This window comes from Centruroides vittatus, unplaced genomic scaffold (assembly GCF_030686945.1).
Source record: "Centruroides vittatus isolate TY-2023 unplaced genomic scaffold, ASM3068694v2 contig_391, whole genome shotgun sequence".
Taxonomy (NCBI): domain Eukaryota; kingdom Metazoa; phylum Arthropoda; class Arachnida; order Scorpiones; family Buthidae; genus Centruroides; species Centruroides vittatus.
In genome coordinates, this window is record NW_027122207.1 from 792,852 (window position 1) to 861,513 (window position 68,662).

At 32.9% G+C, this 68,662-nt stretch overlaps 4 protein-coding genes across 4 annotated transcripts; 1 reads left to right on the forward strand and 3 right to left on the reverse strand.

Annotated features, from left to right (window-relative positions):
- Positions 1-1,505: 1,505 nt before the first annotated feature.
- On the reverse strand, positions 1,506-15,556 carry PQBP1 (poly-glutamine tract binding protein 1). Its single transcript, XM_067271033.1, has 7 exons — positions 15,394-15,556; positions 14,953-15,241; positions 14,680-14,780; positions 14,391-14,461; positions 13,071-13,176; positions 1,956-2,022; positions 1,506-1,880 (listed from the first exon to the last, which is right to left on the reverse strand). Exons 1-7 carry the CDS (start codon positions 15,461-15,463, stop codon positions 1,724-1,726), a joined length of 861 nt encoding a protein of 286 aa, XP_067127134.1. The 5' UTR covers positions 15,464-15,556; the 3' UTR covers positions 1,506-1,723.
- A 6,136-nt stretch (positions 15,557-21,692) lies between these two features.
- Positions 21,693-24,259, reverse strand: LOC136975920 (zinc finger MYM-type protein 1-like). Its single transcript, XM_067271086.1, has 2 exons — positions 23,475-24,259; positions 21,693-23,352 (listed from the first exon to the last, which is right to left on the reverse strand). The coding sequence occupies exons 1-2, from the start codon at positions 24,257-24,259 to the stop codon at positions 21,693-21,695; spliced, it is 2,445 nt and encodes an 814-aa protein (XP_067127187.1).
- Positions 24,260-29,913: 5,654 nt separating this feature from the next.
- LOC136975921 (uncharacterized) lies at positions 29,914-40,542 on the reverse strand. Its single transcript, XM_067271087.1, has 8 exons — positions 40,500-40,542; positions 38,368-38,463; positions 38,035-38,221; positions 37,749-37,901; positions 31,871-31,902; positions 30,597-30,692; positions 30,189-30,375; positions 29,914-30,068 (listed from the first exon to the last, which is right to left on the reverse strand). The coding sequence occupies exons 1-8, from the start codon at positions 40,524-40,526 to the stop codon at positions 29,914-29,916; spliced, it is 933 nt and encodes a 310-aa protein (XP_067127188.1). The 5' UTR covers positions 40,527-40,542.
- Positions 40,543-43,425: 2,883 nt separating this feature from the next.
- Positions 43,426-44,420, forward strand: LOC136975933 (uncharacterized). Its single transcript, XM_067271102.1, has 5 exons — positions 43,426-43,585; positions 43,663-43,721; positions 43,789-43,920; positions 44,097-44,132; positions 44,200-44,420. Exons 1-5 carry the CDS (start codon positions 43,480-43,482, stop codon positions 44,323-44,325), a joined length of 459 nt encoding a protein of 152 aa, XP_067127203.1. The 5' UTR covers positions 43,426-43,479; the 3' UTR covers positions 44,326-44,420.
- Positions 44,421-68,662: the final 24,242 nt, after the last annotated feature.

A 68,662-nucleotide genomic window follows, 5' to 3' on the forward strand; every position in this document is an offset into this window, starting at 1 on the left:
TATTGAGAACAGACATTTTCAGAAATGCGTTAGGATTAAAGATCTGTTAGCTCCTAAGAAAAGAAATGGAGAACTGTAAATAATATATAAAGCCAAAATTAAGTATAAAAAAACTGTTATAAAGTACAAAAAATGCAGAGAGTTATGAGCATTTACTTGTGACATCACAACGCAGGCTGAAATTTTTAATTTAAAATGTGCGCTTTTCACTTCAAATTAGTAGTGGCTTGCCCCGGTACATCATACTTTTCCTGCTAGCAATAAAGTTTTGCCAGTCATTAACTCCTTTCTGGGGAAAATTTTTGAATTGAAATAACGTGACTTCTAGTTTGCACTGGAAGTTTATATATTAGTTATTCAGGACCTTCTGCCCCTAAGCTATTCAAAATATCAGGTTTCAACTTTTGTCTAAGGCCGCGACTCCACTAGCCGTAAAAGGGCCGTAAAACCCCTCACCGTAAAAGCTTTTAATCATGTGACCATGATATTTTACGCCTGAGCAGGTCTTAAAACCAATGTAAAAGCGAGTTGAGCAGTGTTCAACTCACTTTTACGTTGGTTTTAAGACCTGCTCAGGCGTAAAATATCATGGTCACATGATTAAAAGCTTTTACGGTGAGGGGTTTTACGGCCCTTTTACGGCTAGTGGAGTCGCGGCCTAACTTTGTTCTTGAGATTAAGGAAGGACAGTGGGAATTTATAGGTCTACAATTTTTCAAATTGCAGCCCAATAAGAAATGCCAGAATGGGCTGCAGACCATCATTGTTAAACCCTAAATATACTGTATACATACACAGGGTTGTTCAAAAGTAACTCACCAGAGACAGGTGCTGTTGGAATGCACACTCAACAATTTAGGGTGTAAATTATGTTGTAATATGTAATCTCAAGGTATAAATTGTACAGTTAATTATCATCAATTTAGTTATTGCAAGATGCAGAAAAATTTAATTCACAATGCCAACTAATAGAAAACTACAGTATTATTTATATTTCTGAGTTGGATATTCAATCAAATAAATAATAATAACTAACTGTACATTATATATTGATTACATTTTATGATTTATACTGTAAATTACATATTCTCCCTGACAGCACCTCATATGGTAAATACCTCTATACACATGCTACACATAACTCTAGTAAATTTCTTTAAACAACCTGTTTATGGGAAAGGCTTAAAAAAAGATTGGATCTATTGGTGTTTAGTTAAGTGTTAATGTAGGACTTAAGATATCAAATTCATGTATATCTTTGTTCAAAAATTAAAAAGCATAAACAAGTATTAAAACAGTTCATAATAGAGAGTCATAATTATTATGTTCCTGAAATTTGGTTGAGATAATCTTTTAAATTTTCTATGATTTGTCTAAAGTTTATTGTAAATGTTCATTTTGAAAGAATTACAACTTGTGAACAAAATTTATATCCAATAATTTTAATGTACATTATTTGAAAAATGATACTACTACATAATTTGTAATGATAAATTTATTTATGAATAATGTACACAGAAAACTATTGTACAGAAAATAATTCTATTGTATTGAAATAAGTTAAAATATTTATTATGCATATAAAAGAAACTATAAAGAATTTGTATTTACTGAATATTAACTGCATAGAAACACTGAAAATATAGTTCTTAATTTGTATACTGTGAATATACAAAATTGTATGGAATTTTTTTCTGTACAATTTAACATATATTGATCAAGATTATTCGGGAAGCGGAACATCTTTTAAAGACGCATTCATGCGCAAAACTGCTCCGGGACTGGGATAGGGACGCATCTGATACAGGGGTCCGGAGGCAGTGGTATCGGCTCCCGTCTTTGCTTCTCCCTTTCTTTCAAGTCCCGTCGACCAGGTACCTCTGAATATTGTCAAAAGTAATATTTATTAATTTAAAAATTACATCTACTTATAAACTATTAATGTAAAGATTTACCTTGGTGTGTCTGAATAAGCTGCTGGATCCATTGGATCAAGATCATTTTCTCTTCTTTTGTTTCTATCTGCAATGTTTAATGTTTAATACATAATTAATTAATACTATCTGAAAAAAGAATTTTCAATTTCAATTTAGAAAAATTGTAATTTATATCTTATTTTTATTTCTCTATTATTTCTTTTAACCCTAGTAATTTTAAACAATTTTATAACACATATAGTAAATAAAGACCTGTTGAGGTGACCTTATCCAAGGTGAACCATAGAATTTTTTTTTCTCAACAAAGATGAGAGACTATAGTATGCTGTATTTCATTTCGGAGATCTTGGCTGGGCAACGCACTTGAAAGGGGATGTAGAAATTTTTAGAAAATCTTTTGTGAAATTCATATTATTGTGATAAGTTGCCAGAGGAGTTTGATGACTTATCTCAATTTTAATGAGAATGAATTTTTAAAAATGGTTAAAAGAAATTTCAATTGTAATTGTAGATTTACATTTGCTTTAACCTTTCAATAGTGGAACAGTCAGATGTGGTGCTACCACTTAGTTGTGAAGAAGAAATGTGGGGAATTTTTAAAGTATTTTTTTAACGCATTTTTTTCTCATTACTATTTCGGAAAAAGATTCTGTAAACAGTTATGTCTAGTAAAGAAAAGTCTTTTTTTATAGTTACATAAAATTCACATAAAAAATGAATTTTTTTCATGGTAGTTTTTGGCGACACCCCCAAAAGAATTTAGCGAATATATACATTCCTCACCACTGCCACACGATCGCCCTTGACGAATATATTCATCGCTCACTGCTGGGTGGTTAATAAATAAATAAGTTCCTGTTTTAATTTTATTTACATAGTTTTATTATATAATTTAAACATCATTATGCCCAGGGGTGAAGTCATAAATTAAAAAGTGCCAAGGCACTAATGGGCACTTTTAATTGACTTTGAATCTCCATTGTACATGGAGGTGCCACCAACAATTGAGTTTTGTATGGGTAAAGTGCACCTTTGTGGAACAACATCTGCAAAACAGCTTGAATGTGCCAAAAATGATCTAAATATTCATAGTCATATTTTTTGTACTGATTATGTTCCTCAGTTTTTGGCTGAGGAATATAGTCTAAAGAACAACTTAGATGTTCATGAAGTACACAGGCTTTGCCCTGCTTAAAAAAAGTACCAGGGCATTACTGCCCTGGTATGACTACAGCACTGTTTATACTGAATAATTAGGTTTAACCTAAAATTAAGAGTACAATGTACACCTTAATGCATCCAAATCCAGTTTATTTAATAATTTAAAAACATTTCATATCTGAATTTTTGATATCCAAGGTATGCTCAGTTCATTATAATAATTTAATATTTAAAATATCATTTGGCTTTGAGACGTTTGTATGTATATATACACCATGCTGGAATAAAGCGATAGCCGGCTGAGTGCCATAGTGGATGATTATAAAGGTCATGGGCTTAGGAGTTGTCCCCAGTTGGTGCAATGAGTAACCATGGATGGTTATATCAAGAATTAAATATGTCTAGAAGTGAAGAATTGCTTGGAGGTCTGGGTGGTGTAACTGGCAACATATCTGCAGAGTATGTGAGCATTGCAGGTTTGAATCCTATTCTGAGCTTATTCTTTTCTTTCAGACTATCCTAAATTATTTAATAAATATTAAATTATTAATTTTGATAAGAGATGGCACCTAACATCTACCTTTAATACCAAATTACTTAAAATCTAATTATTAATGGTAGTGAAAAATTGCCTGATACATTACAGCAATCATTTGGCTCTATTAATAAGATTGGGTTTTGAGATATTTATATATAAAAAGTAGTGCTATAAGAATTTCATGTGAATTTATTTCATAAAATTTATTATTTTTTAATGTAAATTTATTTATCTGTTTAGATTAAAATGATTAATACTGTTCATAAACACTGAATAAAAAATAATGTATGAATGATCAAATATTTCATAACATGCATTTAATTAAATGCCAATTGTTTATTTAAATTTTTCACAACAATATGTTCTAAATTGAATTTCTCACTCTCTTCTATTGTTTACTTCTTAATGATCAAAAGTTGATTTCTATTCCATAATGATATCAGTCATTCATCCAATAATTTCTGTTTTTTAATTAAAATAATTCTTTCATTGAAATTTCTCTATATAAATGTAACACTGAAAATAATATTGTACAATATGTATTGTTATTTTGTTATTGTTACACCCTCACTCAGCTACTTACAGGACACAGCAACTTTAAGCAATACTTGGATAGATTTAACCTTGGGGACAATCCACAATGCAATTGTGGTATTCAGGAGGACCAAACACCACTTCACTTAGTTTTTTGCTGCAATAGGTACAATCACATTAGGGATAGTTTAATGAGAGCTGCTATTCTTGAAAGGTACAACTAACCTTGCAACCCGCACCAACTCATTCACATGCTTATAATGTTCCATCATCTACTCGCATTCATATCCCTTAGTGGGGCTCTTGAGAGCACTCACTCTGGGGGCACGAATAGCAATTAGCTTTTCTTTGCTTTGTTTCAACTGTCAGTATATAGCTGCCTTTCAGCTTTGTATTTTAATCCTTATTTTCTGTCTTCTTTTTCAGTCTAAATTTGGTTAGTCCTAGTTGTAAGTTACATTAGGGACTCTTAACTTAGTTTCCAGTTAGGTTAAATTAGAATAAGTTTTGTTAGCTTGAGTTGTCTGGTTAGGTTCGTCCTAGGTTATGGTAGGTTAGTTTAGTTAGTGAATAAGTTAAGATTTAAAAAAAAATAAAAATATAATAATAAAAAAAACAAATAAATAAATAAAATAAAATAAATTTTGGGGTCTTGCTCATTTGTCTCATCTAGTTTGTCATTGTGTTTGTTTGCTTTTCGTGCTGTCTGTCTAGCTATTAAGTAGTATTAAGATTTGTGATTGCATTCAGTTTTATTAGTATTAAGTAGATATAAGTCTTCCTATTAACAGCCACTTGGCACTGACTTCTATACTTAGCTATTCATGGCAGCATTCAATTATTGGTGTTCGCTACACTCGGGTTTTTTTTTAGAGCCTTCGGGGACTACGGCATACAGCCTAAAAACTGCACGCCAACATCAAACATAGAGGGTACTGTAGCAGGGTTTAAAGCAGTCATGGCAGTGAAAAAAAGTGAGAAAAGAGAGTTCACACTGAAAAAAAGCTAAAAAAGCTAATAGTGTTAAAGTGAACTAAAACAGGCGTTATTAAAAAAACACACAAACACACACATATTTTGTATCAATAACATTGCATATGATATTAGATTGATTATTAAGTGGACTGATAAGATTAAATATGAAAATGGTTAGGCTGAGTTTATACACCAGAAAAGTGACCAGTAAGACTGCATTAAGCCAGAACAAGCCTGCATTAAGTTTTCATGTGCCCTGTACCGAATTCCCACCATTACACAGCAAAGCAAATGGAAAAGTAACATAACTACCAGAATGTGTTTCCATATAATATGCCAAATTTCAAAGGTACATTTTTTGATTTCTTTATTAAAAAAAATGTAATTAAAGAAGAAAAAAAACAACTGGCAGAATCAGTGGGTTCATGTTCAATACGTAGCAATACCACTAGTAATTGTGACTCAAACATTTATTTGATAATTTTATCAATATTTTTTAAATGATTAAAAATAAAATTACAGAATTCATTACTGGTAATACTAGTCTTCAAATCTATTCCCCTGAGTATAATAAAACAATTTGTTAGTCATTTGACCCGCAACTACTACTACTACTATAAAAGTTTAGAAGGCCGTACCTATGGCTTAGCCTTAGAAGAGAAGTGAGAAGAGGAAGAGGGGGGAAGATGGGGCAAGGATGATAGAAAAGTGTGAAGAGAGGGCCGTGAGCGGTAAGTACCGGGCAGAGATAAGTAATGCCAAGATAAGCTTTTACAAAACGTGGGCCTAGGCCCACAGAGAACAGTGTGGGTGCTCCAAATTGGAGGTGACAGATGAAACCCGACAATTACAGTACACTTAACTAAAACAAGAACAAAATGCTCCTTCGAAGGAGAGGTAGCACACAAACACCAACTCGGAGTGGACGAAGAACACCACGAAGCAAACGCCGTTACATGGAATTCCGAGTAAAGCACGGGTGGCAGATGAACATAAACTGACGAACCACTGTCTTGGGGGACCCTGAGTATCATGTAGGACTTACTACAGGTTCAGGGGTACAAGAAAGGTCGCGTGATGGACAACCCCCAGATGAGAACATAACATCCCCAATGTGGGGGAACAGAGCCCGATAGTGAAGAGGCGCCCGACAGAACACTCGGTCCCGATGAATCGAACACAATGAGATAGCCTTTAAGAAGCCGAACGTGGGTGCAAAGACGAACACCCGGTGAGAGCCCCAGGGCTCGACATAACAGAACAATACCACGACAATACACGAAAAGCAAGCATTCGCAACAACCTTTGTTGACAAGTTCCCATCTTGGGAAGGTCCTGGGTGCCGTATCGGACTTACAACCGGCACAGGATTACAAAAAGCCGCGTGTAGATCTATGTGGCAGGATCAGAGGAGGGACGCCTACTGGAGCGCTGGTTAGTACTAGGATGAAAGTTCGGAGATGTGATCCCTGTGTTGTAGATGAAGGTCTTGAAGGCAGTTGTTGTTTTCTTGTTGAAGAGAAAGTCCTTATTCTAACAGGGCCAATGGAACCCTTGGGCGTACATGACACTTTCCAGCTGGACACGGTGGGTAGAGTACACTGGGCAGTGGAACAGTATATGTTCTGGTGTTTCTTTCCCCCTCTTGCAATCACACATTCCGTTGCCTTTGTTCAAGAAACGTTTAAGGTAGTGTTTAAAGCCGCCATGCCCAGTGATGAACTGCGTTGTATGGAAGTCAGGAGTGTAGTGGTTCGCTTTGTTCCTCTCTTCAATGGTTGGGAAAAAGTCAAAAGTGCTCCTTGCCGTAGAACCAGTGGCCCACCTTTCTTGCCACCTACTGATAGTGAATTCGTGGAGCTGAGCTTTGACCCAGCTGAGTGGGACGAGGGAGAAGGTAGGTTCCGCTATATTACAGATGGCCTTCTTTGCTAAGAAGTCCGCTTTGTCGTTTCCTAGTACTCCGGAATGTCCCTTGGTCCAATGGAAAGAGATGTTAATGTTTTTCTTTGCCAGCATGTTGGTCATAAGCGTGATGTCCTTAATAAGTTTTAGATTTGTGTTTAGTGCCTGGATCTGATGGAGCGCCACCTTACTGTCGCTAACCAAGGCTATCTTTTCCTTGGCTCCTTGTTTAACTGTCCTCTGGACGTATTTCAATGCGTTGGAGATTGCCAGGCTCTCGGCTTGATTGCTCGTACAGAATGGACTTAATTTGAAATACGCCTGATGGATCACCCTACTGTTGTTGTTGAGGTGCACAAAGGCAGCCCCTACACCCATTGGGCCTTTCGACCCATCCGTGTAGATAGTGGTGCAAGTCTTCTCACGAATCCCAGAGTTAATGTCCACCACTGGGGGCACGGTGGCGGGGTGCACTAGACTGTAATCATTATATTTATCGATACCATTTTTGAGAATGTTTTCAGCTATGGTTTTAATCCGAGGTGGAGTAGTATTGCAGGTGACCAGGTGAGAAGGGAAGTGCTTGAGTTGGAATAACCAGTACCTACCAGCCGCCTTGAGGTCGAGAGGGACGGTGTTGGCTATCACTTGCAGCCCACTGGTCGGGGCCGTCCGATAGGCCCGACACACAGTAATGAGACAGCAGCGTTGAATTGTTTGGAGTTTTTTACTGATTTGTTGCCTACGGGTAGCATATCCCCAAACCTCGGCACCATACAAGACAGCCGGCTCGATCGCACAATGGTAAATAAGAGAAGAACTTTTGTGGCTGAGGCCCCAAAGGTTCCTGCTAATGGACCTAAGAGCGTGCGACATGGTCACCGCTTTTTGCTTTACATAGTCCATGTGGGGCGACCAGGTCAATTGGCTGTCGACTTGTATTCCAAGATATTTGATTATGTCTGTACACCTGATTCTCTCATTCCGAATTTTTATTGATGGCTTTTTATTGAGCGGTTTCTTCCTTGGGAATACGATACAAGCACACTTATTGGTGTTGATGATTAATTTGTTTTTGACAGTCCAGTCCTGGATGTTGTCCAGCAGGGAATTCATTCCGCTTTGAAGAACTTCTTGATTCCTGTGGTTCATCAGGATAAGGGTATCATCTGCAAACCCTATGATTTTGGCTTTCAAGTTGGAGTGAGCCTTATCCTGGATGTGAAGAAGGCCATTGTATAGTATTATCCAAAGTAGGGGGCCCGAACTCGACCCTTGGGGGCATCCCCTAGTAATCTGCTTGATGACCATCTTGCCAGTTGGGCCCAACTGTGCTTGCCGGTGTGTGAGAAAGCTTCTATAAAGCCCAAGGATGTTAGAAGGGCAATTTATATTTTTCAAGGCCAGAATGATGGCCGGCCACCAGGCGTGGTTAAACGCCCCCTTAAAGTCTATGGCTACAGCCAGAGTATGTTGGTCTTTCTTCTTAGCCTCCTTTATGCTGTTGATTAGTATTTGACCCGCAACTGACAGAGAAGAGAGTTTATGAAAACAATGTAATTAAATGTTTAGCAGTTTGTTGTCCTTCACAGTAGGGAACTGGCAGAATCTATTACTTTCACGGGAGAAAATATATAAAGCTTTCTACTACCCCAAAGTTGAAAAATAATACAATCCCGTGAAATTTAACAAATCTGATGTCAATAAGTTAATGACAAAATTATTTATAGAGAGTTGATATTTGATAAGTTTAGTTTTTTGCATTTATAGATCAAATTACAGAAATTATAAATAAAAATCTCATTTTTTAAAAATTAAAAATCATAAAATTTCGCTTACAAAAGATCCAGATGCAACGCACGCTTTATATTTTTATAATCGCTTTGTTTTATTAGACACAGATATTATTCCTATATAGATTTATTAATCATAATAAACATACATTATGTATAAAATTACATTAAAATAACACTGTAATTAACGTCTAAAATGAAAAAATAATTGAATCGAGTCTCGCCTCCATATTAATTAACGCGCCACAGTAATTAATTGATCACGTTGCATCAAATTAAATAATTTATAAAAATTAAAATAATAAATACGTTTATAAAATAATTGGCTATATCTGTTCGCAATGATAATGTAAAACACACTGTACTTATAGTTTAGCATTTCCGATAATATTTAATTTATTTTTGAATTTTAAAATATAAGAAAAACAATTTTTTAAATTAAGTTTTACACATTTATATCTGCAACTTCAGATAATACAAATATATATGAATCCGCCAAAAGAAGTTAATTAATAATAATTAAAATTGAGAAAAAATATAAAACTTTCAAGGTAAGGAAACTTGTAAAAAGTGTGGTATGCGATCTCGTCACGCCTATCTCCCCACTTTTCGTAACTAAATGGTTTCACAAGCTTTACATTGAAGGTAAGCACACCTCGTGCTTCAATGCTACAAAGACGCCCTCTCAGCAGAGATGTACCCGCTGCCCTCCTATAGCCAAATTATAGCCACGACACTAACCAATGCTAAATTTTTCCAACAATGATCAATCATAAAATTTTTTCATATATAAATATCAATACATAATTATTCATATAGGTACTTCTCACCTCTTACAACATAGGAAAATTTACAACTTAACACATTGTCATGCTATGGGCTTTTTTGAAATTTACTGAAGAAAAAACAGGAAAGAATTTTCATTAAAAAATTAATTTTTATTTTGTAATTCAATTTTAAATATTTATCAATAACAACTTCACTAGGTATTTATTTTGATTGTCTTGAATACTATTTAATCTGACAGTTAAAAATAACTTTTATATTGCATCTATATTTCTGTAACTTTTCACCCATTGAAAATAGTAAGACATTGTAAAATTTACTAAAGTAGAAAGCTACTTGATTAAAATTATGTTTCTATGCATTATGCAGATTAAAATTTATAGGGTTTTCCTCTAAATTCCAATATATCTTCATTTAAAATTTCTCAGAAAAAACTGTGTGTAAAATTTCAATTCACAATTTTTTCTGTAAAATGCATTAAAACTCTTATCTACAATACAAACTGAACAGACAAGAAGGATGTCTAGTAATATGTAAAATCCATCATTCTTGTGTTACTTTTATTCTATTGGCTCCACGTACAGTAACCCCTTGTTATATCATGCATGTAAGAAGACAAACCCAATAAGTGATATATCAAATGGTATGATATAACTGATTTATCTATCCATTATTGGCTAATGCATTTTTATACTTGGAAGACAAAAAAATTGATAATCTAAATGAGCTAAATTATCTATAATGAAGGACTACTGTATTATAAAACTAAGCATTTATTTTTCTAAACATATTACAGTAGAGAGTCGTTAATCCGAATCCCGGTAATCCGAACGATTTTCAGTCGGACTGTGTCGTGCCGAATCGAACATTTTAGATACTAGATTTACTTCTAAAGTATAATTTTCATGTTTTTATATTCTTCAATATATTTATTTTGTTTGTACAAAATAAAGAAATAATTATTAGCCTCGATTATTATTATAAAAATTTTCGTTAGGCTTAAAATCAACAAAAATTCAACATGAAGCGACACACAACAGAGAAAAATTTGAACATCGGACAGGTTAATATATTTTTCGTACATAATCGGTTATCCGAACAAATCACTAATCCGAACAACCCCAGTCCCCAATTGATTTGGATTAACGACTCTCTACTGTAGCTAAATATTGTTATGAATAAACAAAATTTGTATTACAAAATCAACTATGATTTAAAATTTATTTATAATAGATTTTATAATATGAAGTTTTATATACACTCATTGACAAAAAAAAAAGTTGTTATGCACCAAGAAAAATGTGTTGGAATCAATACTTTATTGGTATAAATGTAATGGCAATGGTAATAAGTCACGACAAAATAATAACAATTTCCTGTCCAACAATGGTTCAATTTAAAGGAAACTTTAGTACCATGTAGGACCTCTTGCTGGATACATGAAATGATATGATCAGGCATAAGCACTATATGCTATCCTATGACAGATTTACCCATAAATGCTGTGATTACCATTCCTGATCTTTCACACTCCTAAGATGACTGAAGTTAGTATCCCATCTGATACTGTACCATAAATGCTTGATGGGTGACAAATCTGGGGATCACACAGGCCAAGGAATGTGGCAATATGATGAATTCATGGTATCAGTAACTATTTCAATTTTATTTTCATTACTCAATGTATCACATCAAGTTTATAATTGTTTATGCTATCCTATGATGATGATGATACCTGCTTAAATTAAAGCATTCTTTTAATCTAAAAAAATTACATTAATTTATCAGTTTAGTTTAGCACAGCAAATTATAGAGTAGGCCTATTTAATTTCCATTTTCCAAACTATTTAGTAATAATTATTAAATCATCAATCATTGTTTTATTTTGTGTGCAATAATTTGCAGGGACACTTTCAGTTCTAAAAATATTTTCACTATTGTTCTCTTGATAGTCTAGGATGTCCAGAGGCTGCCAGGTGTGTATGTGTGTGTGCATGCTCGTGTACTTGCATCTTCAAATATCCACTTGCCCAACACTCCTCACAGTACGGTCAGAACAGTTCAGATGGTAGATAATGCCTACTATCAGACCAATCTGCTTCCTTCAGCCAATGATACAGCTTTTCTCAAAATTTGTTGGCAATACATAATGTCTTTGACTGATGACTGATGTTTGAAGACATCCAAATAACAGATTAAAAAAAAAACTTTAATTTTCAGTGTATAGGTATTGGGTAAAACTTAAAGCACCTCTGGTTGTACACCAGAATTGAATCACAAGTGTAATTATTTACATACCCGTCTGAGACACAACTGTATGCCAAGTTTTTCAGTAATTGGACAATTGAGGCTTTTGCAAAAACAATATGACAAAATTGGGCAAAAATGATTTTTCATTGCATCTGGCAATCCTGGTGGGTGACTTGCCCATGAAATATGCAACAACAGCAAATGCCAATAAAAATATTCTACATGAAAGATTTTGAGGTTTTACAAAAACAACACGTCAGCAAGTAATGTCAAAATTTATTCACAAAAACAGTAATTGTCAGAGATATCTGGTTTTTGTGAAAAAGTTGACTTACGAGATAGCCAACAACATTGAAAGATATTCTGGATTGCAATAACCTCAACATTATTTGACAATGTCTGATATTGGTGGGTGTTTGTAGCCAAGAAAGAAGAGGAATGATGATATTTGAGAGGCCAAAGTTTGTGGAATTAACCAAACAAATCACAAAAGGAAGAAAATAGGAAAGCATGTCATGGTTCCTGATTGCAGGTATGCAAGCATCACGCATTTATTGAATAACAGTTGAATCTCAAATCAGCAAGAATTATAAAAGTCACTGAAGATGAAGAGGTTGTTTAAATTTGTAATACATACCTGGATCACACAAAAATATTCAGATTAGAAGCACCAGGAAATGGATCAATGAGTTGACAGAGCTACAAGCCTACAAAGATCTAATACCAGACAAGAAATTTGTGGACTGCCTTAAGCTATCATCATTCCTGTAGAAGATGGAGAATAAGAAGTTCTACAATGTCAAGTGTTACAGATGATAAATAACAAATGAACATTAAAGAGGAAGACAACATCAGGGGCTGCAAGGACTAAGAAATGACAAATGCAAACTTTTTCGTAAAAAAACTTTGGGTATAAAGTTTCTGAGAACAGCATAAGTCAGAAACCAAAATTTAATTTTTCTTGGGTGTCAAAGGCAATATTCTGGCAATACACCAAAACCTTCAGAATAGCTCACTGTTTTGTTAAATGGAAATATGTCTATGTGTAATGCAATTTAATAGAAATGATTTTTTTTTTCAACAGTACAAATTTTGACATATGCTGTATTTGCAAAAAAAGGCCTCAATTTTATTTCAGTGAATAACTTTTTTTTATCAGTGAGTGTATATCATGTCTTAAAATAAAATTACCATATTCTCTAGATCGTTGAGACAAACGTCTTCGATGTTTTTCTTTTTCTCTATAATCATCATCATCTGACATTTTATCACCTTCATCATCAATATCTTCAGATTCCTAAAATAAATAAATTCAGGATTATAAAATATAAAAAATTTTTTAAAAATTTCTTATTATGTTTTATAAATTTTTATATAAAAATATCAATCAATCAACCAACATTTATTTGTTATGGCTTTTGCCTTTGCCAAGGGGTTACAAAATTCTAATAACGTTAATAAATACAGACATTGTTATACATGATTACAAAAATAATATTACTAATTAAGATATATTATTTATTATGTTAACATGTTTAATGAATAACATAAAAATTTATAAACTTTATACAACATATCAGAACTTAAATTATCATCATATAAACAAAACATATTAAAATCAGTTGTCATATCAATATCTATAATCTAAATTTTACAAAACAGTAGAAAAATTGTAAAATTGGTTTTTTGTCAGATCCTTCATTACAGAATTTTAATAAACTGGTTCTTTGTATATTTTTCATTATCCTGGAATATTTCATGAAATTATAAACATTTTTAAAAATCAAAATATTAGTTTATTAAATCCTATTTGTATTCATGATTTTAATTATATAGCAACACAATATACATATACAGTAGAGCATCAATTATCCGAATATCAATCAACTGAAACATCAATTAATCAAAATCTTTCCAGTTGGCAAATTTGAATATCCGCTAGTGCTGTGGCACCGCAATCTTTGGCTATGTCTTAGGCTACTCCAATATTATTTTTGTTGGTGTGTATGTTTTAGCTGGCAGCACTGGCACGACCATCAGCAGGTTTATGGTCACACTTAAGGACACACTAAGATTTGAACGCATTTCAACATGGGATAGGTAAATATATTTTTTTGTACATAATTGGTTATCCAAAATTTCAATTAATTGATGCTCTACTGTGTTATATATATATATATATATATATTATATTTTGTATGTATGTATTTGTATGTAACTCTTTAAATCAGTACCTGTTATGTTATAATTTATTTTGAATTGCAGATAAAATTATATAACATTTTTTGCAGATAAGAAAATCAAATAATACATTGAAATTGCCATTTAGAAAACATCAATGCTTTCTTTATATTAATGTTATTAATGAACACATAATTTAATAGTTATTGTTTAATGATAAGAATCATGTTTTTGAAGTTGTAAACTCTAAAAATTGTTACTTAATAAGTAAGTTTCTGAGGAGGAAACTTTTGATATGAAATAAAATAAAAACAAACAGATATTACTTACACTACCACTTTTATCATCATCAGCTTGACCATCGGCATCCATATCCTCCATTTCTGTGTCTTTCATCAATGCTATAATGCATTCAAAAATATTAAAATTAATGTAAATATTTAAAATATAAGAAATTAATCATGTTTAAAAAATACATGATATTTCTTCTTATTAAAAAACACATATTATTTCTTCTTATTAAAAAACAAATTTCTATTTCAAGTAATCAGCATTTGACAATAAACTGTAAAACTCACAAAAACAAAAACGATAAAATGTAAAGAATTAAAATGTTTACCGCGTAATTTATCGGCCGGTAAAGTTATTCTCGCCCTCGGATGATTCGGCGGCAACCAAGACACTTCGTCATTCGTCATATTCCAGTAATAAAATCTTCCTCTGTTTAAAATTGAAATTATAAAAGATTTTAAAACTGATTTATAAAAAACAAATTTGAATAGTGTTAAATATAAAGAAGCTATCTTAAATGTAGTTTTTAAAGCAATATCAACAAAATACTCTTTAATAATGCATTTTTTCCTTGTTAGAAATTTATAATCATCATACTCACGTTCCAGGATCATATACTTCTTCCCAACCATCAGGTAATGGATACTTCTTTAACATTTTTAAACGTTTTCTCTCTGTGTTTGGGGAAGGATTAGGTTTTCCAGCACCCCAATGTTCTCTACAAAATGCCGAACATTCGTGATAAATATTCCATTTATTAGGACAACCAATTACAACGCTTTCTTTGTTTTCGTGTACTTCTTCTTGTTGAGGTAACGGTATATCAGCTGTTTTTGTAGAATCGTCGTAATCTTCAGCAATAACCTCCTCTTCGGGTTCTGCTTCAACAACTAAATTTAAATATGAATTATTTTCATTGGTTTATAGTAAAGATTTAAAGTGTTACGATTTAATTCCGATATTCGATAATATTAATATAAATTATTATTGAAATAAAAGCATCAATACATTAAATGAGTTACTTTACATAAAAATAATCAACCTGGTTCCGGTTCAGCTTTGATTATTCCTCTCTTCTGTAACCTGGAGAGTAAAGCAGAAGGTAGAGGCATCTTCTATAAATTTAATTATTCAATTCGATGTTAATTTTTCATAAAGGCCGACAACAACATTCGCACGTTCAAATAAATCGACAAATTTAGTTCTCGTTTCTCCCGTTTGAGGATGCAACAGTAATACCTTCAAAAGATAATTATATAATGAATTTTTAATAAAAAAGATCTTTATTAAATTTATTTACTAATTATTAATTTCTTTAAATTTATATTAATATATATACATGTTTTATTTTATTTTGAAATTAGTTTATTTAGATTAGTCTTTTTTAACTCTTCCTGCCCTTTTTTTTTTTAACTCTTTTTGCCCTGTGGGCACTAAGAGGGCCTCTTACTCTTCCTGCCCCATGAGTACTAAGATAATCTTTCTTCAGGTCATCGTGCACACACGAGGGCAGTCAGATAGTGAGGGACGGATCATCCACGAAAAATCCCTGGGGTTTTTTCGACCCGTCTGTATTTTATTCCAAGTACCCCAGAGTCACGGCCTGATGGCCGAGCGGTCAAGGTGGCAGCCTACCGTTCCGAGGGACCCGTGATCAGATCCGGACTGGTCGAAAAAGCTCCTAGGAATTTTTCAGTCCATCCAGATTTGTCAGAATCTGTTCCTAACCACCCGGCCGCTCCATTGTGGACCATAATGGGCTTGCTAAAAAAAAGTCATCTTAGTGCCCACAGGCGGAAAGAGTTTAAGCATTGTGATCAAAAGTGTTATTAGGAATTATTCATTAAAAATGATTAGAAAATGATTCCTATATATAAGTGACAGCTTAACATGTTAATTTCGCGTTCCAGACTCCAAATTGATTAGGCTACCATACCAACATTAATTAGCAAGTAAAACTGGTGGCTATAAATAATTTGAAATGACGAAAAAAAAAATTAAAACTAACAAAATGGTTGGCGATTTTTTAAAATTTTCCAGAGCCAACCCTGTTTCTGTTATTCTCTTTGTCCATCGATCATCGCTTAATTTTCTCACATGCCCAACCTAACCATTTTTTTTTTTTTTAATATATATTTGGAAACAGTCTTTACAGTCAGTGGCGTAGCTAGGGGGTGCGGTAGGTGCGGTCCGCACCGGGCCCCTGGAAAACGATAGGCCCATGGGGGCCCCAAAATCACGAAAAAAAACCCGAAAAATTTTTTTGGGTGCTCACAAATCTGGTTCCGCACCGGGCCCGGGGAATCCTAGCTACGCCACTGCTTACAGTTTGCACATATGCAAATAATTTAGCAATTCTAATGGTTTGAGCTGATTGCTGTCAAATTAGCTTCATGAACTGTTGGCAGGTGTTTGATCTCACTGGCTATATCCTTTGTAAGGTAAGCTGGATTCTCTCGAGAAAGACAGTACTTTTTTCTCAAGATCTTCTCAGATAGTCAGATAGTTTCAGAGAAAGCTGAACTTATTAAAATATTCTTTGCAGCTTTGAAGTGAATTGTCAGCCCACTTATCGAACCTTCAATGAGAACATAAGAAACACTTTCTGAAATGTGTTTTCTCAGATGACTCATCTATATCGTGTAGTTCTGATAAATTGATATCTGGAACAGTGTCATCATAAAATATTGCTCATATATGTTTTACTGCACCTCAATAACGTGACAATTTGATTTCCTAATCGAATTTGGAAGCTACAAGCTTTGCCTCATTCCAGACACATTTCCATTTGTTTCGGAGTTCGGTTGTTCAAGCAAGTTTCAAATGTTTGATACTTCAACGACTAATGTTGCATCTCATGCTTAGATAACTTTATTGGAAAAATCAATTGGCACAAGTAACTTATTCTCAAGTAATCGGTTACTTTTCTAACCCCTTTTAAGTGATTAAAAAAAGTAACCAATTACATTCGGCTAATATGGATAATTATTAGCCTCCTATTAACTTATTCTATTAGATTGTTGAAAATAAAATGTCCGAGTTTTACTTCTGATTTTGAACGTTTATTAATTTAATTAAAAACTTACATATTCAATCAAAATTGTCACCACCAACATTAATGCACTTTTCCCAATGCAACAAGGGCGTCGCCAGGGGAGGGGCAAAGGGGCAGTTGCCCTCCCCTAAAAATTCGAAAAAGTTATTTAAATGCTAAGATTTAATTAAAATAATCTTCTTAGGCTTCTTGTAAGTTAAAGAAAATGTTTTATTTGAGGTATTTCTTTTCCGGTACATAGTAAATGATTAAAACTTTATGAATCGTTTCTATTTTACCTACATACAATTCATATCTTCTATCAATTTACATCATCTTGCCCCCCCCTTACCCATTGGCTGGGGTCGTCCTTGCAATGCAATAGAAATGCATTAACGCCAATTTGATAGAAATCACGAGAATGAAAATCCAGAGTCATTAGAAGTAATTTTTATTGCGTCCTCTTTCTTGAAACCTTTTTTTGCCAAAAAACTGTCTAAATGTATATAAAAAAGTGACAATAGTCTGTTGCAAATATATAGTCTGTTGGCAAAAAGTCTGGAGAATAAGGTGGCGGGAAAGAATTTCAGTTGAATACTTTAATTTTTGTGACGAATAATTAAAGAACTGAAGACCTCCAAATGATTCTAGTTATCTCTCTCACTGAGATCGTGTGGTGCCCATTTGTTGAGCTTCTTGGCTTTTCTTAACATGTTTAGATGTTGAGAAATGGTTACATAATGTCCAGTATGTTCAACCTTTTTGCAATTTCCCGGACAGTCAGGTAATGTTCTGATTTGATGATGTTTTTTAATTTTGATTTTTGAAATTTTTATTCCCAGAATGAAATTTTTTGAACCAATGGCTGGTGACCTGCTTACTCACAGAACATTCACCAAAAATTTTATTGGTATTTCGGGATGCTTCGGCGGCATTATGTCCATATTTATATTTGTAAAAAAAGGTTATGCAATTTTATTTTTTGCATGAAGTCAGAAAAAGTACTCTTAGACATGTGGAACCCACAATATAAATCAAATTACATTTTAAATTCACGTATTATATGTGTGCTCTTCCAATTTCAAACATACAACACTGTAACCATGGAAAAAAGTTGAACTACAAGGCCGGAAAGTTTAAATTTTAAAAAACGACCTATTTTATTTGCAACGACCCAATAGGCCAAACAATAAACATTTATGATACAGGTAAATGATGCTACATAAGACAAACCACCATCGGTATCATTTTTAGAATTTGGAGTCAAGTTAAGCTCTAGTATTTCTTCCAGTGCAACTTTAATACCCAAAAGATGAGCTGCAAACGGTTTTACACTTTCGACTCGATCTGACCATCTAATGGCAGATATTCTAAAGCGTAGCCTATGTGTTTGTTCTTTTGCTATGTGCAAAAGAATGTAACAATTGTTACATTCTTTTTAGACTAGAACTAAACAAATTATATACAGTTTGTGTAATCTCAAAGAATGTAACTGTTTCTGGAATGTTTTCTGCTCAATGGCGTAGCGAGGAGGATGCAATGGGGTGTATCATGCCCCGGGCGCCACTCGCAGAGGGGCGCCCAAATGATCTCCAAGACAAACTACATGTGCTTCTACTAGCCTACTATGTTCTTTTGTGTTGGTTGCTGCACAAATCTGCACTGTGCCCTCATCCTGGCCTATGTTCTACGGGCGATTTCATCTGTTTTATCTGAGCTCTCTTGAGGAGCTCCTATGTACTTACTGTGTGTAAGTTGTTGCATAAGATCTGTTCAGTGTTTGTAACCTGGTCCTCTGTTTATACGCGGATTCTGTTTATGCTGTTTTACTGTCATTATAATTGTCAAAGACATTGAATCATTTTACTGACATGTTTTCTAGTTAATGTATATTTTCGCGTTTTTGTTCTTTGTTTTTTTATTTTTTTATTTCATTATCATACACATTGTCGGTTCTATTGCTCAGAATGTAACACCACTGTACTCCATGTCTTTCTACCCCGACTGTGCCTAGCGGTGTCGGGAGAAATAAAGTTTATTTTGTCTGTCTATGTGTCTGTCTGTCTGTGTTTCTGGAGAAGGGAGGGGGCGCTAACAGTGTCGTGTCCTGGGCGCCCAGTTGTGTTCGCTACGCCACTGTTTCTGCTGCATTATTTCTACGGAGATTGAGTGTGAGATACACGCAGTGTGAAAATATAATACATGAGTTATGTTCAAGTAATTTGACTTGTGCACCATTGTATTTTTCCTGTCATATTTAAACCATTGTCGACTATGAACACAATATAGTGCTTACAGGGCCGGATTAACCCACTTTGGGGCCTAAGACATTTTTTCCTACCGGGCCCCCTCCCTCTCCCACAAGAAATAATGCACACAAAAAATATAAAACAAAACTAAATACAGTAATACCTCACATACGAACGTTTCAGCATACGAAATTTTCAGTATACGACATGAAATTCGAACATATTTTTGCTCCACGGTACGAACAAAAGCTCACCATACGACGTTACATTAGTTCGCAGCGCCACTGTCATGATCACGTGTTCTTTCTGATTGTGACTGTGACTGATTTTATTGAAAAGAAACATCCCGAAAAGGTTCACACTGGCCGCATTGCTGCTCAGTTTAATGACATTTGCCTAAGTCATTTTAGAAACATTTTAAAAAGTAGGCAAAGCCAAACCTCTTTGGATAGATATTTTACCAAGCGACCTGTATCTAGTGAAGGAAAGAAAGCAAAAAGAGGTGAATAAAAAATTTAAAAAATATATAAAACAGAAAATATTAAAAAAAATTAGTGTTAAGTTATTTTTAGTTATTGATACATTATGTTATGTAAGTTAAGTTTTAGTATCATTTCCCCTTCTCCCTCTTTTCCGCCACCAGTTTACACCTCCATCGTCGTCTATCCTCAAAGGTAAAGTGCAAATAAAGCTACATTTTTTTTTTCATCAATTGTTATTCCATTATGGTTATTTATACATTTACAACTACAAAACGCATTTTTCAGTGTTTTCTTTACTAAAGTTATTTTTTCAATGTACTACTTAGCATTAATTTGAGTGTTTTTTTCGTGTTGGAACGGATTATTTGGTTTTACATGTAATCATATGAGGAAAAATGATTCACCTTATGACATTTTCATGATAGTTTAGGAACGGATTAATTTCGTATTCTGAGGTACTACTGTAATGTGAAAAACTAAAACAAATATTAAAATTTTTATTAATAAAAAGTATTTAATATACAGCAAAAAATTTTAGTTTTCTAGAAAAGTTTGAACAGTTTGTTTATAAATTTAAAAAAATTGAAATTTATTTTATTAAATGTCTAACAAAAGTTATCTTTATGCTAATTAGTCTTTTATATTAATTTCTTATTGCTTTTAGTATTTAACGCTATATTAATTCTTTATAAAATGTGTTTTTGGTATGTATTTTGGAGTGTCTAGAACGAATTAATTGGATTTACATTGATTCATATGGAAATAATTGCCTCGGTTTTCATTGGTTTCGAATTTCGCCGATTGTTTTCTGACGGATTATCGACGAAAACCGAGGTATCACTGTATTTATATACTTACTTTTTTAAACTATCTTGGCTTTTATTTAAATTATTTTTTTCATTATTCAATTTACCTCTCATGGGTAAAATATTATATTATTTAAATATTAACAAAAAAGGTTAAATTAAACAACTGATATGTTAAGGTAATATTGTTATTGTATAAAAGCATTAAGATTAAAGATAAGATAATTAGCATAAAGATAAAAGCAATGGAATTGTTCGGCTAGACACGCGTGGTCTTATCTTGTAGAAGGTAGTTGGACACGAGCTTCTAGCCTACATCGCCCTGTAGTAAAGTGTGACGTAATTGTCATGTAATAGTAGTTGTATGCGCTTATGATGATCTTATCGAGGAAATAATGCCTTCCGGGAATTCTGTTTAAGGGTTACTGGCCCCTATTCAGGCGTTACAGACGTGAAGAAAACCCGGAAAACTTCACGTGGTCAGCCCGCCCTGGCAAAGCGCGAACCCATGACTGAACTCCCAGTGTTCAGCAGACGGAACCGTTGGCCAATGGTGGGCCGTCGCGGGGTAATATTCACACGAGAAATAACGCCACACTGCGCCGGAAAACGCGTGGGTCGCCCTTTGTATTCGCAAAATTAGCAGCGAGGTCACTTGAGCACGCTGACGAAATCCGAGGCAATCGACGAAAACAGAAATTTTTCGCGAAAAAATCGACGATAACCGAAGTCAACAAAAACCGAGGTATTACTGTTTAAATAAACTTTATTTAAAAATTCTGTTTTCTAGTCTTTAATTCAGCAAAATTATCAATTATTTCATCATAATTAATATTATCCAAAGCATTTTGTTCGATGTATAAAACAGCTAAAGAATTTAATTTTGATTCATTCAGTGAGTTTCGTAAATAATTTTTTACACGTTTTAATACTGAGAATGACCTTTCACCAGATGCATTTGATATAGGCAAGGTTAAATATATTCGTAATAATATCTCTGTATTTGGAAATGTTGACACTATTTTTGTGCTCTTTATAAATTGCAGCATATCAGATGGCAACGTTAAATTTTGGCTTTTGCAAATTAATTTAAATTGCAACAATTCCTCGTCCAATTCTTCAGTATCAATGTCGCCACTGTACCATTTTTTTAGCAATGCGGTATTAATTGATACGTCCTCGTCGTCAGCTATGTTTGTATGAAGAGTTTTAAAAATTTCATCAATATCTTTGTAACTTTTGCTTCTAACTTTCAATTCAAGAGATATTTTATCACAAATTACGTAGAAACAATTTCGCTTAAACATTTCTTGGCTCTGACAAAAACTTACATTTCCCTCATCATTATAAGCATCATCAAAGAAACGTTTTCTTTTTTGGGACCTTTTTCCAAAATCACAATACACTTTTATTTCTGACGTGCTTAATGCCTCTGCTTCTATTTCCAGAAATGAACTTCTTAAACTATTAACGTAATCATATAAATTGTCAAAAATATTTACTGCAAAAGATAGTGGCAAAGTAGGATTTTGTAAGGATTGACTGCTTGCATTTATTCTGGAAAGAATTTTATCCCAAATAACTGTTAACAAAATGAATTCTAAAGTATTCATTTTGTTTGCTATTTTTCGTGATTCTTCTTTAACAGAACATTTCTGAGATTCCTCTAAAGATATTTCAAGAAGAGCCCTTTTTATTTGGTCGAACCCAAAGCGAATTGCCTTAACTGCATCAGCTCTACAAGACCATCTCGTAATACATAACTTTTTTACTGTGAAATGTTTATTATTTGTGGCAAAAGCTTTTTCTAAAATGTTCCACCTATACGTAGAAGCCGAAAAAAAGGTATAAATGATTTCCAGTAAATTAAAATATGTTATTGCCTGCAAGCATGATTCACTAGCACTATTTATTACTAGATTTAATGAATGCGAAGCACAAGGAACGTAATGGGCTGTTTCACTATGTCTTTTAATGCGGTTTTGGAGCCCATTGTATTTGCCGGACATATTTGCTGCATTATCGTAGCTTTGTCCTTTACAATTGCTAATATCAAGTCCGAATTTTGCAATATTCTGTAAAAGTTCATTTTCTAATGATTCCCCCGAGTGAGAATAAATGGGAATAAATCCAAAAAATTTCTCGATTGGGGTTCCATCTTCTAATAAATAGCGCAATATAAAAGTTAATTGGTCTACATGTGTTATATCAGGAGTAGAGTCAATTATTATAGAAAAATATTTGGCAGCTTTAACTTCTGTCACAAATGTTTCTAACATTTTCTTGTTCAATATTTCAATAAATTCATCACAAATAGTCGAAGAAAGATAACTCACGTTGCCTTTTCCAGCTGATCCATATTGTTTTATATGCGATGCTAAAAACTCATCAAATTCTGCCAAATATTCTAGAGCTCCAATGTAATTCCCGCTTTGACATTCAGAAAAAAGTTCATTAGAGCCACGAAATGCCAGAGAATTTTTAGCTAAAAATTTTATTGTTGCTACCACCCGCAGCAGTACTTTTCTCCAGTATTTTTTTTTTCTAAATACCTTTTTTCAACTATAGTATCTATACGTCCCTCAACTGAATTTCTTCCTATCAAAATTTCAATAGAATGCCTATGATCAGTAGAACGTTCATGTTTTTTTACTCTTACACTTACATTTTTCCAGTCCGAGAAGCCTTCTGTAAAAATGGTTCTTTTGATCGCAAATATCTTGCAAACATAGCAGTAAATTGCTTTACTTCTTGGGCTATACACTAACCATTCTCGCTTAATTTTTTCACCGTTTGCCTTGTTACGAGTAAAAATATATTTCTTTAATGTCCGAGTTACAGTTTTTCCACCTTCTGTCACTACTTTTTTAGCGGTGTGTACAAGAGAAATATTTGACGATGGTTTATTTTTAAGCAAATAATGTTGCATGTCTGTTGTTAAATTTAAAGGCCATAATGAAATGTCCAAATTGTCAAAAACTAAAATATTATTAACGGTATTTGATCTACCTTCTATATTTTGTATTTCTACTTCATTAATTGCATTTTCGTTTTTCTTCTCAACCTCTGGTATGTTTTTGGCTTCTATATTTTTCATTTCAACTACTTCAATTATATTTTCATTGTTTTCTATCTTTTCTATTTGTACTTCTTGATTTTCACTGTTTCCAGAATATTCACCAACGTCCTTTTCTTCAGGCTCAACTTCCACATTGATATTGTCTACTTTTGTATGAATAAAATATTTTAGCAGAGCGTTTCTATGTTTATTTGCTTCTTCCTCCAACTTCTTCTTACACTTTCTTTTCTCAGAACCCGAAGCGTGATGATAATTCATTTTCTCTAATATATTAAAATTTATAATTTAACAAGCTCAAATAATAAAAATTATAAAATTACAGTAGACCCCCTATAACACGGGTTCATATAAGACGGATTCGTATAACACGCTAAAAGAGGCTCGTACCAGTATAACACGGTAAAAGAATGAGTCAGATTGTCATGGCCGACTCCTGTCTCAACAGGATTGGTCGAATCTGGACCAATAGTGGGCATTGTACAAACCGTTGAGTTTAAACAAGCGGCGGACCTACTAAAAAACATTTATTATTCAACAGTCATAAAAATTAAATTTCTATTAATGACGTCTCCAAAGTTCAGTGAATTTTTCGCAGAATAACTTATCGGGAAACACGCGTCCGCCGTTCGATGAGCCGCTCCGCGACGAAAACAAGCTTAAGCATGGGCGTGTTCAAACGGTGCGCACTCGGTAAGTATTCCTACAATTTTTTGTTTATAAAATAGTTTATATGGATTATTTCCAAAAAATTATACGTGGTTTGGAAATGTTCGAGTCAAATTAGTCTAGAATCGATTAATTTTATGGAAGAAAATCTTTCAAACAGCCGTACCTACTAAACTGCACGAGTGCCCGGCTCATAAATTTGTAAAATCTAAGTGACTCGTACAACACTGAATTCATATAACACGGAACGTATCTACCGTGTTATACGGTTGTCTACTGTATTATAATAATGGTAAATGACCTACCTCTGAACCTCAACTTGCTTTACAGTAGAAAAGTAAAGAATTCAAAATTCACACTTGCAACGAACTTCACACTGTTCAATACTAGGGGCGCTCCTAGCTACTATTTAAATTAACAATATAAATATTATTGTTACAGAATGACTCTGCTGCTACTAGATTTACAGACATTGCCAAAATCGTCCACAAGGTCACCCCAGCGATGATTTTCAGCTTTTATTCAGTATAATTCAGTATATTATTATTTTTATTTGCAATAGGAATTTATTATTTATAAATGCCCACTAGGGGGCGTCCCGGGCAGCTAGTTTAACAATATTTCGCAGGATGTTAGAATACGTATAGTTAATATTATTCTTATCGCTATAAAAAAATTCGAAATTATCGGAAGAATTACTTTCAATAAGAAGAAACATAAGAACATATTTTCTTTAGATTTTAGAATTCATAATAACGATATAAAAAGCAATATGTTTTATTTATTTGTTTATTATATACAGTTGTCCAACAGAAAAGTAAACTATCTTATTTACAAATCTTTTCAAAATACAGTAGACAGTTCGACCGGGCCCTTCAAAACACCGGGCCCTAGACATTTGCCTCATTTGTCTATTCGATGATCCGGCCCTGAGTGCTTACGACGATCACTTGGCTTTCCTTCTCCCTGTTATTTAGTTGACCTCTAACTTTACTTTGGAAAAATTAGAGTGCTCAAAGCAGGCGTACCGCCTGAATAATAGTGCATGGAATAATGGAATAAGACCTCGTCTCTATTTTGTTGGTTTTCGGAAAACGAGGAAATGATTAAAAGGGACAGACGGGGGCATTCGTATTGCGACGCTAGAGGTGAAATTCTTGGACCGTCGCAAGACGAACTATTGCGAAAGCATTTGCCAAGAATGTTTTCATTAATAAAGAACGAAAGTTAGAGGTCAACTAAATAACAGGGAGAAGAAAAGCCAAGTGATCGTCGTAAGCACTATATTGTGTTCATAGTCAACAAGAATCAAGCACGACACGGTTTCAAGTCATTAATAAACCATTGTCATATACATTCTGAAAGAGGAATATCATGGTCTTGCAAAATGTCAATAACCATTTGTCTATTTTTCCACTTCATATTGAGATCCATTTTTAATTACATATCACAGCAGAAAAGTAATTCGCTCTAATGTGATAAATCTTAGATGGCATAATTGAAAAATACTTAAGAGAGAGAGAGCCCTTTCTGTAGAATGTGCTGTCTTGCTAGTTTTGAACATTCTAAAATAAACTCATTTTGGGATTCTGTAGATAAATAATGAACTTGAAGTCTTTGACATTTTTTACTGTGATTCATCCACTTGACTAACATGTTCCTTTAAAATTTCGTAATAGTGGGACAAGAACTCTATTTGCTCCAGAATGTTTCTATATTTCTTGCCCCCAATATGCTGAAAAAACCATGAAATGCAAGTCCTTGTTCTTCTAAAAGTAACATCTCAAGAAATACTCGCTTCAAAATATTGTACCGGTACCATTTGATAAACTGAGCTTTAATCATGGCCTCTAAAAGACTTTCAACTTCTTTCTTGATATGAAAGTTTTTCTAAATTCCGACAAGCTAAGCAGCAGTTTTTATGCCGTTTGCTTTGTTTATGTTCAGCTACGCGATTACACAATTTTCTCCTTTCGCCAGAGACTGGAAATCCTTCAGGTGAAGCAAGTGCGAATTTTGACATTGTAAAAATTTGCCGTTGTCCAAAATAAACGGCATGGAAAGCAATATAAACTATGTTTATGTTCACTCCATATAAGCCAATCTCGCACAAGTTTTTAAAATAAAATCTCATAACAGATGGTGTCACACACAAGTTTATTTAATACAGTTAATAATATAAAAGTTATTTTTAATAAATCTCACAATAGCTGGGAAAGTTACGCAACTTGTTACTGGATTTTTTTTTGAAATTTCTCATTACAAACCGCAAAATTCTTTTTTTTTACTGATAGAGATGAGTCAGTAGTATTTCAGTTACACAAACATTTAATAAATTGAGCAGGAGTACACTTGGGTAAAAAAAGAGAAAAAAGTCATATTTTGATATATTTCTAATATTTGTTTTCTTTATTTCATGTAATAAAATGTCACTGAATCATAGAATGAAATGAATTGTAAATTAAGTAAAAAAATCTAGCAATGATTTGCATAACTTCCTGGCTATTGAGAATTTTATTTTTAAAAATAAGTTTTATGTTACTAATCGAAATAAATAAAATTGCGTGGTGCCATCTGTTATGAGATTTCATTATGAAAAACTTTTTATATTATTATTATTATAAATGGCAAAAATAAAATTTTAATTTTTGCCATTTATAATACTTTTGAGAGCAGAGATGAGTTTTATATTTTAAAAACAATGTAAATGCTAATAACGAGAAAAATCGTTAAGCTCGACCCCGCTCGAAATATAAAACGCGAACACCCTCTAGCTCTCCACCCCCTCGATCTTTAAACACAAAAATTTAATAGCATCTATACCTCTTTTGCACAAGCTACCTTGCGAAATTTCGTTTCTTAATCATTATTCCATCCCAAGATATTAAATGAAGTAGACGCCAACACATAAGCACATTTATATATATAAGCTATACATATGTATCTTTGAAATTTTTTCCGTTTTTTGACCTCTTTGTGTTCAGGGATTTCAAAATGTGGAGATTTTCAAAAATCCCGAAGGGTCAAATTTGACACGATTTCTATGGTTTCCCTTGTTACGTATACGTAACAACTAGAAAAGTAAAAGGTTTCATTCATTAATGATCTTGGATTTTTGTTTTAGTTTTTTGTACAGTACGTTCAGATTATTTGGCATAGTAATTAGATCTACCATTTTCATCGGTGAATGACTATCTGAATTGTAAGAAAAAGTCCTTTTTTTCTTTAAACTTTTTCCGTGGTGTGGCCACCAAGAGGGCTTTTTTAGCAAGCTTAATTTGAGTTCGGAAGGCCTACAATGGATGGTGAGAGCTGGAATAGGTCTAGCACAAACTGTTCTACAAAAAATAGTTTGATGTTTATTCTACAAAGAAAAGCTATGACCGTTCAGGTTTTAGAAAGATTACCCTTGGTATTATTCAGGTATCTATTAATTAAAAAAATTAAAAAACTATTGGATGTTGTTTTTGACATCAGAAAATAGCTTTAAATAACTTTACCGAAGTAAAATCGACGCACTAGAAGTTTAGAAGGATGAATGAAGTTCCAGAAAAAAATCCCATAAAAAAACAATTAAGCGTTAATTACGGTCATTAAAGGTTAATTAAAATCGCAATAAAATTTTTTCGCGCGGGTAAAAATTTTTCAAAAATTTGGAGACTTAGAAAACATTCCAAGATCAAAAAATTTTTTTCCGGGTCCCAAAGTACCGTTTTTTTGTAAAGCTATAAAATTTTGCCCGAGTTATCTCGGGTTTGGACGTCTATGCACGTCAATGGTCGTTAAGGGGTTAAAATTAAATTAATAATATTAAAATTAATTTACAAAATTTTATATTAAAAATTTGTCTTATATACATCCTTAAAGCGATATATACTTCTACTGTTCTGATACTGATCGTTAAAAGCAATATTTCCACTATTAAGAAGAATAACCGAATCAATTAAATTTTCAACATGCAACTGTGTTTTAAGTAGCAAATACAGAAAAATCAGAAACAACTTATCTCCTTAAATTAATTAGCAAATAATAAGCTTAAGTAGTTTTAAAATATTTCGTTTCAATGTCTTGAAATATTTTATGAAAATTTTTTAATATTAAACAAAAGAGAAACGTTTACTGGAATATAAATCAAACGTACTACACCATTTAATACATCCAGTAGGAAGTCTTTAATAGTTTTTTAATATTATCGCTGTTTTTAAATAAAGTAAATTATGTTATCTATTTTCCGAATTGGCATATGAAATGTTTTCCATAATTAAAAAAGCCATTTTAATTGTAGATTAATTAAAGGAAACAGTTCTAACTTATGACATAAACTGTTTCATATGAGATGTATCATATCATTAGCACGTTCTTCAAATACAGTCAAACCTGTTTTTATGCGGGGGATAGGGACCGCATTAAAAAAAATCGCAAAATCAGAAACTTCACGAGGGCTATAAAAAATAGTTTTCGCAACACAATTGAAAAATATTTTTTATGCGGTCAATAGGGACCGCATAAAAAAAGTCTCACATAGAAAATAACTCAAAACCGTACGAAATAGAATTTATTGACAACAGATGTCAGCACTTGACTGCATCGTCTGGTCTATCGTCTGTTTTACATATTTTTGTCCAGGTGGTGTTTTGTTGACTTAAAAAGTAAATTATTTCATTTTTCGCATATTCATGCAATAATATTACTATAATAAGTGCATTTATGCTATAATAAGTTTATTTAGCTATAATAAGTCAACGTGAGACATGACAAATCGCACGAGACTAGTCGCCAACTATACCGCACAAATTAAAAATTCGCACTAAAAAACCGCACAATTAAAATTCGCATTAAAAAATCGCACATAAAAAGAGCGCATAAAAACAGGTTTGACTGTACTGTATTCGATTTTATAAACTAGAATAAAATAGCACTCTGAAATCTGAATATCTGCTTTTATTTATTTATTGTAATAAATGAACAAAATATTTAACTATATAACAAATATTTTTAATATAAATTTTAAATAAATTTTTATGTCTGATATGTGTGTCTGTATATAATATTTTCATGAAATGTTATGCTTATTCCACACAGAATTTTGCATAATCAAAAAGCATAACACAAACATTATATAAAATAGAGTATTAAAACTTTTAACAAATATAAATGATTTTGCAACAACAATTAGATATTTATGCAATGTGCGTAATAAAGAATTTTGTGTAGAATACAATTGAGCTGTAGTGCCTGATTCGAAATTAATCAACTGGCCTTGGTTCTGAAAATTTTTCAGTAAATTCTTCAGCGTGTTCTAGAAATATATTTTTGTTTTGAGTATATTCTTCGGCCAGATCGGCTCTTAACGGATGTTCCGGTTCAGGCTCGTTGATAAGTTGCAACAACGAATAAATCACTAGAAAATTGAAAAAAAAATAATAATACGAGAATTTGATTTTTCATGTATCTTCTAGTTTTGATTTAAATCTTTAATAAGAAATAATGCATTCCAAAAACTATGTTTAAATAAAGCTACCTTGATCAGTTCTAGTTGCAGGTTTCCAATGCTCGGGGCTAATAATAGGTAGGCAAACTTGTCCATTTTCGTCAATATTTGGATGATAAATTTGTGTTAGAAAAGTAATTTTCGGAGGTTTGAAAGGGTATTCTGCAGGAAAAGATATTTCAATGCGAAATGCTCCTTTATTAAAAGGAGGTTCGTCCTGAAAACAAAAATAATTATACAATAGTAATAATTCTGAAATAATTATACTTTAAAATATAAATTAAATGTTCGCCTTTTTAAGAATCAAACTTTAGTTTGTCTTTATGGAATCAAAACAAGATTCCATTTCGTTATCCAGGCAATTACAATTAAGAAATTTCGAATATCATATAATTCCCAAATCAAAAAGAAAAAAAAAAATAAAAAATAACAACTTACAGGTACAACTAATCCTTGCCAAACAAGAATATTATCATCTTCGGGCTCTATATTAGTAAATGTTTTCATTCCAGACTTTTGTAAATCGGCTAATTCCTATTAAAATTTAAATTGATTTCTATATTTATAGTTAACAATATTTCTATAGAAACGCCGAAAATCGAATTTTATAAATATAAACTATTTCGTAGCTAAAAAAAACTATTAATATTAACTATAAAAGTATGAGAGGATGAAATAAATATAGTTTTCGAACGAAAAATGTGATCGATGTTATACTATCAGAAGTTATTAAATTAGAGCTTGTTCTTTTTTATTAATTTATTAAATCACATACGATATATATGGATATATATATAACATAATGTTTTTACTTACGCTTAATTTTTCGAAATTTTCAATCAATTATACAATTTATAATATCGAAATTTTGCGATAACTAAAAATAGACATAGAGTATAATAAAAACAAATAAATCATAAAAATGATCAATCAATTATTTACTTTTGTATAAAGCCAAAGATAGAGAACTATCCATGTAAAATTGCTGAAACATTGAAAGTTAATTTTATGATTTGTATGTAATAAGGAAGAGAACAAGAACTTTTTTCCACATTTAGGAATATAACGGGTGAAAAAGGACGAAGAGAAAATATACTTTTACTTTATTTAGTGTTTCTTCTATTTTATGAACTTTATATTTATTGTCTTAGAGTTTTATCAATAAACCTTTATGCATAATTTTTATGAATTGTTACAATTAAATGAATTAGAGAGCGAGGTTGCGGCCGAAGTTTTCATCTGTAAAACGTGAACGTCGAACGTCGAGCACCGCAACCTCGCTAATTATACAATTTTTAAAATGATTGCTTTCCTCTTAGTTTTAATATATTAATAAATATTCCAATGGATTTCGAGCATTTTTGAATTGAAGAATTTGGGTCATATATTTTTTTATTTAAATAAAGAATGCTGTTTACACTATTGATTAATGAAGATCGTTAGAATTGAATGCGGTGTGGAATCTGCAAATGGTGCAAATATTGTAATTAAATTTAATTAATTACGACAAAATAAATAAGAATTCTTAATTATATTAAATTGGAAATCGAACCCAAATTAAATAAAATTACGCAGATTAATTAATTATCTAAAATTAAAACACAGATAAAACAAACAGAAATTAATTGTAATAAAAAATTGAGATCTTAAATAACAATTTTTCACTTAAAAAAAATTTTTAAATGATAATTCATTTAAAAATTAGAGCTTACTTTTTGTAATCGCTTGGCACCTGCCATTTTCACTTAACTTGTAATGACCTCTATCGGAGGGAATGTACAATAAAATTTTATTTTTTTATTTTTTTATTTCTCCCCAAATTAATTAAATTTATAAATTTCTGTTCAATATTTTTAAAATAAAAATTGATAAAAGTAAATAAATTTATTTAATTTTTAAAATGTGTTCTAAATAAATAATGGAATATTATAACTTCGGTGATAATGAAATTATTATGATCGATTACGGAACAGCACTGTGTTTGAAGGATGTTGTCTATACGTGATCGGTTTTAAGGCAGTTTCTTTAAAATTCATCAGACATTTCTGAAATGACATGGTTCAAAAATGAATGAAAAAATCGTCTCTAAATAGAAATAATTTGCCGATATCTAATTAATGCTGGATTTTAATTAATATTTTAATTTAAAATTTAGTATATAAAGATTCAGTTTATTATTATGTTTATTAAAAAATATAATAAAAATAAGCACAATTAAATTCATTTATAATTGTAAATGGCTAATATGAAATTACTTAATGAGAATATTTATTTTGATATTAATTATTATCTGGTATTTTAAAATTGCAACGGCTCGGTGGCCGAGCGGTCAAGGTGACAGCCTACCGCTCGGGGGATCCGGGTTCGAATCCAAACTGGTCGAAATATCCTCATTAACTTTTCGGGGGTGGTCTTTCTGAATTATGTCGGCTCCTGGCCGCCTCATTATGGGCCTGGCCAAACTCATAATGGGCTTGCTATAAAGGAGTCCTCTTAGTGCCTACAGGGCGGAAAGAGTTAAAACAAAGTATTTTTAAAAAATAAGTCATTTAGTATTAAAATAGGTAAAATTTTGAAACTCATATTTGAAACTTAACCTATTTTGTGGCAGGCTCTTATCACCTACTGCCCCACAATGGGGCAGTAGGTGATAAGAGCCTGCCACATCTGTAATACACTGCCTACCAAAAAATTCCTGGAGTTTTTCAACCTGTTCGAACCCCTCGGCAGATCACCCATATATCTCGTTGCCGTTCACCAACTAACAACCAAGCCACCACCAGTTTATGTAACCCCCAACTGTGCAACCAGGAGATGAGGCTTCATGTTATTTATGCGTTATCAGTGTGGTTCAGCATGAAATGGAACACGTCACTCCGTACGACCTTCTTCCACATGTCCCTCGTCTATGCAAGGCATTGCTTGAGTGACATGTAGTCAACGATGTCGTAGAGGTTGACGGCTACTGAACCCGAATCGACTCAAGGTACGTAGCATGCACATTATCGAACACGTCTGTCAACAGTGGACAACACTGTTGTACTGGCAGGTAAGTTATTCCACCACGAAACGTCTTTCTTGAGACACCAGTGTTGATACGTGATGCTTATCTCTGGGATAAGCATCATACACGTGGCCGGCCGCTGTGATCTTCTGGTGAATGTTTGTGCATGATTCATCCACTCGTGGTACACTCTGGACACCGTATTACAAGAACAACCAACGAATGCAGCTGTTTCGGAAATAGTGGCAACCATCCGTTGAGCCCTAATGATCTGTCGTTACTCAAATCGCCCATTTGCCCATGACTGCCTTTTACTATGCAAGTGCAATTCGTTGCAATTACAAAACATCTATCTACACTTAATGATGCTGGCATGATGTTCCTAATGCAGTGATTGTTCAGTGTATTTATAAAATAATAAAACTTTTACTTGCTTATTTACTCAAGACAATTCAGGAAACGTTTTCAAATTCAGTTTACAATTTGCAAATGTTAAAAAATGTTAAAAAAATCGAGAACTTGCGTTGTTCTTCGGCGTAAATTCTTACGACGGTGAAATTCTCGAAATGCAGCCACAGCATTACAGTTGTTTCCATAGAGTAGCTTTACTAGAAAAGCCTAAATGCGGACAACGTGGCTGATAACAACAGCTGTGGTCATTTTTATATCTATAACTTCTCTGCAACGCAAAGAAAACTTTAGTTGCAGCATCCTGGCGAGTTTTATACTGATTTTCATACAAATATTTTAATGGCGTAGTAAATTTCGAATTGTGCAGTCCCGATTCCCGAATTTGGGATTCGTCAGAAAAATCACCTTACGACCCGTTTTATGTCAGTCAAGTCCATTTATTCTACAATTATTTACAGTATAATAATTCTGAATTCGATTCAACACAGTCTTTCTCCTTTTTCTTTTTTTTTCCCTATTTTGATCAGTTAAGTTCCCTTTTATCCGACTTCTATATTCCTCGGCTTCCGTAGCTTACCTTTGGATCCGCCTCGGTTGGCACACCTGACTCAATTGTCTTAGTGACTCACGCTGACTCCCTCCGGAAAAACGGATTCCTTCAAGTGAAAACCTAAATCTCTTTGTCGCCATTCGTTAGGCCTCCTTGACAGGCGTTATTGTTTTGATGCGTCCCTATTCGCATTACTTGAAACATTTCCTGTTAGTCCTCCTATTTACGGATTGTGTGTCTGATGGAGATTTTTTCTATTGTTTTGCTTTTAGGATTTTACAAATTAAAGACAGTTTATTTTATAATTTAACAATTTTAAGAAACTGTGCAAAAATATTTTATAATAAAGCATCTAGCATAGGTACCTATTTTGCATTGAATTTTATTATCTTTTTATATACCGGTATACAGTATTTACATAAGCATATATATACAGTATATTTTTTGCACTATAATTAATTTCTGTATAATATGTTTTTATCTGTTTCCCGTGTTGTCTACTTATTTATTTTTTGTTGTTTGCTTATTTGCATTCTAATGCGATTTCTTTTGCATTGTTTTTCACAGGAGTTATTATAATAAGTCATCGTCGACTTTACTTAATGTACTCGAAATAAAAATAAACAAATGATCGCCTATTTATTTATAAATAATATTTGTATTTTGCATATGATATCTATCAATCTTTTAAACTGATACATACTCATTTAGAAAATGTAATTGAGTTATTGGTAATTGTATCGAAATTTTGTTGAATCAGAAATGCATAGGGTACAACTTAAATAATTGAAATCAAGTTAACTTAGAATTTATTTTGTACATTTAGGCACTTGGTCAATATCACCAGACACTTCTATTATCATATTAATAAGGAATATATTTTAAATATTGAAATATGGTTTTCAATAATTTGTTTAATTGAAGATAAACATGCTTTAGATTTGTTTCTTTATTAAAATAACCAATTATATTTCTGATAACATTTTTTTCCTCTGATAAACAGACAACAATGATTTATTAATGTTTCTACTATTTTATTTTCAATTAGCACATCTTACCTGCGAACAACTTATAGATATAAATCTAGATATCAATAGTTATTTGTTAATTTTAAATCAACTTTATAATGACTAATTAAAGCAGTACCTGTACTTAAAACTATAAGCTGTTTGTCCTGAACACCTCTGCTTTTTAAAATTAGTTTTCGTCCATGTATCATCACAATCTTTCGCGCGAACAATCTATAGCCCTATCTCTTATAAACGATTCTAAATAAAACGAGCAATTATTTATTGTGACATCATCACAATGCTGGGCTGCAATTTTTAATCATATTTTTATTTTACGTATTTTCTTAGCACTATGTTACCGTTGAGAACACATCACACAGGAAACACTTTCAGTGGAAGAAGGTTGGTTTATTGGTGTGAACGGATATGCATTTCGGGCTTAACGCCCCTCTCAGTCCTATTATTACATATTTATCAGCAAATTGATTACAGGTTTACAAATTTACAGATCATTGAAAAAATTAGGATACGCGTACAATGATTTATATAATAAAACTTAATTACCTGAGATAGTGACAGTTAAACCAACATGACTCGTGAGAAGATATACACGTAGTTGAAAAAAGGAGAGGAAGATGGAGAAAAAAATTCTTTTGGCTCCACAGTTATACACATTAGAACAGTATAACATGTGCTAAAATAAAAAGAAGTAAACTTAAATCTAAAATTAAGTATATATTAAGAGGCGGAATTTTTATAAAATTAATAACGGAATACCTGTAGGGTGTGAAATAATTCTGATGAGATGTACAGAGAACATAGACAAGAGAGGAGAGGTTAAAAAGATGTGGGTATTCCCTGTATCATACACTGAAAGTTTGGTGTGTTGACTTGCACAGTGGGGTATGATAGAGGGAGGGCGGTAGAACATCTTAATGGGCTTTGCTACTTAGTTAAGAATGGCTGCCAGATGTCATTGATGACTGAACCTAAATACAGGTGTATACCAGGTATCTATGAACCTTATATGTAAACTCTCTCTCTCTCTCTCTCTCTCCAGGCTAGAACTCGCGAAGAACCTTTAAAATTTAAATATAAAATATTAACCTTATTTGTATAACTAGTTTAATAAACGGAGAATTGTTATTGTTAGAACTGTGGTTGGTGCACTTCCTCAATCCTTGCTATCTCTTGTGTTGGATCCAAGCGCCTATAAACGCGGCCGCTTGCGCTAAAAAACGAAATTTGTGGCCATTTAAGTTTCTGTGTCTACCTAAAAGACACAGTCGTGTCAGTCCTGACGAACTAGTCATCGCAAACGCGGTGTCGACCCTTCGGTCCCGTGGTGCTGAAGCATAGAGGGCGCTTCGCGCATTGTCACATCATACTTTTCCTTTAACAATAGAATCGTGCGGTCTTCTATTAACTGCTTTCAGGGGAAAGTTTTGAATTGAAATAACATGATTTTCGGTTTGCATCGGAAGTTTATATACAGTTAATCATGGCCTCCAGCCCCTAAGCTTTCCATATCTGGTCTCGTCTTTCATCTACCTAACGCCGTTCTCGAGATTAAGGAAAGACAGATGGACGGATGACGGATGGAAGACAGTGGGAATTTATGTCTACAATGTTTTTAAATTGCTGCCTTATTGCAGAAGATAATAAAAGTTATTTTGTCTCCCTCTATAATCTGGGAATTATGAAGAAATGGAAGGAATTCATAAAATTATACAATGTTCTCTTAATTTTTATATACTCGTATCTTACTAAACAAATTAAATCTTTTAAGATCAATTGAAATTTGATTCGCTTTTCTAACGATTATCATTTTTATAACTTTTGTAAATAATTTCTAAAATTTAATCCTTAAATCTAACGTAACTACATTATATTTAATATAAAAATATTCTTAATATAATTAATCTTTCTATCATATTGAAAAGTTTTGTAGTGGCATTAAAGTGCAGATTTTTATAATTTTGTATTTGCAATCTTTCGAACAAAAACTTTTCAAAATGGTATTTAAACATTTTTTTTTTTTAAATATCAGTTATAGAAATACTTTTGAGAGGTCAGTATTGTAAAATTTTACTCGAATTTTTAGTTTAAAAAATTCCTATTAACAAAGCGCATTAATTTGTTCAATTCTGAAAGCATAAAATCTAATCTTTTTTGATATGTATAATAAAAAATAAATATTGTAATAATTCCATTTTAAAATATTTCTTAAAATCCGAGGATACTGAAAATATAAAGAAAATATAAAATGGAAAAGTCGTATGACATGCTTATTTATTTTAAAAATATACATAAATGTAGTACTTAAAATTTTAATGAAATAGCTTCATTGTAAACTTCAATACTGTTCCATTTGCACAATAATGAAAATGTATATAAAAGATTTTCATGAAATGCTATGCTTATTCCATAGGAATTTACATTGAATTGTGCATTGCTTAAAATTTATAAACGTAATAAATATTATGAACATAAAAAATTAAAGAATATAGCCTAAGTAAGCTCTGCTTAGGAACAATAATGAACATTTGACAAAATAGAAGTGGAAGAAATTGTGCACAGAGCATAGTTAACGCTTATAATGTTGAACCAAGATTAATCAGTTGGCCTCGGCTCCGAAGATTTTTCCGTGAATTCTTCAGCATGTTTCAGAAATTTGTTTTTATTTTGAATATATTCTTCGGCTATATCAGCCCTTAATGGATGTTCTGGTTCAGGCTCATCAATAAGTTGCAACAACGAATAAATCACTAGATGACAAATATAATTAATACTGAAAAATATTTACTTTTATATGAATCTTCTAATTTTGATATAAATTATAATAAAAAATAATAAGGAAATTAAAATAATATATAAAAAAAACTAAAACTCAAATATCACCTTGATCAGTTCTTGTTGCAGGTTTCCAATGCTCGGGGCTAATAATAGGTAGACAAACTTGCCCATTTTCATCAATATTCGGATGATAAATTTGTGTTAGGAAAGTAATTTTTGGAGGTTTAAAGGGATATTCTGCAGGAAAAGATATTTCAATGCGAAACGCTCCTTTATTATAAGGAGGTTGATCCTAAAAGTAAATAACTGTATACTTATATCGATGTAATAGTTATATTTAAAATAAACATTAAAATGCCAAATATTCATCATATTAAATTGAATAATTTATAGCGTTTGATTTTTTTATATATATATTTTTTGGAAATAAAAGCTTACAGGTACGATTAATCCTTCCCAAAGAAGAATATTATCATCGCTAGGTTCGATATTGGTAAAAGTTTTCATTCCAGACTTTTGTAAATCAGTTAATTCCTGAAAAAAATTAAAATTAATTAATTAAGTTAATTAATTTAACTTAATTAATAATGTTTTTGTAATACTATTACCGATTGAGGATTTTAAGAAATTTGTTGATTATTGAATATTTGCAAGGAATGTAAACAACAGAACTGAAAAATTTTAAGCATAATATTTGAATAAATAGGATAAATTAATACAACTGTTTTTATTAACTTTATATAACTGATATGTTAAAAAATCCCTAGTTAGGATAGAAAAAAATTACTTAATATTTTTTAAAATATTCACCCTAAACTTCAATACATTTACTCGATGATTTTTCCACTTTAGAAAACAATTAAAAATATCAGCTTCTTCAGGGACGGTAAAGTTTTCTTCGATTCGTCTTGTACGAATTCTATTAATTCAAACCGTTTCCTTTTTTTCTTTATTCAAAGTTGATCAAACTTTAAAAATCAATAGAAGAAGCCAGATCGAAGGAATAGAATAATACAGAAAAATAGCGATTCCAATTTAAAAAACAAAAAAAAAAAAAAAAGTAAACGGTTTAATCATATAAGACAAATCGAGAACAGCTCTGCCATTCCCGAAAGAAGCTGACTTTTCTAATGTTTCTTGTATTAGACAAAGCGTAAGAGAAAGTTGTATTGATGTTTAGAATAATTACTTTGAAAAATATTAAATAAATTTCTTTATACCCTAAACGTTTTGATCTTTTTTTTTTACTCGTCCATCCCCGAAACTTTTTGAACACATGGTTTGTTGTAGATCATAAATAATTGATTACTTATATCAAATTTTTCAAATTTTCGTTTTTTAATTTACTAATTCATTATAGAAAAAAAAATAATATGTAGACCAAGGGCCATTAATTGAATCTTATATATGACGTTCCGTCAGACCTTTACTGAATTTTACTAAAATGTAAAATTATTATTTTTAGTTAAAAATTGTTTTACATCCTTTCAATGCAATCAGTTCTCAAATTTTATATTTTTTATGAAAAAGTACGAAAATTGATTTTAAAAAAATTTAAAAATTGTTTTTTATTTCTAAACATTTTTAGATAATCCTGCAGTTTACATCGGTCCACATTAACCGCAAAAAAAAAACGAACATTGCCAGTTATACATAACTATTTACACGAGTAAAACTACATATAAATTTAAATAATGCTTTAAAAAATTTTAAAGTTCTATATTTGTATTGAATAAGCGTTTAAATGTTTATCATTTGGTTTGAAGAGAGATTGAACGTTGCGTTTGTTTTCAATTTCTTTTTTGCAAATTTTCGATAATTAATTATATAGATCCGCATTATTTACGCCAGAGACATTATTTATATCGCGTCTACATGAATTTATCCGGCGAAAACAATTCAAACACTGTAATAATAGTTTTGGCGAATTTTTGATATGTATTGCCCAGCAATATCTATTTTCTAAATCATCATCATCATTATTATATAGAACTATATATGTATGTAGTTTTATTCGTATAAATAATTATGTATAACTGGTAATGTTTACAATGTTGACCGACATAAACTGCGGGATTTTCCATTTTTAATTTAAAAAATTCGAAATTTTTTAAAATTAAAAATAGGTAATTACAAAAAAACAGACGGTTTTTTATTACCATATTTTCATAGATACATTTTCTAATTTATTTTTCGTATAGATTTATTACAGTACATTTTTAACGCACATTTTATATATTATTATTTTTTATTCGTCATTTACCGTATTGATTAATCGAAACCGATGAAGTAACGCAGTTGATTCTGTATATATAAAAAACGTTTTTAATATTTAAATTAATATTCAGATATTTAAAATAATTCCTTTTGTATAAATATGTTTAATTAATTTTAAAAATTCAAACCCAAATTTGATCAACTTAAATTATTCATAAAATGAAAAAATATATATATCAATTTCGCATAAAAATTCATTTAGAAAAAAATGAATAATATTTGAAATTTTTAAATTAATTTTATTATTTTTTTCCCGTCGTATAAGTAAATATAATTCAAACGATTGAATTTACCTTACGCAATCGTTTGGCGCCAGCCATCTTCGTTTAACATTTGACGTCCTCTAACGGAGAGAATGTTTTATAAAATTCGGTTGATTTATTTTTTTTATCTAGAAAAAAAATTAACAAAAATTAATTGTTAATTTTAGCTGTAATTTTGCGTTGATAAATCATCGAAAGCAATGACGTTTTAAAATGTTAGATATACAAAATTTTACTTATAAATAAGAAAAGTTGGAGGGTTTAATTGAGTATTTTGGTCGAAATTAAAGTATTGATTTTAAATTTCATTTGGGTTTTTTTTTTCATTTCTGACCGGTACTTTCTTAATTCTAATAAGTGTTCTCCAATAGCCGAGTGCATAAAACTACCGAACTCTGGTAGTGGGTTGGGGCATGTCAAACGGGCTGATCAAGTGGAGTTTTCTGGGTTTTCTTCACCTAAATAGGGTCCAGATTCCCATAAAAGTTTCCTGGGATGCATCCTCCTTGTCAGATCGCTCACATGTCGCATTGCCGTGACAAAATACACCAAACTAATTCTAACGAGCGATTACTTATTGTGACATCGTCACAATGTTCTCGATTCTTTTAGTGGTGTCTTGCCCCTGTACGTCATACTTTTCCTCTTAGCAATAGAGTCGTGTTGGTCATCTATCTAGCTCCAGGAGAGAATTTCGAATAGAAGTAACGTGACTTCCGTTCCAAACCGGAAGTTCGTGTATAGATAATCTGGGCCGTTTTTCCCTAAGCTTCCACATCTGGTCTCGATTTTCATCTATCTAACTCCTTTCTTAATCTCAAGGAGGCAGACAATAGGGGACGACAGTCGAAATTTGTACGTCTACAATTTTTTCAAATTGCAACACAATAATTTTTCTATAAACGAAATATTTACGAAAACATACTTCCCACATAGAAGTTTTATATCGTCTTTCGGACGTTATGGTTAGCAACTTTCATCACATGCGGGGCCATCACAATCTGTCTAACACGGATTACTTTTCAGATATTAATAGTAGACCGGTATTAATTAGTAGTCGTTGGTCATCCTCTCTTCCGAGAGAAGGTCAACGACTACTTTTAATCGAATTATTTCAATCCCCTGCCGAAACAGCCCCTTCTTTCTATCAGATCAGCGTTATAGTAGACATTAGAATATGAAAAGTACATAATACAAGGTTACCGGCGAGCACAAAATATGTTTTAAGTGGTTTTCCCAGGTGCAGAGTTTAAATATTTGGTCCATTTTTGTGAAATTTGACTCGATGGCAGATGACCGTTTAATATTCGGTTGTGAATGAAACAGTTCGTTACTGCTGACATTAGGGGAAAAAATATATCTTAAAAAATTTAAATATCATATTTTCAATTGAATTCTACTTGACCAATGAAACTACTATTTCGTGCCATCCGAGTATCGCGATAAACATGACAATGGTAGGCTAAAATAACTAAACTCTTTATATGGTTATCGTTTTAACGTTTGTTATATTATAGTATTTGATTTATATAACTACAAAGATTATCTTACGTAAGAGTTTATCACACCGAGTGCCCAATGTAACACATTTTAAAAATTCTTTATTCAATTTAAAGAATTTTTAAACTGTGATCTTAAGATAACCTTTGTAGTTATATAAATCAAATACTGTAATATAATATAATAGATGGGTTAGAAGTACGAAATAATTTAATAATCTTAATGTTTTTACTTATTTTTTGCCGAAAATGCCGGGCTTGCCTGCTAATAATTTAATAAAATGCTTAAACGATTTAACAATGTAACTTTTTCCCTAATTTGTATAATTACAAATTCTTCGTTTCGGTTTTAAATATTAACACAATTTCGGCAGAAAAAGGTCTGAATAATTTTTAATTTTGATATACTCCAATAAAATTTTTAATTGAATTTTTCATTTAATACTCCAATAAAATTTATTTATAATCATTTCTTTAGAATAAAATGGAGGAAGTATATATATGTAATCAGCTGTTTAAATTTTTAATTAAAATATGTGTTTACCTTATTTCCATAAATCATATAGGCTAAACTAATATATTTATTAAATTAGAGCATTATGATTTAAAATTTTTTGGAATTTATTTGGAAAATATATGCCGTGAAAAGCTAACAGATTGTTTAAAATATCGATAGAAAATGAAAGTGGACCATTGGGCTGCAATTGATTAAAAAAATTATAGAGAAAAATCATATTATTTATCGCGAAAAAAGCTTTTTGCTTTTGTGTATTAAAAGGTTTTTTTTTTTCTTATGTATAAACATGTGTTCTGTAAAACCCAGAATAAAGTAGAAGAGAAACTGCCCGATATATCCGGATTTAATCACTGACTGATCCAGATATATGCCAATTAATCAATAATAATAATAATTATTAATATTATATTTTTTAAAGAAGTCAAGTTAATTCTAACAACTGATTATTGCTTAATGAATTTTAAAAAGCAGTAAAATCTTATAAAAATTTAATATATATATAGTCAAGTGGGTAACCTCTGGACTTTCCAGAGGATCCAGGATTCGATTAACTTGAGGAATTTTTCGCTGTAAGTGTTTCGGATATGCTGGCCATCTAATTGTAGTCCACGATAATCTTGAGAAAAAGACTCTCTTAGTGCCCACACGACAGAAACAATTTTTAAAAAACTGTAGTGGGTATGATTATTTAGAACAAAATTTCATCGTACGAGCCAAAAATACTTTATTTTAGTTTTCGAAGTTTTTAGCAAAATAATAATGATGATGATAATTTTCAATTAAAATTGAAAAGAAAATATATAGAAAAATGCCAATTAATTATTTCTGCGAATTTAATTTCAAGGTTTATCCAGAGGAAAACATCTGATAAAATATTTGATCAATCATAACGTACGATTGCTTTATTTAATATTGTCAGATTTTTATTGAATTAAACAGACTATATAAACGAAGTACAGAAGTAATATCCGTTGAGTTAATTTCTGCATCGATCATGTTGAAATTTTTCTTAGGAATACTTTGCTTAGTTGCTTTTGCCTCCGCTAAAACGGGATGCAAGTTCACTCAACACGAGGAACGTTGTCTTTCTGTTATTTGCAGTAAGAAGATTTTCATTTCTATTTAATAATATAAAAATTAACATTTTAAATGCAAATTTATTTATTTTATTTTTCAGAACCTGATTATATTACCCACAAAGATAAAGTGTTCAGTTGTTTGAAGAATGCTAATGAGGTTAGTTGATAAATATAAGATTTATAGATTTATACTGATTATAATAATCATCATGATATTTAAACAGAAAGGATTTGGTCAATGCGTTAGAAAAGTTTATGGTATGTATAATTCAAATGAGAAGCATAATCAAACTTGTCCGAAGAAATTGCAAAAGTACATACAACGGTTTTGCGACGAATGCTTTGTTACAAAAGGCGTAAGTATAAACTTTATTAAAGAAGAATAATTAAAAGTAATATTTTTATACAATTTTAAAAATAAAATATCAAAATTTATTTCTCTTATGATTGATAATACATTTATTTCTAAAGATTATATTTTTAAAAATACAGAACATTAATCTTGTATTAATAGATCGATGTTTATGTTTAGGTTGCCAGTTGTCTGAACAAATTTACCGAAAGCCAGGTAATGTATTTTATCGTACGTAAATAAATATATAATTTTTTCATAACTCTTTATTTTTTATTTTTAGAAATGTATATTGAATGTAAATGAAGAAAACAGTGAAACTTCCGAACGAAACAGATCCTCTATTAAAACCATTACCAAGAAACAAGAAAGTACTTTTACTGTGTACAAAAATGATCTTGTTTACTAAAATTTCACTATTGTTTGTAACCGTTAAAGTAAATTGAAAATCTATAATGTTATGAAATTACAAAAATTTATTCTTGAATAAATAATTCATTCAAACATACGTGTGATTATTTTGGTGGTTTATTAACTAAATAGCTTCTTATAAAATTAAATTACTAATTAATCATTATCATTAACGATATTAGAGAAGTATTAAAATTTTTTTTTATTAATTTATGTAACAAACTTTTATCATCAAAATTTTACATAAAGTTTCTATATAATTTATAAGAAAAACAAATAATTTACCAAATAAAATCGAAATTTATTTTACTTTGTCTAATTCTAAATGCTCTATATATTTCAGATATATTCATTAGGATATTTATTGAAGAACATTTAAAATTATATAAACAAAGTACAGAAGTAACAGGCCCACCATTGGGTTAATAACTCCATAACTTCTATCATTTTGAAATTTCTCTTAGAAACATTTTGTCGAGTGATCTAGTAGATATTATTCGTCATTTTCGAAATGTCTTACTTGGAATTAATTGATTTTGTTTGGTTTGATAAGATACGCCAACGCAACACGTAAGCATTCTGCCAAGGAAATGCCTCTTTGAAAGACTTTCTATGGGTAACTGGCCCGTATTTAGGTGTTAGAAACGCGAAGAAAACCCGGAAAATTATAAATGGCCATCTCGTTGGTCAGACGCAAACCCACATGTATTCGCGTTTGACCAATGGCAGAGTGATTTTATCCACTTTACCACACTGATCAGTAGTCGTTAACCTCCTCCCGCGAGAAAAAATGGTCAACGACTACTCAATAATACTGGTCTACTATTATTGTTTGAAAAGTGATCCGTGGTGGATAGCTTGTGATGGCCACGCATATGATCGAAATTGCTAACCTCAACGTCCAAAAGACTTCATATGACTTGCTTAAATAAATAAATAAAAAAAAATCTTATAAAAATGCGAGAATAATTACTTTTATGTAATAATAGTGTTTAAATTTCGGCAACAGATTGTATAAACTACGTGGGAAGTATGTTCTCGTAAATATCGCGTTTATAGAAAAATTATTGAGCTGCAATTTGAAAAAACTGTAGACCTACAAATTTCGACTGTCGCCCCCTGTCTGTTTGTCTATCCTTCCTTAATTTCGAGAAAAAAGTTAGATAGATGATAGTCGAGATCAGATGTGGAAAGCTTAGGGCAGGAGGCCCTGATTAACTATATACGAACTTCCGTTTTAAAACGGAAGTCACGTTACTTCGATTTAAAATTTTCTCCTGAACAGAGCTAGATAGATGACGGACACGACTCTATTGCTAACAAGAAAAGTAAACGTACAGGGGCAAGACCACCACTAAAAGAATAGAAAACATTGTGACAAAACGTTGCAGTCCAGCATTATGATGATGTCACAGTAAATAATCGCTCGTTGATTCTAACGAGCGATTATTTATTGTGAGTTTGGTAGTTTGGTTTATTTGGTTACGGCAACGCGCCACGTGAGCAATCTAGCGAGGAAATACATCCAGGAAGACTTTTATGGGACGCTGGACCCTATTTAGGTGTTACTAACGTGAAGAAAACCTGGAAAACTCCACGTGGTCAGTCCTACCCACGACTAACTATCGGTGTTCAGTGGTTTTATCTAGTCGGTTACTGGAGGGCACTTTTTAGAATTAAGAAAGATACTTTCTTAATTCTACTTAATACTTTCTGAACGATACGTTCAGAAATGAAAAAAACCCGATTCGTTAGATGTGGAAAATTAAATATTGTATACTTACTAATGAAATAACTTTATTCGATCGAATTGAATCAATTTTGTCGTAAATATTGTTTAAATTTTTTCGCAATTAATTATGGATATATATTTACTTGAATGGAAAAGTTCTTTCTTCTTTTGAACAGGAATTTCGGGTAAAATTTTAAACTTGATCATTGCGCGACACTTACTTTTATCGTTTTATTTTTGTTTTTAAGTTTATATATAGGCCGATATTATTTTTATCATAAAATATTACATTTATTTGAACGAATTCAATGATCTAGATTTCTTTCATAGCTAAATATCGTATTGCAAACCTTTTATTTTTTCTTTTGATGCAACACTCAAAATATAAGAGAAGTCAGATCAACTAACCCTCTTCGAAAATCACAAAAATATATGAATTAAATCAACAAGGCAAATAGAAACAAACTTTTTTAAGTGGTAAAAAATCTATTTATATCACCAGGTTATAATTTTCATATAATACTTTTTACAAAAAAGAAATTCCAGCAGAGCAGTTAAGCCCTGCTTAAACCTCTATATCCGGACAACAACAACAACCTTTGAATAGAACAAAAGTTTCGTGCTTTTTTTTTATATATATATAATAGAGAAACAGCATAATACGAACAAAGCATATTACTTTTTAATGATTCTGAGTTTGTGTCAAATGTCCCAATTTAGTTTTCAGAATAGTTTTTAAATTATATTTATATTTTAAAGCTGTAAAATTTATATTATTTTTGGTCATATTTAAAGTAAACATTTTGATCAAAATAAGTTATAACTTCGTTTTTGTTTGTATTTTTATAATTATTAAAAATAAAATGACAAAAGAATAGAAGTTTTAATAGAATACGCTTGAGTATTTTTTTTGTTTACAATTAAAAATTGGTTTTATTATTTCTGTATGTCTTTGTGTCCAATAACACAACCCCCATACGATCCCATACTTCGAGCTACCCTATCTTTCACTGTAAGATAGGGAGTCAGGAGTCTGCACAACGGAAAGGCGTGAGTAGACAACACACCGTCGGAAGACCTTACAATTATTATATTGTTTAATATAAGTACCTTAACTTTATTAAATGTGCAATATTCAATCATTCAAAAATTAGAAAGCAAAGTAATTTTTTAATTAAAAATTTAAAATAAAATAAAGTAAGGTATAATAAAATTCACGTCATTTGATAAATAAAAATAGTTAGAAACTCTTTATTTAATCCTATTTACAATCAATTCACACAAAAAATTTTACAGAAATATATTAAAGTAGCAAATAAATAATAATGATAATAAAAGTTAGAAAATTGAATAATAATAATAGTGAGTAATTATTCCAACAACCTCTATAAATTTACTAATATTTCTGTAAATTTATAAATAATTCCCTGCATAACTGATTTGTTCAATATAATCATTGATTTTTCTATTAAATTGCTTGGAGGACAAAAATGTTTTGAGAATTCTTACAATATAAATTTTTACATTAAATTTAATTAATCAGATTTCGAGAAATTTTCACTATATCCTGAAATTGCTCACATTTTTCTAATAAAAATCAAAATTATCTAATAATAATTGTAAACTTCCAATAAACGGTTTACATATACAGTATTAGCCTAAATTACATTACATTTACACACCAGACGTAGAGATTTAAACGATAAAATTATAAATGTTTAGTAATCATATCTATCATCTAGTCTAAAACAAAACCTTTGAATTTCTGGGGAACCCGAAATCGAATCAGAACGGGTCGAAAAATCACGTGAATATTCAGGAGGAAGTCCGTCCGGATATGTCGGGCTCCGTCCTTCACCATCCGACCACCCCATTATGGGCCTAGCGATACTCATAATGGGCTTACTAAAAAGTTCCTCTTAGTGCTCACAAGGAGGAAAGAATTTAGAAAAAAAAAAAACTGTTCAAAATTGCCACATTAAGCCCGAAAATATGAAACGACGCTCGTGTTTATACAAAGAATTTCATTTCCTATTACGCATTTGTTCTATTTATTCACCACGATGTAAATACATGTACTTTACATCGTTCCATGTTTTGTTTAATCGTAATTTTTATAAATCATAATTCTATAATAATTATAAGGATTTTATAGTAAACATACAACTATTTTTATAAGTAATTTTTTTCTTTTCCTTTATTAAATACTGTACTTCAATACTGTACTGATTATACAATTAATCGATTTTGTATACATAGTGCAATTCAAAAATCGTAAATGTAGTTCATAAACAAACTTCATTCCTAAAACGAGTATGAGGAATATTGAGATGATTTGCCATATTTCAAATAATTAACCGAATCTACTGTATATCATACTGTAAATCCTCAGTTAACGCGGTAGATACGCAGTTTTAAAATAGTTCACACGCGTTAAGCTAACTTTAGATATAGCGCTTTTTTTGATATGGCATTATACTAGGAAAAAAATGGCGTTGGATTGGATTGGAAAAAAGATTAGAATGATGTACTTGTGCACTTCAAACAGGAATTATATGAAATTTATTCAGCTTTATTGATTATAATTCTAATATTATTTGTACATTCTGTTTACACAATATGGTATGCACGTGGCAGTGCCGAAACTTCAAATTCCGAAATTTTAAATTATTTAATTTTATAAATTAAAAATTAAGTACCTTAATCTGTAAAATTTTTTAAAGGTTTTAATTACATTTATCAAGAAAAAATGCTTTGAGATTTTATGTTAAACGAGCAATTATTGATTGTGGCATATAAAATATATTCTCTCTACCTTAAATTATTAGTGTCTTGCCCCTGTACATCATACTTTTTTAACAATAGAGTCGTGCTGGTCATTTAACACCCCTCGAGAAAAAATTTTTAAATTGAAATAATGTGACTTTCGGTTTACTTCGGAAGTTTGTATATAGTTAATTGGGACCTCCTGCCTTAAAGTATCCATATCGGGTTTCGTCTTTCATCTTTCTATCTCTATTCCCGAGATTAAAGAATGACAGACGGACGGACGATAGACGACAGTGGGAATTTATAGTCTACAATTTTTTCAAATTGCAACCCAATAATTGAGAATTATGTTGACATTTCGAATCTAAAAGTCTTATCATGTAATAAATAATAAAAGAAAAAAGTTTAAAATTTCTTATATATATATATATATATATATGTATGTGTGTGTGTGTGTGTGTGTGTGTGTGTGTTGAATTAATGTAAAAATATGTAGAAATTAATTATTAAATTTAAATTCTCATAAAGTACACAATTGATTTTACGTCATTGTAAAACATATTTACTTTATCAAAACTATAAATACGCAAGTACTACAATACAAACTCATCAAACCAGAGAATTCATTTCGCAATCGTATGGCATACAGAAACATGAATGCGCTCTTGTTTTGTGTTATTTTATTTCTAAGTTTAAATTATATAAACTCGAAAAGACATTCGGAACCATGCAAGTTTAATGCAGAAGAATTCAACTACAACTGCCCAATTCATGAATGTGTGGATCATCTTACAAAGAAAACTAATAATGAAAATGGTATTTAAGTTTTAAACAAAATTCATAAAATTAAATTGTAATTTTTATTTATTAAAAAAATTTTTTATTTTAGCTTGTCGATTAAACCCAAAAATATGGGCAAGTGATTAATTATTAATTTTATATAGAAGCATGTTATAGAACACTAAAAAAACCTATTTATATTTCTTAAATGTATTATAGGAGATATTAAGCATTATAAAATTATTTTGTAGTGCTTAATAGCTTCCGATGGAATAATTTACTAAGGCTAAGTACTAACAAAGTGCTAAATTATTATTTATTGAACTAAATCCTAGACATAAATGTTGTGTACAAATTTATTATAATTTGCTGATTATTTATTATTTAATCTACAGTCTAAAAAAGTCTCAAATTTATCAATAAAATTTAATTTAAATTAATAATATATTAGTTTCTAAGTCAGATTTAATATAGGCTAATTGATTTTGATTTAATTAATATTGATATAATTACTTAAAACTTATGATGTGTCATTTTAGTGCAAGGTCTGGGAAAAATATACGTGTGAAGACATTGTAAGTACTATTAAATTTGAATTATATTAAATTAATGAAGGATATCTTTTAAATTTTATATCTGATAGAGTGTTTTTATATTCAGTAAAACATTTTTTCTTAATTTCGTAATTTTAATCATTAAAGATTCTTGATAATTTTAAACCTACTTTGCTGAAATGTATTCTCTTTACACATTTTTTTTATTGAAATATTATAAAATACTTAATATATTTATCTGCTTTGTATTTATTATGAAATATATTTATATATTCCAAATAAATAATCATTTGCCATTTAAAATTTAAGTTTTTTTTTTAAAATTTACTTCTATATTTTATATTTAAATTTTTTTTATTTTCACAGGTTGACAAGGCTCTTGATGTGAGCAATATATATTATTTTAAATTTAATATTTCGAATATTTTATAATTTTATTAAATTTAATGATTTATATTTTCTATGAAATACATTTTATATTGAATTAAGTAATTTTTTTTAAAATTTACTTCTATATTTGATATTTTAATTTTTTATTTTTACAGCTTTCACAGGCTTCAGAGGAAATTGTAAGTATTAATAATATATATTATTTTAAATTTAATAATTCGTATATTTACATATTTTAAATAATATTTTTATTACAGAAAAATTTTTTATACAAGCTTGTTGATCTTTCCCTTAAAGATCTCGAGTCAATACAGAAGATGTTATTGGTAATAACTTTTTAATTGATTTAAATAATTTAGGAATTACGAAATATAAATTTACGCAATTATACCATTTTAATTTTTATATTCTCTTGTGTGCTTAAATTATCTTCTTTTTAGAATATTATTTATAACCTCTGAGCTTTTTTAAAATACATTTTATTCTAAATTACAATATGAAGATATTATTATTATTGTTATTATATTTGCTACTTATTATTTATAAAATTAATTTTAAAATAAAGAAGTGCATTTTAAACAAAAAACATTATAACAAAAAATACAATTAATCTAAAAATACCAACCCTTATTTTAATTTCTTCTCGTTATGAGTTAATCTCATTTTCAATGGCTTTGAACAGCATAAATGAGGGATGAGAAACAAGTTACAATTTAAAATACTGTACTTTTGAAAAAATCGCGTAGGTTTAAATCGGATCAGAGCACTCAAAGCACTCAAGATATTTCAATATGCCAACGCATTGCCGATCATAAATACATGATTCCACCAACTTCCGGGTATAGTTAAAAAATAATAATAATATAAAAATAGCGTGATTGGTAAAACTGAGGAGGAAAAGATAAACACGCTATTGAATATACGTTTTATAATAATAAAATAATGCAATAATATGATAAACATATCTGTAGATCTCAAAAAATGAGAAAATCCTAAAACTATTTCAGTTTTTTTTTTTTTTCAATTTTTTACTTGCTCTGTCTGTAGGCACTTTTCTCACCCCCATCTTGCCCACATTGGGGGTGTCGGAGTGCGACATATAAAAGGAAGACCTGGCCAAGTCTGAATCATTTTTCAAAATTTCTTTACAGAGCATTAAAAATTCTTACTTAGAATTTTTAATGCTCTGTATTAAAAATTCTTACTTAGAATTTTAATGCTCATTTGCCATTTAAATTATTTAAGTTTTTTTTTTTTTTTTTTTTTTTTTTAAATTTACTTCTTATATTTTATATTTAAACCCAAAATTTCTTTACAGAGCATTAAAAATTCTTACTTAGAATTTTTAATGCTCTGTAAAGAAATTTTGATGATGATGAAAAAATTGGCATTTATTGGCATTAACGAATTATTAAAGGCATGTTGAAATATCTTGAGTGCTTTGAGTGCTCTGATCCGATTTAAACCTACGCGATTTTTTCAAAAGTACAATATTTTAAATTGTAACTTGTTTCTCATCCCTCATTTATGCTGTTCAAAGCCATTGAAAATGAGATCTTAATCTTAATCAAGAAAATCTGAAAAAGAAATCAAGATAATGTTACGAATCTAAATTATATCAATATCTATATGAAATAATTTGATATTTATTTATTTTTTTAATTTTTTAATTAGATATCATGATAAAAAATCACATGGAAAAGATTTTTTAAACTAATAAACTTTCTAGCACTAGGTGAATACATGGCGCAACCACAAAATGGAAACACGCAAAAGGTTTTCATTCATGACATTTGTTCAATGTACAATCCATTTGCATCAATCACGTGTTCAAAACGCCTTACAACGTGTTCAACAGTAACCCAATAGGTTTCTTGAGAAATTGCAGCAATATGGCGTGTTATGCTTGCTTTCAATTCAGGCAGAGTCCGTATGGTTGTGGGGATATCTGAAAGATCGTGTCTATAAAGAGGCATATGAACTCTGCCTGAATTGAAACCAAGCATAACACGCCATATTGCTGCAATTTCTCAAGAATCCTATCTGGCTACTGTTGAACACTCTGTAAGGCGTTTTGAGCATGTAATTGACGCAAATGGATTGTACATTGAACAAATGTCGTGAATAAAAACCTTTTGCGTGTTTCCATTTTGTGTTTCTTGTTCTTCATGCGCCATTTTTCACCTAGTGGTAGAAACTTGAACTAATTATTTTTTTGCGTTTTCCTTTTTCCCATGGTCCATATAACTTATATATCAAGTTTCATCAAAATACGTCAACGAGAACGGACTCTATACACGTCTGAGTAGGGCAACTTTAATTATAACCACTCTGTACGTCCTCATAAATAGTGAGTTTTAAAGAAAAAATTATTAGAATTAAGAAAGTACCATTTAGAAATGAAAATACCCGAGTTGTTAGAAAGGAACCTCACTATTTACGTTAACATACTTTCCACTTGGTATAGACATTCTGATAATGTTCTTAAAATGGGTTTTACTACATACATTTTCGAAATATACGATTAATAAGGTCCTATTGTAATAATTACTACGACGAGTACTTTATAAACCCGGGAGAAGCCGGCTGTAACAAGCTAATATATATGTATATATATAAAGTATACCATCATATTATTTAGGTAATCGCTCCACTTTTTCTGTACTAAATCCGTCAATTACAAGACGTATATTAAACTCATTGGTCCAACTTTCGGTGATGCTATAAAATCAAAAGATAGTTGTATTGGTTCATCATATTTAAGATTTCAAGATATTTGCTATTGATGTCTCTGGCAAGTCAACAACATATATAAACTCTTGATTTAGTAACATTACTTATCTTTTCATGGATCAGTACGTTTTCCATTAGAGAAAACTTTATCAATAGATTCCATAGATGGACAATAGAGGATGAAACATATTTTTTTTTTATTATTTGACCATTGTTGACCTATGTGCGTAAAAAGTGAGAAACCATGGTACTTTGATTCCATTGCTGGTGTGCTGGTTCGGGGAGTATTTTTCGTATAACAGTCAGTCATTCCTAGCAGTGATTAACATCACAACAGTACGTTCATATGCAAACAGCAGCCATTTTTCAGCAAAATAATGCTCAGCCTCGCACAGCTAGATTTCCCAGGAATGTCTCCGTTACGTTTTTATACTTTCTTGGCCTGCAAGTGTCCAGATTTATCGACCATCGAACATTTGTAAGAAAAGATGGGCACCTATTTCAGCCGACTACGACCGTGAGGAATTTGGAGTGGAAGTTGTAACATCTGTGGGAAAATTTGTCACAGGATAGTATAAGGTGCTTATTTATTTAATGTCTGACAGCACCGCTTCATGTGACAATCAGGAGGAGCTCCAACAAGTATTAAAGGTTCCTCTTGTACCGTTGCTGCACAGGAAATTGCTCCATTGCAATGATAATCACTTATTACCATATTAAGTTCTCACTAATAAAATTCCATTCGATTCAAACGCCTTCTTGGTACATAACTATTTTTTTTTTTTTTTTTTATCAAATAAGTGTGAATAAATTTAACATTGATTAATCTGTGTTAAGTTTATCACTAAATTAATCAAATCATTATTTAAATGATATATATATATATATAATTATCCATATGTATTTTTTAAATTTTAGGCAATATTGTATGTGGTATTTAATGAAGTCACATGTAAAAACGGATAAAATGTAACGAGAGAGGAATAAAGAAGTTAAAGTTCTTCTGATGAAATTAAAATATTAAGTTCTAATATTTTGAAAATATTTTAATTAATTTAGCAGGAATTTATTAAATTTAAAAGTATTATGTAAAACATTAAATTAAAATAAATACAATAAAAAATGTATAATTATTTAATCAAAAATGATAAATACTCTTTTAAATGTATAAAAATATATTTTGATTTATCATTTAATGATATTGTAATTAAACATATAAAATGAAGCAAATAAAATATTTAATTCATTTCCAAAATATAAGATAAAACGCACATTGACGACTATTAGTGTTGCCACCTTTTCAAAATTGCTGGCCTGGACGGCAGATCAGGTTCGTTCAAATAGAAGTCCCTGACGCACGCGCAATGTTATTTTACCATGGAAGAATAACGTGTACGCCAGTTCTAAACCAGTTAGGGATTTGTGTAGGAGCAACTTAAATGAAGAAATGAAATAACTTAGCTCTAAAGAGCTGAAAAGAAAAAAAAAAAAAAAGAAAGTCTTTCGGTATTAAAATAAATTTATGAAAATATTTGCTAGTACTTTGTTTCATCATAATTTCACAATTCCTACGAAATCCCGGACAATGTATTACAAACCGGACAGTTCGGGTGAAAACCGGCCTGGTGGCAACATTAAAGGCTATAAACTCCAGGAAAAAGTATTGTGATGCAATTTGAAAAAATTGTTGACCTACAAATTTCGACTGTCGTCCCCTGTTGTCTGCCTCCTTAAGATCAAGAAAAGAGTTAGATAGATGAAAGTCGAGACCAGGTGTGGAAGCTTAAGAGCAAAAGGCCAGATTAACTATATACGAACTTCCAGTGTGGAACGGAAGTCACGTTACTTCGATTTGAAATTCTCTTCATAACGGAGCTAGATAGCAATAGAATTGTGTCGGTCATCTAACAGGAAAAGTATGACGTACAGGCCACCACTAAAAGAATCGAAAAAATTGCGGCGAAAGTTCAGTCCAGCATTGTAACGATCTCACAATAAATAATGGCTCGTTAGAATTAGTTTAGTGTATTTGGTCACAGCAATGCGACATGTGAGCGATCTGCCAAGGAGAATGCATCCCAGGAAGACTTATATAAGAAGCTGGCCCCTATTTAGGTGCTGATAACGTGAAGAAAACCTGGAAAACGGCACGTGGAGAGCCCGTTGGCCATGCACGAACCCTCGACTAGCTACCACAGTTCGATAGTTTTATGAACTGTTTTATGAACTGTTCGATTGTTTTATGTTTTATGAACTAAAGGGCTCTTATTAAAATTAAGAAAGACGTTCAGAAATGAAAAAAAAACCGTCGTTAAATGTGGAAAATTAAACACTTACAGACTTTTCACAGGGTAACACTTTCGATTCGACGTAGACAAGTGCTCTGCGCTTCCTGTCTCAGTAACGATATAGCGCGTCTATTTCGCGCTATATCATTGTCGCAGTAATTAAGTGAATATAATATATATTTTTAAAACTTATATCCTTTTTTGTAAGAATTATATTTAGTTTATTATTTTGTTACATTTTTTTGCCAATAGATAGCGTTGCGTGTAAATCAGCAAATCGAATAAGGATAAACATTAATTTACAGAAATCCAATTGATATTTGGGGTGAAATGTACGACATTATCTAAGTTAGAAGTATGTAAACGTAACTGTCGAGTTTCGTAGTAATTGGTCGAACGGCCTAGGAGTGTATAGCGAACAAACAAGCATTCTCATTTATATATATATATATAAATGGACGTGTTTATGCCTATACTTCACTCTGCAGCCAAAACTAAACATCGCACATGAATGGTGTTTGTGTGTGGTAGTAGCCCCAAATCTCCCATTGTGCACCATGGTGGTTGCGTCTCCATAGCTGTAAGGGTGTGGGAGATATGGGGATTGAAAGTGGTTGACTTCGAAAATGTGTGACGCTTCAATGAGAATGTTCCAGTTTTTTCTAGAAAGTTCCAGAACCTAGAGGTGAAATTTGGTGTACAGTTAGTGTGCGTTTTCATGACGTACCCTAAGAAGAGATTTTTCGGAATTCCCCCGCGGGGGGAGAGCATTAAGGCGTAACCTGAAGAACGGCTTCTACTGTACAGTCAAACCTGTTTTTATGCGCTCTTTTTATGTGCGATTTTTATTTGTGCGATTTTTTTAATGCGAATTTTTAATTTGTGCGGTATAGTTGGCGACTAGTCTCGTGCGATTCGTCATGTCTCACGTTGACTTATTATAGCTAAATAAACTTATTATAGCATAAATGCACTTATTATAGTAATATTATTGCATGAATATGCGAAAAATGAAATAATTTACTTTTTAAGTCAACAAAACACCACCTGGACAAAAATATGTAAAACAGACGATAGACCAGACGATGCAGTCAAGTGCTGACATCTGTTGTCAATAAATTCTATTTCGTACGGTTTTGAGTTATTTTCTATGTGAGACTTTTTTTATGCGGTCCCTGTTGACCGCATAAAAAAATTATTTTTTTAATTGTGTTGCGAAAACTATTATTTACAGCCATTCGTGAAGTTTCGTGAGATTTTTTTTAATGCGTTTTTTTTAATGCGGTCCCTATCCCCCGCATAAAAACAGGTTTGACTGTACTATTTTAGATGAGATTTTTATGTTTTTAATTAAGTTTAGTCTTCATTCAGTACTTAGGGGTATTAAATTGATAACATTTCAGACATTGTTATAAATATTTTTTATATATTTCGATTTTTTAACCAAATGTTCGAACCGTTTTAAATTCGAATTTTGTTCTATAATCGAATTAGTTCGATTATAGAACGATTGTAAACGTTTCAGAAAATTTATCAAATTAAAAACAGTTCGTTTGATTCTCAGCAATTCTCATCATTCTGTGCAGTAGGTGTTAAATAACAATTACTATGGTTGTTGAAATATTGAATGTAAATAGAGTTTGCTTGCAAAATCCGCGCGGCTTTGCTCGCGCGGATTTTGCAAGCAAACCCTATTTACAAAGTAACAGCTAGTATAATTATATACAGGACAGGGCCGGATTTGAGGCGATTGGAGCGATTGGTGCCAATCGGGCCCCGCGCTTGAAGGGGCCCCGCATCACATCAAAATTGATATATTTAAAAATAGTACATGTTACAAAAATAAATATCTAGGTATATTATTATTAAAAATAAAACAACATACAGTAGAGCATCGATTATCCGACTCAATTGGAGACTGGGGTTGGTCGGATAACTGAAAAAACGGATAACCGAAAAGTATGAAAAAATACATTATTAGTATAGTATATTAGTATATCCCATGTAATTAGTATATTAGTATATCGCTATTAATCTACTTCGCGTTGAATTTTCATCGATGTTAAGCCTAACCAAAGTTTCTTTTTTAAAATAATAATCGTCGCTATTGTATCGTTAAAAATTATTTCTTTATTCTGCACAAAATAAATACAGTACTGTACTGTTTATTGAAAAATACAGTATAAAACAATATATATATTGTTTTATACTGTATACTTATATTGTTTTATACTGTATATATTTGTTTTATACTGAATATATATAATATATATATATTCGGGTTACATATTTTACATAAAGTAGGCCTATACATTAGAAAAAGAAGTCCAAAATTTTCTTTTGCTTCACAGCTGACACTCGCTTTTTTTGCCGCTAAATCTCGCACACGTTTTAAAAACAGCAAATGGATAGCGTCGTAAAATAAAATTAATCCTCGTTTAAATACTGGCCTCCCTTTCATGGTGGAGCCAATGTTGCCAGCTAAAACATGCAAAAATTTAACAAAAATAATATTAAAGTAGCTAAGACATAGCCAAATATTGTAGCGCCACATCACTAGCGGACATTTGAATTTGCCGACTAGAACGCGGTCGGTTAACCGATGTGACGGTTGATCGGGGGTCGGATAATCAATGCTCTACTGTATTTCAATATGTAAATTAGCTGTTAATTAATTTTGTTATTTAAAGTTTGAGGGGCCCCGCAAAAAAATTCAATCGGGCCTCGCACCTATCGGATCCGGCGCTGATACAGGTATGCCTCGAGTTACGTCGTTCTCGATTATACGTCGTTTGTCAAAAAAGTATATGGAAAAATAAAAATCAAGTTTAAGTCATTTTATTCGACTTTACATCCGTCCGCCACAAATATTGAAGTAATATCACTAGAAAAGCGTTAAAAGCACGTAAAATCATATTAAAATAGGCACATTTGCAGTAAATGTTAATATAATCATCATAAATCCTAGAAAACGAAACATGAAAACATCTGTGTTTGTGTTGTCGTCTTATTTAGCGGCCTTTAATTGCTCATTGGCGTTTTCCACCGTAGTTACACACGTAAATTCGACTTACGTCGCCTCTCCTGGAACCAATTACCGACGTAAGGCGAGGTATGCCTGTATATTTTTCTAACAAGTAAGTATACAAGAAATTCAGACATTAACACAAAATTGTGTGTGGCGCCATCTGTCACGAGATTTTATTAAAAATAAATTTATATTATTATTAATTATTATAAAAAGGCAAAAGACTTAATTTTGAGAGTAGAGAAAAGTTTTAAAAAAGTTATAAATGCAAATAACAAAATTTTCATTATATATGACTCCATTCGAGATATGACACGACCATTATCTCTCCACCTCTGACTTTAATAGACCAATGCCTGTACACAGAAATAACCCCACCAATTGTAGAAAGTTCAAAATTTATTTCAGCAAAATTTGACACAATCTATTTTGTAGTAGTAGATCACTAAAACGATGTGAAAAGACTACAAAATTTGATTAAGAACATGAAAATGTAGATGATCCTGAAATTTTATTTAAAGTAAATTTTTTTTCTCTGCATAATAAATCAAACAGCAGCACCTTTGCAGGAAAGATTTACTTTATTAAAAAAACCTATAAATTTATTTCAGTTTTTGTATTTGTTAAGTACTTAACAAAATAAAGTATATTTATCATCTTGTAAAAAGTTACAACAAAAATTGACGTATGAAAATCATTCAGACATTGACGCATATGATTTATGCCAAGAAATTTTACACTGTCAACCATATTTCTAATTTTAAAAACGACAATTCAGTATATTTATTCAAACGACTTAATCACAGTTTATCCAAACTTTACAATTGCTCCACGGATTCTTTTGTCATTACCTCTATCGGTAGAATCTAGGGAACGGTCCTTTTTATAACTTAAAATTACTAAAAGTTACTTGTGCTCCACAATGCTACAAGACACACTTTCAAATCTTGCCATTATATCAATAGAGAAGGGTATTTTGGAACAAGTTGATATACACGATATTATTCGAGAATTTTCATTAATGAAAGATAGAAAAGTTCAATTCACATACTGATTTTTCTTTCTGTTTAAATATTTACACAGGTCTGCAAAAAAAATTTTTTTTCCAGCTGCATGGGATATTTTTGCTGAATTATATGTTTTAAAGATCGGAGATTCTAAAAATGACTTCCGTTAACATCCCATCACGTATAGGTTTTTTGCAAAATAAAAAAAAACTTTTGATAAAAACTCTTATTTATTACAACGAACTAAATATATTATATTTAATTACAACTAATCAAAAAATTGTTTCTGATATTTATACACAATTTTAGGTCTACTCTTTTTTCTTATGAAACCTTTTCTTATCTGAACTCGTTTCCGATTTCCTTCTCTGGTTCCTCGATTGAGCATCCAACAGTAGTCAGCTAACATATTGACATCCCATTTTCCTTGGTAATGTCTTTTGATATCACGGACATCCTGGTAAAATCTTTCATCCTGTTCTTCACTGTAGGCTCTCAAATTTTCAGGGAAAGTCAATATGGGAGTGTAAGAAATGAACTTTTAAGCTCATCTTGCATCCTTGAGCTTCATACGCTGGCAGCACGCGTTGTACAATGGTTTCGTAGTCAAGGTCCTTAGTATTCACCCAAAACTTATGCATTACATTCTAGAGTCCCATGCTTCTTTTTCTTTTTCTCCCATTGTATCCAAAAAGAGGGGATCAGATGAAAGTTTTCTTATGTCCAGTGAAAACTCCTTCTCTTAACTTGGCTTCAGACAGTTTCGGGAACTTGGAACACAGATATCTGAAACAATCCACATCTCTTGGCAGTGATTTGACAAACTGCTTTATGAGCCCCAATTTAATACGAAGAGGTGGTAATAACACTTTTTCTCGGAGAATCAATGTCGTATTGATGATGTTTTTCTCGCCAGGGTTAAACTGTCTCGTGGTGGCCAGTCAGTTTTTGTCCAATGCAGCTGTCTCTCTCTACTATCCCATAAACAAAGAAAGCAAGGATATTTTGTATAACTTCCCTGCTGACCCAACAACATGGTTAGTATTTTGAAATCTCCACAAACCATCCATTGATGCTCTTGATATTTGATTTTCTCAAGAATCGTAGCCAAGTCGGTATAGTCTCCCATATGAACTGAGTGTCCCTTAGGAAGAGATGCAAATACATTTCCATTATGCAACAAGGACTGCTTTCAGACTAGTTTTAGATGAATCAATATGTGCCATTCTGATGAATCATTCTATTTCAATGCACTTCATGAGCCCACGAACATCATTACAATAAACCAGATTTCCCTCTTTGGAGAAAAACTGAGTAAATTCTCTCTCTCGATGCCTGTACCAGAAAAATGAGGTCCTAGATGATAGCAGGTTTTTGTTTTTTAGCCTTGATCCTAGCAATTCGGCTGCATCTTTTGAAAGACCTAAGTCTCTTACCAGGTCGTTGAGCTCACTCCGAGAAAAAAGTTGAGGTCCTTCGTTAACAGAAAAATCTGAGCTAGATTTGTCCCGGGAAGCTAATGTGTCTGAGCCTTTGACTCACTCAGGATGTCATCTAAATTAGAAGGTGGCTGTGGAACTGGTATTTCAGAACCATGGGACACTGGACAAATAGCTGAGTCAAAGTTGGGTAAAATATTTAATTTTATTTTTTGTATTAAATCCTTTTGTGAGGACCCGAACAGGGGTCGACAAAAAGGGGACGAAATTGGAGATTTCCATTGTTTAATGGAAGTTTTTTTTCCTGAATTTAAACAATGGAAAAGAACGAATTCGAGAAACGCGCGACGAGAGAGGAATCAAGTTCTATCGCGACGATGACCTCTCCCGCGCCCTCCATCGGGTTTCGAATTGGCACCAGGTGACAATTGAGAGACCAATGGAGAGGCGATTTGGGGGAGACAGATTATAAAATCGTCGTTTCAAGGACATTCGGAGCTCTTGGTCTTTGGTTCCGAGTGCTCTGCTACTGGATTCTTGCTAAGGTTTAACAACGAAATCTGGATCGACGCTTCGAATTTGTCTTCGACCTCTGCTCCCGACGAGTTGCGCCCAGGTACACCCCGCCATCGAAAAGCATCACTTCAAGTTGTGCTGTGCGCCCCGGGGCCGACACCATCCACCTCACCTTCATCGGAAGTTTAACCGATCGACTGGACTATTGAACTGTTGCACGGACTGATCCACCCTTTGGATTGGCCTTACGCCGAATTAATAGAGTGATTGTAAGCTCCATTTTTATGTTTATTAAACGGTTTTAGATGGTAACCCGTCTCAATGATGTCAGCCCATTCCCACAAGACAGTCTGACCGCTCGACCGCCGTAACATTCTTTCTCTCCCATCGGCTAACCTTACACTTTAACATCTGCAGAACGAAAGCAGCAGTCCGTTGTGCGATTTTTTTGTTCATGCCATATCATAGGAATGCCAAAATGAAATGAGTTTTTCTTACCCTTAAACCACAAACGAAGATCTTCCTTGCATCTTCTGCACACCTTATGCGAAGCCCATGCTTTGTCTTGATCTCCAAGTTTCAATTAGAAATACGCAAAATAAACTTTCTTCACAAACTCACTTATGTTTCTTTGTTGACTTTTCACTGTGTATTCACCACTGTGACGGGCGAAAGGACGAAGGTGTTCAATCAAAACTTCGAATTTTTTTTTTCTTCACCATTTTTATTACAAGATCAGTTGGAAACCCATAAAAACTTATTTCCCACAAACTTGCTTCCTCGTTGAGGATGACCCATCCTCGGGACGTATGCCACCAGGAACTTTTCGAAGAAATTTACGTATTGGACACCCGACCCTCATGGAAAAAACCCGAGTGAAAAGATAAAACGAACGAACGATGACGAATCCGTCAGTCGTCGTTTAGTTATCGGGACAATAATCCGGACTCTTCCCGCCATCTTCCGAACCAAGACCCTTGTGGATTTATACCAAGACCATAGTGCGGATTATCTTGTGAACTGTTCCTTCAAATCGTGATTCTCCGTGGATCGTATCATCGCAAGGATACCCGACGCCGGCTCCAAGACTCTCTAAGGTATTTATCAACTCGCGAATCGTTTGTAAACTCTCTCTCCGCGTATCTAGAAATACATCCGTATTAGCGATGCGTCTTATTGTACTTTTGTTATATTCCCTTATTAAAATTAGCCTTGTTACTTAGCCGGTGTCTTGAGTGACTCACTTCCTCGGTTCTCCTACCTCCACCTCTACCGCGAACGACCCGCTCACGCGCGACCGCTCGCGCGACGAAAAAACTCTGCGTCGCGATTTCCGAGTCTCGACCGACTCGGTGGTGTCACATCCTGACGAGGGGTCAAAGAGACCCGACCCTCCGGTCACAGTGGTGTCAGAGCGGGATCACTTTTTCGGCAGAAAGTGAATTAAAATGGAGACAAGAGGTGAAGGCCGAGCGCGAGGAGAAACGGCAGGAAGTACGGCAGCAGGCGGATTAGGGGGCATGATTCCATTAATACCCTCTTTTGCGGGAGAAATAGAGGGGCTTAAGGTCGCTGATTTCTTCGAGTCCTTAGATGAAATCGCAAAACTAACGGGGTGGACTAAAGCCCAGTGTCTGGGAATTGCAAAACTAAAGGTAACGGGGATAGCCCGAGATTTTGCGTGGAAGGATGCAAAGATGAAGGAGGTCGAAACCTATGACGAATTCAAAAGACTAATGATGAAGAGATTTGAGAGGGTGCCCATGTCGTTACGGTTGCAAAAATTTCATGCCTGCGTCCAAGCGCGAGATGAGGATGTGCAAACCTATGCGGTTCGCTTACAAACGTTAGCCATGGACACAATGGTGGAACAACCTAACGGGGACGCTCACGAAAGGGAAGTTATTAGAAGATGTCAACAAAAGGAACGAGATGAAAGATTATTAGTGCAATTTCTCCACAGATTAAATGATCGTATCAAGAGACCTGTGATGTCACGTGACCCTGATACGTTCGATAAGGCGGTACAAGCGGCTATAAGCGAAGAAACCATAGAACAATTAACGGCAAAATCACGAGCAATAGTTAGAAGTATAAATAATCCTACCGATTCGAAGCAGGACCATAATAGTACAACTCTTAAGCCATTAGAGGAAACTTTAGCGGAGAGAGAGTTTTCAAACGATTCGCGAGTTGATAAATACCTTAGAGAGTCTTGGAGCCGGCGTCGGGTATCCTTGCGATGATACGATCCACGGAGAATCACGATTTGAAGGAACAGTTCACAAGATAATCCGCACTATGGTCTTGGTATAAATCCACAAGGGTCTTGGTTCGGAAGATGGCGGGAAGAGTCCGGATTATTGTCCCGATAACTAAACGACGACTGACGGATTCGTCATCGTTCGTTCGTTTTATCTTTTCACTCGGGTTTTTTCCATGAGGGTCGGGTGTCCAATACGTAAATTTCTTCGAAAAGTTCCTGGTGGCATACGTCCCGAGGATGGGTCATCCTCAACGAGGAAGCAAGTTCGTGGGAAATAAGTTTTTATGGGTTTCCAACTGATCTTGTGATAAAAATGGTGGAGAAAAAAAAAATTCGAAGTTTTGATTGAACACCTTCGTCCTTTCGCCCGTCACATCGCCCGGCCTTTCCAAAATCGTGCTTGTTCTGAGTGAGCAAGATCGATTTTAATTACTTACAGGAAGTTTTTCTCTCTCTCTCAGGAATTTTATTTATTGTATTAATTATATTACTTATTTCCGTCATTACTACAGTTATCGTTACAATTAATTAGTTCCGACAATATCCTGTTACACGCGGTATGTTAAAATTCCTCTACAGTGAGGGTTTGAACAAGAATAGTGTACTCTCTCTCTCATAGAAATAAAGTACAAGGACGCAATTGGTTCGGTGTACATAAGAGTATTTATTAAATGAAATCTTAAAATTTACTTTAACTTCCTGGAAGGACTGTTCAAGTTTGCAACAGTAGCTAAGCAACGGTAGTTGACAGGTAATATCAGTGTTATTGGAGTTTGCGGGTGGGTTGGTTGTCCCCTTGCAAATTGGATGAGAGCATTCAACGCTTCTGTATCATGTTAACAAAATTTTGGAATGAAGCGTTATTCATCAAAAGTTATTTTAATGGACGATCGTCGATGATCGAAGAAACGGCACTTTACGTAGCTACGGAGGAAGAAAGGAATTATTTTAATGCGTCCCTATTGAGAGGTGCCTTTTTCTGGGTTAGGCGCGTTTGAATTAGGTTCAGCTCAAGTTGATTGAGGATGTTACAATTTAAGGTTGGGTGTGGTGTGTGTTTTCTTGTCCTTTTAGCTTTCCCTTTTTGTTATCTTGGGCTGAGTGTTATTTCCTCCCTTTGGCGGGCTAGCCTTTCGCTTGGGAATGCGACTTCTTCTAGGCGTTGGGAGGACCCAGGGACGGTCTTCCACCGGTCCTTGACTGCGTAATGCATAGGAATGAGCTGGAGTCGTTTCTTCTGGCTCTTCTCTGGCGGTAGGTTCTATAATTCTCTCTTCACTTTCGGATTCGTCCTCTAATTCTGTTCTCGTTTCGGATTGCGGTTGAATTTCAGCAAGGATGAACTCGTCCCAAGGATCTACATTGGTCATGGAGGGTTGTATGGTTGTAGGTTGTGTTACCGTTGGGCTAGGAGACTGGGTTAACTCCTGGGATCTTTCGAACTCTTGCCTAGCCGTGCAGTGTTTTAGTCGATTGGCATGTACTTGGAGTTGTTTTTTCGTTTGTATGTTTTCAATGAGAAAGGTGACGGGACTTAATTTGGATATGATGCGAAATGGGCCTGACCATCTGGGTGCTAACTTTCTTTTTAACCCTTGAGCAAAGACTACTTCGTTGAGGAAGACTCGGTCACCTAGCTGATAGGTCGGGATTTTATGGGTCCGGCGGTGTATCTTTTGACGTTCTCTGGCTGCGGCTTCGGCATGTTCTTGTGCTAATTGATGGGCGTTAGCCATTCGAAGACGGAGCTCTGATGCGAAGTTATCTTCGACATCATATTTAGTCAGAGTCGGACGAGTGACAAGGTCAAAGGGGTATAGTGGGTCTCGTCCGTACAGCAGGAAAAATGGACTATCGTTTGTAGAGGCGTGGACGGTAGTGTTATATGCAAATAAGGCGTAAGGAATCCACTCATCCCAATCTCGTTGGTCCTTGGCTACGTAGTGGGAAATAATGTCCACAAGTGTTTTATTAAATCTTTCGACTATTCCATTACAGGCAGGGTGATAAGCTGTGGTTAGCAGTCTTTTGATATGAAGTAATTCGCACACTTCCTTAAACATCTTTGAAATTAAATTGGGAGCTCGATCGGTAAGAAGTTGGACGGGCGTTGAATGACGTAAGACGATGTTAATAACGAAAGCTTTGGCGATAGTTTTGCTATGAATATCGGGTAAAGGTATCGCCTCTGCATATCGGCTAAAATGGTCGACAAAGACCAAGATATATTTGTTTCCGTTCGTTGTAATAGGCAATGGGCCTATAATGTCCATGGCCGTCCGTTCAAATAGGTGAGTTAAGGGAGCGAACAGCTGCAATTCCGCTTCCGCTCGTTTGTCCTTTCTTTTGTGTATAGCGCATCGTTGACATTCTTGGCAATGAGTCCGGATATCTTTGCTCATGGTTGGCCAATAAAATAAAGTTCGAAGCTTTTGTTGCATTTTGTGGGCTCTCAAATGCCCTCCGACAGGAGTGTCGTGGTACGTATGTAAGATATATGGAATTAGGACGGATGGAATAACCAATTGTTCAAAAAAGTCTCCTCGATTGATAGGTTGTAAATGATAAAGTGCTCCTTCCTCGTCTAAGAAAAATTGCTCAGTGAGATGTGGATCTGGAGTGGGTTCGTCTTCGAGTTGTTGAATTATAGGACCCCATTTTTTGTCGCGTCTTTGGAAATCTCGGATCTGGGCCTTCGAATAGATAGGGTCGAGTTCTTCAGTCTCCAGAATTTGCCTGATAGGAATTCGGCTTAACGCGTCGGCATTTTTATGGCACTCGCCAGCTTTATGTTTTACTTCGAAGTTAAATTCCTGCAAGAATATAATCCAGCGGGCTATCCGAGAATTCGTACTAGAGTCTTTGTTACTCATGAGCCATCTTAATGGGCGGTGATCTGTAAGAATAACGAACTTTCTTCCGTATAAATAGGGCTTGAAATATTTGGTAGCCCAGACAACCGCAAGGCATTCTTTCTCGGTTGTACTATAATTTTTCTCGGCTTTCCGCAATATCCGACTGGCGTAAGCAATCGGCATTTCTCCTCTTTCATCCTCTTGTGATAATACTGCCCCTATGGCCTCATTAGAAGCATCTGTGGCTAACAAGAAAGGCTTGGTAAAATCGGGGGATTTTAAAAGTGGGGCCGAGGTAATAATTTCCTTCATTCTTTCGAAACTCCGGTCTTGTTCTTCTCCCCACTGAAATGGACTGTCATTTTTCAATAAATCTGTCAGGGGCTTTGCGATATCTGCATACGATTTTATGTGACGCCGATAATATCCCGTTAACCCTAAAAATGACTTAATATCATGTTTGTTGGCAGGTCTAGGGAAGTCAATACGCACTGGATTTTGTCGGGATCTGGTCTTATCCCTTCGTCGGACACGTCATGGCCCAAGAATTTAATTCGTCGCTGCAAGAAATGGCACTTCTTTGGTTTTAATTTTAAGCCCGCGGCGGCAAGACGCTGAAAGATTTGCTCGAGTCGGTGGAGATGAGTTTGGAAGTCCGAACTAAAAGTCAAGATATCGTCCATATAGACGAGGCAAGTTTTTCCCTTTAATCCATGAAGAATGAAGTCTGCAGCCCGTTGCCAGGATGCAGGGCTTCCGCAAAGACCCATGGGCATCCGATTCCAATGATAATGACCGTCAGGGCTTTGCGACTTTTTTTTAACTCTTTCCGCCCTGTGGGCACTAAGAGGGCCTCTTTTAAAAGGCCCATTATGGGTTCGGCCAGGCCCACAATGGGGCGACCGGGTGGTGAGGGACGGGGCCCGACATGTCCGAACGGACCACCTCCCCAAAAATTCCTGGGGATTTTCGACCCGTTCGGATTCGATCCCGGGTCCCCCAGAGTGGTAGGCTGCCACCTCGACCGCTCGGCCATCCGGCCGTCGACCGACAGGGCTAGAAAACGCAGACTTTTCTTTGTCTCTCAGGGCCAATTGCCAGAACCCCGAAAGGTGTCCATCGTTGAGAAATATTTTGCCTGTCCCAACAAACTGAGGGCTTCCTGGACCAAGGGCAATGGATATGGGTCTGTCTTGGTAACTCTGTTGAGCTTGCGGTAATCTATTACTAGGCGCCATAGCCCTGGCTCTTTCTTTTTGACTAATAACGCTGGAGCTGACCAGGGTGATTTCGAGTGTGATATGATTCCATGATCTAGTAATTCGTCAATGATTTCGTTCATTTTCTCTCTTTGAGCGTATGGTATTCGATAGGGAGGTTGATATATGGGAGAAGCCTCTCCCGTATTAATTTCGTGCTCCACTACTTGACAATACCCCAAATCATAATCGTGAGTGGCAAAGACTTGTTGATATTTGTATAAAAGGTCTAATAAAGGCTGTTTCTGGGTTTTCTCAATGTGGGACCAGTCGAATAATTGACCGAACTCTTCCTTGGTAAGATTGGAGGTATTAGATTTGTTGAGAGGCCTGGGCGTTGTAGTAAGTTTGTCTTCTACTGCCCTCAAGAAGATTCCTACCCTTTCGCCTTTCGCCAGTTTTCTCGGTTGAGTGGAGAAGTTGGTTATGCGGACCGGCACTTGTCCGTCTTTCATGGTTTTTGCCAGGATATCAGTCCCTATAACCCCCTCTTGACTTCCCGGGGAGGACTCTATAACCCCAATTTGACCCTTTTTGCTTATATCCCGATCGTTAGCACACAGTGACCCGGGTAGAACGGAACTGGAGTAGGGGAGAGACTCTGTTTCAAAGCGTTACAGGCCATGGCATAGTCACCTACGAAGCCATAAAAGTTCAGACGTAACAGAAACTGTTTTCAAACCTAACAAACTGTTGGGAGAAATTACACAACCTAAATT

What these genes read in the sequence shown, in the direction of transcription:
- LOC136975921 (XM_067271087.1), bottom strand. Translation starts at nt 40,526, where the DNA reads ATGGCTGGCGCCAAACGATTGCGTAAG. An exon ending in GGAGCCGAGGCCAACTGATT is followed by an intron (nt 31,903 to 37,748) that starts AATCTTGGTTCA and finishes TTACAAGTTAAG; the next exon opens with TGAAAATGGCAGGTGCCAAG. An exon ending in GGCAAGGATTAGTTGTACCT is followed by an intron (nt 30,376 to 30,596) that starts GTAAGTTGTTAT and finishes TTTTGTTTTCAG; the next exon opens with GACGAACCTCCTTTTAATAA.
- PQBP1 (XM_067271033.1), bottom strand. Translation starts at nt 15,463, where the DNA reads ATGCCTCTACCTTCTGCTTTACTCTCCAGGTTACAGAAGAGAGGAATA. An exon ending in GAAGTATATGATCCTGGAAC is followed by an intron (nt 14,781 to 14,952) that starts GTGAGTATGATG and finishes AATTTTAAACAG; the next exon opens with AGGAAGATTTTATTACTGGA. An exon ending in TCAACGATCTAGAGAATATG is followed by an intron (nt 2,023 to 13,070) that starts GTAATTTTATTT and finishes TAAACATTGCAG; the next exon opens with ATAGAAACAAAAGAAGAGAA.
- LOC136975933 (XM_067271102.1), top strand. Translation starts at nt 43,480, where the DNA reads ATGTTGAAATTTTTCTTAGGAATACTTTGCTTAGTTGCTTTTGCCTCC. An exon ending in TTGTCTTTCTGTTATTTGCA is followed by an intron (nt 43,586 to 43,662) that starts GTAAGAAGATTT and finishes TTTATTTTTCAG; the next exon opens with AACCTGATTATATTACCCAC. An exon ending in ACAAATTTACCGAAAGCCAG is followed by an intron (nt 44,133 to 44,199) that starts GTAATGTATTTT and finishes TTTTATTTTTAG; the next exon opens with AAATGTATATTGAATGTAAA.
- LOC136975920 (XM_067271086.1), bottom strand. Translation starts at nt 24,259, where the DNA reads ATGAATTATCATCACGCTTCGGGTTCTGAGAAAAGAAAGTGTAAGAAG. An exon ending in GATACTATAGTTGAAAAAAG is followed by an intron (nt 23,353 to 23,474) that starts GTATTTAGAAAA and finishes TGAATGTCAAAG; the next exon opens with CGGGAATTACATTGGAGCTC.